General features: G+C 48.6%; 1 protein-coding gene and 1 long non-coding RNA gene across 5 annotated transcripts; both read left to right on the top strand.

Moving 5' to 3' along the window:
- The first annotated feature begins 12,410 nt into the window (after positions 1-12,410).
- LOC109450660 (calmodulin) lies at positions 12,411-13,892 on the top strand. The gene has a single exon (XM_019738181.2). The coding sequence runs from the start codon at positions 12,743-12,745 to the stop codon at positions 13,190-13,192; it is 450 nt and encodes a 149-aa protein (XP_019593740.2). The 5' UTR covers positions 12,411-12,742; the 3' UTR covers positions 13,193-13,892.
- Positions 13,893-34,748: 20,856 nt separating this feature from the next.
- LOC109450687 (uncharacterized) lies at positions 34,749-48,221 on the top strand. 4 transcript variants are annotated; one of them, XR_012493790.1, is made up of 4 exons: positions 34,754-35,131; positions 40,946-42,098; positions 42,765-42,882; positions 43,834-48,221. It is a non-coding gene; the product is annotated as an uncharacterized LOC109450687 (long non-coding RNA). The 4 variants fall into 4 exon arrangements; XR_012493789.1 differs by having other exon boundaries at positions 34,749-35,131; positions 40,946-42,882; XR_012493788.1 differs by lacking the exon at positions 42,765-42,882 and having other exon boundaries at positions 34,784-35,131; positions 40,943-41,104.
- The last annotated feature ends 23,353 nt before the right edge of the window (positions 48,222-71,574 follow it).

Genomic DNA, 71,574 nt, shown 5'->3' with positions numbered 1-71,574 from the left:
AAAATACAAGTGTTTCTATATCTGACTTCTGTTGACAGTGGTGAGGACAGATTTCCTGGCTGTGAAGTGACGCAATGTTGGCCTGTTTGGCGTCTGACATGACATATTTGAGGCCTTGTCAGGACCAGGTCGTGTAGTTGGGGACATAGGCTAAATTCCAGGAAAGGAGTTGGCCTCAAAAAAAAAGGCAGTTTTCGGAAAAGCACAAATCTAAAAACATCCCAGGAAAACTGGGAGCACACAGTTCCCTTTCCTCACACACAAGGCCCCTCGTGCCACTTCCACTATTCACGGCCGACCCTGGCAGACTGTACATCTTCACTTGCCCGCAGGGGAGAGATTAAGGGGTTGGGAAGGGAGAGTGGGAGGTGGCCAAGGGCATAGAAGGCCAAGAAGCAAGCTGCTCTGGCCGTGGCAGGACCGGATCCCAGAGAAAGATCAGATGGGGCCTAAGGGGACCCAGCTTTGGCGCTTTGAAGAAACTATAGTCAGCGTTAGCTTCATCACCTGTAAAAGAGGTGACCAATGACACCTAAGCCTCATGCTTTGCAGGACTGTGTGAAGTGGAACTGAATGTGAAGAGAATGAAGTGGAAGAGCATTGTCAGCAGTGCTTTGTAGCCTACGACGTAACACGCAGCATACAGCAGTCAGGGCTTGACTTGCCCGTCTTCACCATCACTTTAACCCTCTTGGGTTTCCCTTCCTCCCCACAGGAGCTAGTGGGCCCTGGGCCAGCTGCCCATCGGTAAATGAGTGACACTCAGAGGCTCTGCACGTTCATGACCTCCAAATCCTGGGCCTGATGCAGTTGGTGAGAAGGAAGAAGATAGCAGCCCCTGGATCTGACACAGGGTCGGGGAGGAGAGAGAGATGGTGACTACGAAAACCATGAGCCTCACAAAACAGGGGTGGATGGGGATTGGCACGAGACCAGGGGCACTTGGTCCTGTCCGTGCTTGTCCTTGGGAACACGCCTGGAAGAGACAGAGGGTACTGCTTGAACCAGGTCAGAACCTAGAAATGGCAGAGCAGGATTGGCTCCACTCCAGCCTTGTTGAGCTCATTGCCTAACCTGGGCAGGGCCACGGTGATGCTCTGCTGCCTCATTACCTGCGGGAGGGGTGGCTCCTAGTGAACCCCACAAAGACTCAGCCGTCCTCTGGAAGAGGGTCCTCAGTGTGCCAGTTCCAGCAGGAGAGGTGGACCAGCACAGACCGCCTACCGGCTCAGCTGGAGCTGTTTCCACAGAGGAGTCCCACATAGCAGAGGGATTGCCAGATGCTCACTCCCTGGGGACCTCGTGCCTGCCCCTGCAGGAGCCCAGGCTGGAAGTAGGGCGCTGGAGCCCTGGGCGATGCTGTGCTCAGGGGAGAGGGGCGAAGAAAAAAAGGGTGTGCTGTGCTCACTGCAACACTTAGACTAGGTCAGGGCTGGTTTTGCCACTCCACACGTCGTGGATGAAGCAGAGTGAAGATGAGCCCTCTGCTGTGCAATTCCAGGCCCACATCTGGCGCCGTGGCCAGGATGCCTCCGTATCAGGGCGCATGAACTGAATCCGGCTGCGTCCAGGTGCGTCTGACTCAGGAGCAAGACAAGTGCATCTGCATGCCAGGTGCCCTTGCTTCTGGGGTGGGCTATCCTGGGTCCAGCTGCCCCACACCGTTACTGAATGTGTCCCTCTCCTCAGGCTTGAGGCACCACACCACGCCAGTCGTCTGTGAGGACCCCAGGCCTTTCTTTGGTGCTTGGATCTTCTGACTGTGAAATGATTGGGTTGAGGAGAAGAAATGTGCTTTCTTACTAAACACTACCTCATCTCCTGTGAACAATGCTTATCATTTATTTATTTATCACCCTGTCCTCCCACTCCCGTGGCCAGCTGCGGCGACAACAGACATCGTTAACCCCATTTCAGAGAGTGAGAAACTGAGGACTGGAGAGAAGGAGCTGGCCCCTCAGAAGGGAAGCTGGAAGCTGACCCTGTGACTTGGCATTTATCATAGACTGGCCGCCCTATGAATGAATTACTTTCCACACACACACAGCTCTTGTCGTAACCAGATGTCTCGTAGTTCTTGAAACCCACCACCCCTATTGTTACCCAGGGTTGGAGTTCCACTGCCCTAAATCTTCAGCATCTTACTGCCAGCAAATAAGCAGCATATAAGCAGCAAATATTTTTTCAGGCCTTTTCTTGAGTTGCCTTGCTGTTGGATAGATGTTTAATTGTAAAAGGCATGTACATATTTGCAACTTTTATCCACCCGAGAAATTTTCCCAACCACTCGCTATGTGCCTCTTTCTTACAAATCCAGATGTCCTGTACTAATTCACCCCTAACTCTAATTCCAGTCTTTTTTTTTTTTTTTTTTTCCCAATGATACGTTCTTCCTATACCTACTTCTCTTAACTCTTTTATACTCTAAGATGCGCTTCTGAATCCACTGGCCTGGAGAGTTTGAAGTTTCATTGACAGGATTCGCTGTGATGCTGGGTCCCTGAGAATGGTCTCTTATAACAAGGCCCTAAAAGCCCTTTCTGTGCCCCCACCACTGGCCTTCACTCTCTTGTCTGCATGGCATCCAGACAACTGAGTTTCCTGGAACCAGAGCTTCCTTCCCTGGGCAGCCCCTCTTCCCTGCTCTAAGCCTCATATGGGCTTCAACTGGTTCGTGCTAAATAAGTGATGGTGGTGTGTTCCCAGCTCCCAAAGTCCCCTGGTCTCAGCACAGCTCTGTGCCCGACAGAACATGGCCCCTGGTATTCCTGCCACCCTTGGCCATGGAGTTTCTGTGACGCTTTTGCATCAATGTTCAATCCCGTTGGTTGCCACCAGCCTTATCTTTTACTGGGTTATCCATTGCAGACTGACATCACCTCGTTGCCTAACCTGGGTAAGCCACACCCATGCCTCTGCTGCCCCATTTACCTGAGGGGGAGGGGTGGTATGAATATTAATATATTGAGCTGCTCTTTGTACCAGGTGCTGTGCTAAGGGCTTTGATACATGACCTCATCCTGTCCTCACTGGTTATACCTGTGTTCCCAATGAAGCAATGGAGGCTTAGAGACATCACCAAACTGGTTCATGGAAGAGTCAGGAATTTGCATCTCGGTTGGCCTTACCCCAGAGCCCAACCCCTCCTACACTGCATCGTAGCGCCTCTCAGTGTCCTATATTCAACTGTCCTTCATATGTCATTGAAGACAGCCAAAGCCCAGCTCAAGCAACCCTTGGAGACTCAGTGAGAGCTGGCAGCAAAGGCATCCACCACGTGGTCACATCCTCGCCGAGCACACACTGTGACAAAGCACAGTCACAGCGTTAATCGGTGCCCCAGCACTGCTCAGGGGCCTCTCTCTGTCCTGGCAGAAGGGCAGGGGCCTGGGCAATGATGGTAAGCCCACCGATGTGCCAGGAGGAGGTGGCATTTCAATCACTGGCCTGCCTCTCACCAACCGCGTGACTTGGGCAGCACACTTAACTGACTGTAATCAGTTTTAAATCTTAAATTAGGTAACTCAGTAAATGTACTTGCTACAGTTCTATAAAATCCTTGGGAACAATTTCCGGAGAACTCTATCATTTGCAATATCCTTCGGCATCACCTTCATCTGTCTGTATTTACTTACATCTACCATGATCCTCCTATCTTCCGGAACATTCTGTGACAAGCTGCCCTCTGATTCTCTCTTGACCTTCTCTCTCCCTTTATAACCATGTCACTGGCTATGCAGATCTCTTTATTTGAGCTTTGGGACTTCTTCCCCCCCTATTTTTACTCCAGTTTCTTCACCTGTGTTTTCTAAAGTCTTTGCTCGCCATTAAACACATGGAGATAATGATTTGTCTTTGAAAGATCTCAAGCCTTTAATGCTTCTTTAAGAAGAGTTTTCTTCACATTTTATTTTTTTTATTATCTTTTTTTTTTTTTTTAGCATGTCTGACCACTTTCTGGCACCTTGAAAAGAGAGCAGAGCTTTTTCTCCTGCTTTGATCCTCCCTTTTATGACAGTTTTAATATCTTTCCATTCTGTTCTAGTGGGAGTTCTCATCCACCGGTTCCCTCCTCTCAATACAGGGGCTTCGTTCTCCCGCTTGATCCTGTTCCACGCACGATCAGAAAGGGCAGGTATCTGCTTTTACAGTTACTCTCTTTTGTCCCTCACACCAATCCTGTCATTTATACTAACCCGTTTCCCTTTTCTGAGTATATCCCAAGATGTTATCATTTACAGTGAAATAACTCTCTTTTAGAACTAAAGTCTTCTAAACCAATTCTAAATATCTGAGTCAATAGTCATTTTATTTGTTTGTTTTCTCAAGCCATAACATATACATGGTCCTCCAGGTACTATACACACACACACACACACACACACACACACACACACACACATACGTAACAGAGATAAATGCTCGGCCTCTCTGCCTCCATCTCGTTCAAGCCTGCTTTGTTCCTATGGCCTCCGGGCTAGTAGCTTCCACTTAGTCTTGCATGCTAATCATTGGAGGAATTCTGCTTAGAGCTTGAGTTTTACAAAACCAGTCCCTTACCAGAAAGTGCCTCCCTGAGGAGATAAGGGAAGTGTGTATTATTTACCAAAGATTTGCAGGAACCTCGTGAGGGGACTCACATCAACCATGACCATCATCCTCGGACCCCTGCTGGTGCCCAGATGTCTGTGGTGGCCAGTCACCTCTTGCCCCTCCCATTTCTCCTCTCTTTGACATAAAAGAAGCCTCAACTCCGTACTTTATTAAGATGAATTTGAGGTACACTAGGTCTCCCATCTTCTCAGTGACACCTTCTTGATCAATAAATCTTTCCTTGCTCCAAACTCAGACTTTTTGAGTTCTGGCCTTTTGAAGAGTCAGGCACACAAACTTTGGACTGGTAATATATATATATATATATATATATATATATATATATATATATATATATATATATATATGGAGAGAGAGAGGCCATAGTTTTTCTATCCCCTATTCATTTTTTTTTTTTTTTTTTTTTTAAGGAGGGCTCAGCTCATAGTGGCCCATGCGGGGATCAAACCGACAACCTTGGTGTTATTAGCACCACGCTCTAACCAACTGAGCTAATTGGCCACCTCCCATATTTCACTTTTAAAAAGGTGTCAGGGTGGGGATTGGGGGTGCAGCACTAGGCCCTTTCTCCTACTGGACAGTATGAAGAGCCCACCCAGCTCTCACATGTCACACACCTTCCATTTCCTGTGTCATCATGAGAATGGCCCCCACCCAGGCTCTTCCATCTCAGAGCCTTCCCTCTGCTGGGGCTGCTACAGCTTTCAGCCCTACCAGGTCTAGAGGTCACGTGCTGCTCGTACCCCACTTCTCAGGGAGCAAAGCAGCTGCTTGGAGCATAGAACTTGCCAGTTCCCAGCAGGAGAGAGGCGGTCTCTCTCTCTCCCTCTCTCTCTCTCTCTCTCTCTCTCATATTCCAGTTGTTACATAGAGGCCACACAAGTGTCTGGTTTCTGCTAGCATCTTATTAGCAAAAATAGAGATTTGAGCTTTTAACCCCTTCTTTCCCAAGAACCCAAGACTTTGGGTCTAGGTGAGGAAAGGTGAGGTGGAGGGGAAGTTGGGGAGGTGGGGTGTCAGATCCAGGGATAGACTCTACGCTGGGCTCTTCCCTCCTGTGTCTCAATGTCAGCAATGTTATTAGACAAGTCCTACAGTCTCTCATGGAAACCTCTTCAGGCGTCACATGCCAGATCTGGGGATCCCACCCTCCACTCCACCCAGTGCATGCTCTGCCCTCGCTCCTACTGACTTAGAGGATTTCAAATACCAGCTCCCCTCTGCAGAAGCTTTTCCCAGTCCTCCACAGAATCAGTCACCCCATCCATTGAACACCCATGATATTCGTTCATGATGCGTGTGTACCTAGACCATGAGCTCCTTGACAGTGGGGTACTGTCATAACCGTCCTGATGTCCTCAGGCCAGGCAGGTGCTGGCACAAAGTATGCGCACATTGCGTAGTCCTCTGATGAATGATAATGCATGAATGGGTAGATGGATGAATGAATGAGTGAAATATGAAGCTCTGCCAACATTTACAGTTCTTTCTTTCTCCTGAGCAAGGCTGCAAAACAAAATTCACTTTCCCTGTCAGTCAAACACACACATCAAACTTGTCATTTCTAAGACATGTAGCTGCCTCCTCATGTGCCTGGAGCCGTCACGACATGCTTCATAGTCAGGGTCCATGGGGTGTGTTCTTCCTTGGAGCCCTGTTGACACTGCCTCACGAACACCATTTCCCAGCTCCCCTCAGAGAAGGAAGCAGTGTGTGCTTCCTCTTCTCCTCCCCTCCTTCCTCTGTGGTGTGTCTCCCACAACCATTCCTCAAGGGCTCCCAGGACCAGGCAGGGCGGTAAGTGGTGGGGAAGGCAAGCAGCTGTGATGAGAAACCAAGCAAGAAGCCACATCTGTCAGATCTTTTTCTTCTTTCCCTTACTCCTTCTTTTGTTTTTTTCCTCCCTTCTTTCGCTCTAATTCTTGTGCATGTTTTATTCTTTCTGCATCCATGAAGCTCCACTTGCAGCTGATGTCCTTCACCAGACCAAGAAGGAAAAATCTCAGAACCTGGCATATTCCAGGTCCCTCCTCCTCTCACTAACTGCCATCACCCTCTCACTTCTTCACTGTGTCTCGTGGGCCACACCACACCCCCACTCCCACCCCTTCCACCTCCTGAATGACTGCCACATTTCCTAGAGTCATCCCTGCTCTGAATCACCAAATTTGGCCTCTTCTCAGCATGCAACACTTAGTCTAGGGTGATGTTCTTTTGATCATCTCCATAGTCTTTTAGAGATGACGTCAGCAGCTCTCTGTTCCCTTCCTTGTACAAATGCAGAAATGCACACACGGAAACGCCACAGTGTTTTCCGTTGGTGGCACTCTCAGAGTTGGGACTGGACCTTAAAACTCTTGGTTTGCACTGCGACACTGGCTCTGTGCGGTCAATGGCACCAGTGTCACAATCATTGTGCCCAGACCTCCCCACAACATAGCACTCCCCATGGGCACAAGCCTTCCACCGGCATCACCCAATTTCATTAGGTTCATTCATCCCAGGAAATCTGAGTGCCACCACAGCTGCAGCTTGCCCAACAACCATGACACAGTGAAAAGTGCACTTTCTGGGTTGGCGGTGGGGAAAGGAAGGTCGGCACCCCGGGGCCTCTCCCCCGCCCCTCCCCTTGCCCTCTATGCTTCTCCAGAAGGACCTTTGCAGGGTCCACAGGTTTCAAAGAGCAAATTTAAAATCACTGTAGGAAGGGCCTCGCAAGTGACCTCTGGCTAGACAGGAACTGCCATTCATCTCCTTCAAATCACTCATCCAAGTACCAAGCTCACATCCCAGGCCCTCCTGCTTTCTCCACACCTCATGTGCTTACCAGCAGGCACAGCACACATGTTCAAACACACACACGCACACACACACATCTTCCTGTATTAAATGCAAAGGTTTTCATCACAATCATAAACTTCAAAGGCTTGAACTTGGAACAAACACTTTTCCCGTCTCTTAGTGCGTTCAGTACCCTTAGGGAAGAGCAACTTGTTCTTGTGAAGAAAATTATCACCCCCCATGGTGTGGGGGCTTAAAGTAACAGACGATTATCAAATGTATAATGATATCAAATATTTATAGCACGGGGCCCTGTCCCCTCAGCAACATCACCCCACGATTTTCTGTTTGTCAATATTTTTCAAAACATCAAATATCAAGTTTGAAAGGCGGATGGGTAGCACAAACGAGCCCTTCTTGAACCAGCACATGTTCCTCCACCCTCCCCTCCCCCTCCCCTGCTCCCCAAGGCCAGGCTGGAACCCCTTCACCTGCCCACACTAGTGGGGAGGAGGGGAGCCAGTGAGCACAGGCAAGCTACTTGGGAAAAGTTGCCAACCCTGGTATGTATCAGAAAAAAAATCACCCTTTTTCCAGGAAAGCAGGAAGTCTGAGAAGAGATTTTTACTTGTTTGGCTGCTTTTGTTGTGAGATTTATTACTCATTTGCATCTGTTTGGGCGGTCATTTAATCCCGATTTAATCAAAGTGGCTTGCAGGAATTAAATACAGGGCACTTTTATGTCCCATAGGTGTCCTCTTGAGAAAATGCTCTGACAGAGGTGCTCAAAGACACTGAAGACGCTGGCCTTACCCGGTGAGCAGCTGAGGCGCCTTGGCCCAGGTGGGACACCCTGAAGGCTAACCTCATCCACCAGCTGCCTGGTGAGAGCGGTGGGACCTGAGGTCAGGACACGCCAAACCAAGAAGACCCAGGAAACTCTCAAAACAAGCCGAGTTTTTCAGCTTCCTCTGTACTTGGACTTCATTCTGCAGGTGAGGCCTCGAGTCATAAAAGGGAACCACACCCGCCCTTTACCACCGAGTTCTAGGAAAGGTGTTCTCACGTCGCAGCCTCCTGACTGACGTTTTCTCTGGTTATTTATCAGATATCAATCGAACAGCTCTGGTCCAGAACAACAATCCCTTCCCTTAACTTAAACTCCATCCAGCCCCAGAATCTTGATGATTCACAAAAGTGACCAAGAGTCATTTCAAGAGCTGGGTCATGCACCGATTCTGGGACAGCCTTTAGCGGGAAGGTTTTAAAAGAAGGCCCAGGGCCCCTGGTTCCCACCAAAAGTCCCTGCATTAGTTGAGAGGACCCTCTCCGAGCCATGGGGGTGACTAGGAAAGTGTTGTTTCGCCCCGCGGTCAGTATGAGTTGGAACACAGAGCATGTTTATGTTCAGTCAGTGCTGACCTTGCAAAGCAGGAAACAGCAGAAGCCAATGTCACGTGCACGCACAGGTGCCACTCCTGTCCTGAGGGAATGGATCAGCATTGTTGTCATTATGTCCCCTGTGCGTCTGTACCATTTGTGTTGCTTCTTAGACTGCGCGGCAGAGATCTCAGAAGAGCGGAAGCCGTGTATCCCTCACGAATCCCGTCATCTGGTCATTTCTGGTAGACATTAGGGATGTCCTGATGGAAAGTCACAGGTAGGAACTTTAGCTGCGAGACCAAAACTGAGACAGCCTGAGACCGGGCCGGCCAGGAGTTCACCCTGGCACGTGTGAGGTCATTTTGTATGTTTCCCAAATGACCCTAAAGCCACATGACAAACACCCATCGCCAAAGGGAAAGTTGGAGGTGCCACCACAGGTCCTTTGGCCATACTCTAGTCCTCACGGGACCCTCTCCACCTCTGTTCTGACCCTGCCCCTTGTCCCTCTACCTGGTCCCTGTAGGAGGACACTGGTTGGACTGTCTGCCTAACTTTCACAGTTGGCTTTGAAGAGAGAAGTCCCACTCCACCCCTTGATCTGCTGGCCCCCATCACTTTGACTGTGTTCTGGACTCTTTTTAAGAAGTCTGGGCCAGCGTGGTGACTATGGTGACCATGGGCCAGCGTGGTGACCACAATAAAGAGCAAGTCAGATAAAAGTGCCATGGGACCAGATGGTTTGAGGGCAGCTGGGACCATATGTCCACCTTCACGAGGCCCAGGCAGCTCAGGTGGTGTGCATGGGGCAGGAGCACTTTCCAGCATCAGTGCACAGATGGGAAATAGAGGACGAGCCCTGGGTAAGTGTCTGGAGGGTGGAGAATCAGCAGCTGAAATGATACCCCCAAGAAGATGGACCTCCGTCAGGCCCCCAGCCTGCAGAGAGCGTCATGGCTCTGTCCACGCTCTCAAGCTGGTGGTAGGGCAGACGCAGGAAAGGGATGGAGGTGGGGAAGGCTTCCAGGAGGGCCCTGGAGAAAGAGCAGGAACTTATCCCCGGCCCTGAACCTTCACACTAGCCGTAGAATACCTGGTGGCCTGGTGGCTGCCAGGCATGGAGATGTTTGGTGTTCCTCGGTGGCCATCTGGACCAGAAATGGAAGCCAGCTTACCCAGGGGGCTTCAGAGGGCGCTGGGGCTGTGGAGGTCACCTTCTGGGGGTCTGGCTAGATTTTATGGTCCTGGCTGTCTGGATGATTTGCTGATACGTGTTTGCCACAGAGTAATTGCTCAATAAATTTGAAGTTAATCCATAAATGTTACATTGTAAAGGTGTACTGTGGCTTGAATACTTGTACACGTATCTCCCCAAAATTCATATGTAGAACCCTAACCCCCAAATGTGATGGTATTACTGAGAATGGAACCTTCATGAGTGGCATTTATGCCCCATAAAAGAGGCTCCAGAAAGACCCCTAGCCCTGCCCTCCATGTGAAGACACAGCAAGAAATCTGCAACCCAGAAGAGGGCCCTCACCCGACCATGCTGGCCCCCAATTTCAGACTCCCAGCCTCCAGACTGTGAGAGAGAAATGTCTGCCATTAAGCCGCCCAGTCTGTGGTGTCTTCTTATAGCAGCCTGAATGCACAAAGACAAGGTGTTTATATTTATATTGGGGAAAGGGGAGCAGATGAGCAAATGTTAGGGCCGGTGATTGAATTAGGAGAGAGAGAGAGAAAACGAGAGAGACCCACAGCCAGGCTCGCCACACCCAGTCTAGCAAGACACAGGAATGGAACTAGTGGAAAAGACCATCTATCATTCTCTACAGCACCTGGCAGGAGAGACACATTCATGAGGGTGCTGAACGAATTCATTTTAGCAAAAGCTATTATAGAGGAGAAGGCAATTCAGAGGAGAAGGCAATACCTTGGGTCATCTGCTCTTCAAAGGAAGTAGATGCAGCGGTGGGTTCCCCTGAGGTGTGTCTATTGGACTCTTCGCTAACGCTGTACTCGATAAGGCCAACACCATCCCTGCCAAGATTCCAGTTTTCTCAGTGCCTCTGACCTCCAGCCCAGGAATCCTACACCCAGTTCAGACTGCTGGTTTCCAACACTCCACAGCCATGGTCCTCTAACTGTGTTCCATGGATCCATTGGTGGGGGTGGGAGTGGGGAGGCGTGTGTCCCCAATACCCTTTCAGAGGGCCTGGGAGGTCCAAACTATTCTCATAATAATGCCAAGACATTATTTGCCTTTTTCACTGTCTTGGCATCTTGTACTGAGGTAAAAAAAACACAATGGTGGGTAACATCACTAACCCCTGAGCGTGAATTCAGACTCCTGTACTAGTTAGTTGTCAATATATTCTTCGCCACCATAGCTTTAATTTAAAAAAAAAAAATCCAGTTTCACTTAAGAATAGCAGTAAAATTATTATTAAATTCAACCCTTGCGTGCCCATGTTTAATATTCTGCTGAATATTGAAGTATGATGGCTGCCCTAAGAAAACACTTGTGTTACTACATGAGTAGCAGGGTGAGCTTTTTCATGGAATGCCGTTTTTATTGGAAAGAACAGCTGATAGACAAACCATGGTTACTTGGACTTGATATTTGGCAGACATTTTCTCAAAAATGGGTAAAATGAGCTTGTCACTTCAAGGAAAACAGCTGGCAGTATTTGTTGTCGACGATAAAATCTGAGCTTCCAAATGAAAATCAGAATTCTCACAATTTCGTGTTGCCCCCATGCACTTGAGATTTTCCAGTACTTAAAAACTTTCCTAGTGGGATTGGTGGTGATACTGTGATTTTTTAAAACTATATATGCATCCTACGTGGCCTCGCTTGTGTGTCCTTCTCGTCTTCATCTTCTCTCCCCTTCACCCATGAGGCTGCAGCCACACTGGCCACCATTCTGTCCCGTACCCGTCCCTCTCCCACCCCTGACTTTGAGCCTGCCCCGCCTCCCTGCCTGGAAGCCCCTTCTCTCCCTTCAGGTCACCCTCAAGTGCCACCTCTACAGAGAAACCTTTCTTCACTTGTATCACCATAGGAGTAAACTCCCCGTGTTCTCTCCATCATCACTCCTTCTATTTCCTTCATAATATTTATTAAAAATATCCAACAACCTTGCTTGTAAGTTTGCTTGCTAACTAACTATTTCTTGGATGGAACATAAGCTTCTTGAGGGCTGGGAGTTGCCTGTCTTGTTCACAGCTCTATTCCCAGCTTCTAGAGTAGTATCTGCACATAGTAGGCCCATATATATCTGCCAAAAAAATGAGTGAATGAATGAGTTGGAGAAAATCTTTCTCCATTCATGTTTTTTTCTCAAGTTAAGAAGACAGTCTGCTTCTATCTGAATAAAAAAAACAACACCTTTGTTCCTTTTCTGAAAACACTCTTGGGAACCTTGACTTTCTTTCAGGCCTTGGAAACCAAAGACAACTAAACAAGTTCCTTTCAGGCAAAGACAACTTCTGCTTTTCATCCTGCCAAAAACCTCAGCTGAAGGGAAGAAGGGGTGCAAGGTGGGTTATTTTATTGAGTGAAGGGTGTGAAGATTGGAGAGGAGGACGGGGAAAGGGAAAACTCAAGGAGGAAAAACCCAAAGTAATCTCTCTAGAGGTTGTCCAGCACACCTCATCGAAATGTCCGTCCGTAGTTCCTGGCAGCTGAGTGATGGCGGGGTGGAGAGCCACTGCCTTTCACGCCGAGGTGCTGGCGTCAGCTCAATTAGCCGACCAGCCTCATTCCTGGTCCTGGACTCCTGTTCCAACAGGACCCGGCCTTCAGGCAACCGCAGGGCGGGGGAGTCTGATGGTGAGGGAGAACCCTGCTCCTTCTTAAGCACCAGCCAGTCAAGCCAGGGCTCCAGCGCCCGCCAGCCGGCCAGCTGTCCTGCCCCGCCAGAGAGGAGCCGAGGAGCCCCCACCTGCACCCTCACCTGCCATGGCTGACCAGCTGACAGAGGAGCAGGTGGCCGAGTTTAGGGAGGCCTTCTCCCTCTTTGACAAGGACGGGGATGGCACCATCACCACCCAGGAGCTGGGCACTGTCATGCGGGCCCTGGGTCAGAACCCCACGCAAGCCGAGCTCCAGGCCATGGTCAGCGAGATCGACCGGGACGGCAACGGCACCGTGGACTTTTCTGAGTTCCTGGGAGTGATGGCCAGGAGGATGAAGGACAGGGACAGCGAGGAGGAGATCCGGGAGGCCTTCCGTGTGTTCGACAAGGACGGCAACGGCCTGGTCAGTGCGGCCGAGCTGCGACATGTGATGACCAGGCTGGGGGAGAAGCTGAGTGACCAGGAGGTGGAGGAGATGATACGGGCCGCGGACGTGGATGGCGACGGGCAGGTCAACTACGAGGAGTTCGTCCGCATGCTGGTCTCCAAGTGAGGGGCTGGCGGGGCAGGGCGTTGCAGCACCACTGGGGGTGTCCCAGCAGGTGCCACTTTGCTGGGGATCTGCCTCTGGCTGTTGCAGGAGCCTCAGGCCTCGCATTGCTTCCTCCACCCCTCCAGCTTCCTCCCGCACTGCTGCTTCTCAGGCAAGGTGGGGTCAATTCCCCTTTCTACATCTCGCTCTCTCTCCTCTGTCCTGCCAACCTCCTCTACCCTCTTCTTACCAAGAATGGCACAGGTTGCTCCCAAGCCCAGCAAACCCTAAGTGTTTCTGCCCCTCAGGAGTAGAAAGAGAAGTGACATCAGTCCGCATGGACAACAGACAGAAGGATCAGTAAAAGTCGCACTGACTGTTCTGTGGGAAGGGAGCCGTGTGACATCACAGAGCCCTCTGGGCCCAGGGACCAGGGCGGCTGTGGCCCTCAGACTTCATGTGCTGCTGGATTCTGACAGGTGGGAGGCATCTCACCTTGGTGTGGGGGTGGTGACGGAGACTGACAATAGAGACCAGGCCTCCTGAAAGACAGCAGGCACCTGCCTGTTCCCTCCGCCTTTGCCAAATGGCTGTGATTCATCTTTTGAAAGTGGGAGTAAAACCAGGGTCAGTTGTAACATGTCTATATTCATGTTCTTGGAGGGAAATTTGAATGAAAGAGAGAGGGAAGCCAGAGGGGAATAAATAAAATGCTCCTGTACCTGTGATGTTTCTTTTCTTCTGGTTCTGGATGAAATGAGCCTCGTTAAATCCAGGGTTTAAAATGAGGTAGGACTCTCCATGTTTGTGTTTTTGGAAAATGCTATGAAGTCTTGTATTGTTGGGCATAGTGAAAAGAGACAAGTCCAGGTAAGGTAAATCGTGACTATTTATTTCAAGTAAAATGGGTAAACCAGTAGCAGAGAGCGGTTACAAATCCATGCAGCCTGTGTAGAAGCTGAGGTGACTGCCGTTGGCGTTCCTCCTACGGTCACTCTCCAGTGCTGTGACAGCTCTGTGGTTCATAGAAAGCAAGAAAAGGAGGGATAGAGAGAGCTTACTGTGTGCCCGGTATGTGTGGGCAACCACCCGCTACCTGCATCCTACCACAGCTTCCAGAGGGCACATCAGGTAACCCAGAGGGTGAAGAAGACTTGTTGCAGATTATTTCAGTTCTAAAGGGAGGCAGTGTCGGGGGGGTGGGGGTCAACACTATGCTGGGGCTCATCTGAAATGCCCTTCTAGTCCTGGGACAGTCACAAAGCAGCTGGCCAGTCTTCAATAAGTCCTTTTTCCCTGACACCCCCTCCTCACCATGTGTGTTTCCTCATATGTAAAATGAAGAATGTGGGCTTTGGGGCCAGACAGACTGGGATTTGGCCTTGCAATGATTGCTGCTGACTGCACTCAAATCCCTTAGCTCTCCATCATGAGAGCTGACACTCTCGCAGCACACCACAACCCCATTGGGGAAGGGGGGCGGGCACTGTTGTGAGCACTCAGCAGGCACGGCAACTCACCACTACTCTCTGTTCGAGCCAGTGTTAGTGGCTCCCCGTCTTACCAATGAAGAAGCTGGGGCACGGAGAGCTTAAGAAATCAGCCAGATCTCCCACAGGCGGTAAGCGACAGAGCTGGGCTTGAGTGCAAGGCTGTAGCCTTGAGCACTCACTGCCTGTCCGTAGCCCCTTTGCCTCCACTGTGCCCTGATGACGGTAGTCTGTGCCTCTCTAGCATCCGTGGGGATTAGAAATCATCTTAACACACCTGGTGGGCAGTCGCTGCTTAATACTCGGCAGCTACAATTCCTGTCCCTTATAGGAATCCCTCCCAGCTCTAACACTCTGAGTCTTGGCAACATAATTCCACCCCTTGGGGCAGTTCAAGGGATCTGAAGAGGCGGGAAGCTGGCAGGAGTTGAGGGGGCCCTAGTGCGCTGGGGAGAGGAGGGTGGTCTCCTGTGGCCAGGCCTTGCAGGCTGGGTCTGTGAACTGTCCTCCCCACAGCCCTCAGCAGTTGGAATTAGCTGCCCACCTGTGTGCGGGACAGAACATCCAGATGTTACTGGACGCAACTCCCTCGGGTCCCCCCCAATCCCCCCATGAGCAGAATAGCTAAGTCAGTCATCACCTTGGAAGTTCAGACATGCATTACAGCCCCACCTGCCAAAGGAAACATTGACATCTCCCCCAGGGACAAATATGATTCCGAACTTAGTGTCTTTCATGGGATGTCTCCTAAATGCTGCAGGAAAGAAACAGGTAAGGAAAGGGATGGGGTCAGGGGTCGCCCTTCACAGCCAGTGTCAACCGGTCTGTAGTGGCCAGCCTGGATCTGGCTGGGGAGTTGGCATTTTGCCGCCTTCTTTCCCAGTGTCGATCTAACTAAGCCCTGGCCAATAAGCCCTTTGCCTGCTAACCTTCAGCTGGAAGCAGGCAAGTTGTTGTTTTGGGCTTCCACGCAGCCTCCTGGTGGTTTAGCAAAGTAATTTTTCTATAACTGCACGTGTTATGCTGGAACCCCCAGCCTGAGTTTCCACAGACTTGAGAGCCTTTAGTGGAGAATCCATGAGACCAGGACAGGAGCTAGGCTGGTGTCACAGAAAGACCCTCTGACAAGCCCCAACCTCCCCTTTGGCGTTCCGGTGAAGACCCAGAAGCTGGGCTGCAGAGGGGGGCCCAGGCAGATGGAAACGAAGGTGACCCTTCTCTCCTGCCTGCAGAGGCCTCAGACCATGGCCCTGTTGTTTCTGCCACCGCTCACGTGACTCGGAGCGTCAGCTAGGAATCATGTTCCTTTGGGAGCCCTCAGACGCAGATTAGTAATAAATGGGGTTCTTCTGTCCACCTGGGAAATCTGAGGTGACAAGGTCAAGGTGGCCCACAGAGTTGAGTGTGCTCCCTTCCTTCCTCTTGGTTTTACATTCCTGAATACAATTTTTAAAAATCATTTTCCGTTGTCCTTTCTCATTTAAGCAAGCTCATTAGCCTGCCTGGTCACTGGGCTCGGCCCCTCTCCCAGCCCGCTGGGCAGGCCCAAGGGGAATGCAGCTGGGTGGGTGCTCTCTGATTCGGGGGGTCCCCTGCCTTGATAGCCACACAACCTCCATGCCAGGAACCAGCCACACCAGTTCAGTGCCTCCTGTCGCACATCAGCCTCGGACTTGGGGCCTGGGGACACACTTCCGTTTGTGTGTGGTCTCCTCCCCTTCCCACTCCGTCTTCTTTCTCCCTTCCCATGCTGCCAGGACCTATCCCCAGACACCTACATAGCCCGCAATTACCAGGTGTAGGTCCCTGGCCTTGCTGAGTAGGGCAGGGGAGGCCCCAAGGATGGAAGGAAGGACGCTGGGCCTGCAGATCTGTGCTCCTTGCCCTGTTTTCTGGAAGACACTTCGAGGCAGTTCTCACCCTCATTCCCTTTTTCTTTCACCTACTGAATAATTGGCCTTACACCACTCACTCCCTTCATCCCCCAAAAAGGTGCTATCTGACTGCCACTCAGAAGAACATTCCTTTCATCCCTGGGGGAGGAATTTATAAATATTACCTCGGCCCCCATGTGCTTCCACCAAGCTTCTCATAAATCAGTGCCGGGGCTCCCGGCCCTCCCAGACTATATAAAGCCACTCCTCTGACGCTTGGGTTTCCAATTTTAAGTCAAACACAGCCCAGCCCTGCCAGCTCCTGCTGCTCCTCACAGATTCCAGGGGCCGCTCAGAGTCTCCTGAGCCAGCCAGCTAAAAATGACTCAGTTGTCCCCGCTAGAGAAATTTAAAATTAAAACTCACATGTGAGGTACAGACTGCCCCATGATGAATGGAAGCAAAAAATACCCCCAAAACAAAATAAAACCATCTCTGACAAAGGCCTGGGTGCAGCCCACCTGCCACCCTCCCCACCATTCTGTTTTTCTGGTGGTTGTATCTATAGCAACCAGGTTCTCAGGCAGGAGCCTGGACCCACCCAGAGAGGAGACAGGACCTGGGCCTGGAGCAACTGTGCTGGTAAAAGGCTTGCACTGCCCTCATCTGTGTGCTGGGTGCTGGGGAGAATGGGACCTTCCTCCAAGAGCGGGGAAGGGGAAAGTCAGGGAGTGGCCATAGGAGACGAATAGACCCAGAGAAGAAGGAAGTGTTTCCACACTCAGGGGAGAAATTACGGAGGTGGACAACCAATGAAGGAATCTCACATTGTCCCCTAACCAGCCTCTCAGGTTTTCCGTTTCTTCCTAGTGTGCCTCAGAATTACCAGGGAGAGGGAATTAAGTGCTTGGCTCCTCTCTCTTAGTCCGGAGGTGGGGGGGCATCTGGAGGCTCAATATCACGGGGACCCAGGCTGTCTTGGCTGATTGCCTCGTGCTGCCCTGTAGACCTCTTGTGACTAGATAGCAATGAAGTGACACCCCCCACCCCCCACCCCCGCCCTGAAACTGACCCTGTGCAACCCTGACAGCCACCGGCAAAGCTCATCTTCCTTGTCACCAGTGGAGCTGGTCTCATGTACAGCCCACTGTGTGACCTGAGGACCCTGGTTTGGAGGCTCCACACAAGTACAGCGCTAGCTGAGGACATACTTCTGTGCAGGGACCAGACCGTGTAAATGCTTACCGTGCACTGCATTTGTTCATTGAATCCACAGAAGTGGGTATGGCAGCCACTTTTATTAGTTCATTTTAGGGAAGAGGAGATTGAGACCTCAGGAGCTCAAATAACTCCGCAAGGTCACACATCTAGTAAGTTAGAGTTTGAACCTGGCTGTGACTGGCTCCTTTCTTATCACCAAGAGAAGCCTCTCAGAGCAAACAGCTTGAGGTTGAAAGCAGCTGATCCAACAGAAGCTGTGAGAGCTGCCGCAAGGCTGGAAACAGCACTAGAGCTGAGAGACGTCGACAGAAAAGCCTAGAAGGGGCAACAGCTGCTGGGCAGGGAGGACCTGGAGGAAGACATGACCCTAAAAAGTGCTGGGGGATCCAGGAGCCCTGAGACCCTCTGTGTCAGCATGGGGGTGGGTGGTGCAGAGCGAGTATTATCAAACCGCCCCACAACCCTGGGCCCTGCATGGGGCTCTTATTTTACAGCCCCTTGCTCCGCCACTGGAGGTTAATGCAGGTGTGGGACTACTGCCGTCCTGAGGAACTGGAGGTGGTCGCCATCATCAGGAGAGAATCCGCACTGGCGCATGTCTTTCTGCCAGTAGATGCCATCAAGTCACAGCCTGGGCACACTTCTCTGGCCAAAGCTGGACGCAGGCCTTGTTACTGGTATAGAGGAAGTAGGGAGCGTCGGCCTCTCAGCCTCTATCCTCGAAGAACTCCTCCTCCCACCCAACCTCACGTCGTGGGTTCCAGATAACGGGCAATCAGAGAGGATGTCTGTCCCCCCAAATTCACGTGTTGAAGTTCTGAGCCCGACAACTTTGGAATGAGACCTTATTTGGAGATGGGGTCTTTACAGAGGCTATCAGTTTAAAGTGAGGCCGTGAGGGTGGCCCTAATCCATAGGACTGGTCTCCCTAATAAGATGGGAAATTCAGACACAGAGAAACACACAGAAGGAAGATGATACGAAGTGACACAGGAAGAAGACAGCCGTCTACACGCCAACAAGGGCAGCCTCGGGCAGAACCAAGTCTGCCAACGCATTGCTCTCAGACCTCTGGCATCCAGACCTGTGAGACAGTGAATGTCTGTTGTTTGAACCCCCCAGTCTTGGAATGGGCATGACAGTGTAGGGCTTTGAAATCTGGGGGTGTGTTCTCTCCGTCTCCACGCACGAGTGCAATGTGGCACTCTTACCACAGGGCCTCAGGTTGAGATAAAAATTTAGACTTGTAAAATATTAGATCTTTACACCATCTTAGAGGTTTTGTCATCTAATTTCCCATCCAGGATGAAAGGCCCAAAAGAGATAACATCCTGGAGAGATGGCTAGTTTGCATCTCCCTGAACATGTCCATTTTAGGGAGTTCCAGGCCAGTTGTTCAGTGGTTGGATAATTCTTATCTTTAGAAAGTGTTTCCTTATATGGGTGTGAAATGTGCCTTCATGCAACTCCTTTCTGGCGCCTTTCTTTCTTACTTTTTTTTTTTCAGTTACAACTGACATTCAATATTATTTTATATTAGTTTCAGGTGTGCAGCATAATGGTTAGAGGCTTACATAATGTATGAAGTGATCCCCCGATAAGTCTAGTACCCACCTGGCACCATACATAGTTATTACAATATTATTGACTGTACATTCCACTGTGCCATACTTTTACATCCCCATGACTATTTTGAAACTGCCAATGTGTACTTCTTAATCCCTTCACCTTTTATACCCAAGCCACCCAAAGCCCCCTCCCATCTGGCAACCGTCAGTTTGCTCTCTGTGTCTGAGTCTGTTTCTGTTTTGTTTCTTTGTTTATTTTGCTTTTAGATTCCACGTATAAGTGAAATCATACAGTATTTGTCTTTCTCTGACTTATTTCACTTAGTGTAATACCCTCTAGGTCCATCAGTGTCGTCACAAATGGTAAGCTTTCATTCATTTTTGTGGCTGAGTAATATTCCATTGTATAAATGTACCACTTCTTTATCCAATTGTCAATTGATGGACATTTAGGTTGTTTCCATATCTCGGCTATTGTAAATAATGCTGCAGTGAATATAGGGGTACATATGTCTTTTTGAGTTAGTGTTTTCAATATCTTGGGATAAATACCCAGGAGAGTGATTCCTGGGTCACATGGTAGTTCTAGTTTTAATTTTTTGAGGAACCTCCATAATTTTTTCCATAGCAGCTGCACCAATCTGCAATCCCACCAACAATGCACAAGGGTTTCCATTTCTCCACATCCTCACCAACACTTGCTGTTTGTTGATTTATTGATAATAGCCATTCTGACAGGTGTGAGGTGATATGTCATTGTGGATTTATTTGCATTTTACTGATTATTAGTGATGTTGAGCATCTTTTCATATGTCTATTGCCATGTATATGTCCTCTTTGGAGAAATGTCTATTCAAATCCTCCTCTGGTACTTTTCTTCCTTCTGTCTACTCTCTAGATATATTCCAGAGCACCTACATTCTCTCTTCTCCAGGCTAAGTGGCACTAATTCCCTCAAGAGTTTCTTATATGACACATGGTCTGCCCCCCTCACCTCTTGACACATCTGAGCTTTTCTAAGTTCCTTATGGCGACGTGTCACTGGGCTCCAGCAAGGTATAACGAATGCCAGTGACAGTGGGACCACTTCTTCCTGTCTTGAATACATTACTTCTAAGAAAAAAACGTGTAGTCAAACCACACTTTAGCTCAAACAATGTGCCACTTATTCAACAAGTATTCTTGAGCCTGTGTGTACATGCATGCATGCATGCTAGACTTTAGGGAACATGAAGACCCAAGGACCTCATAACCAGTGGAGGGAAGATCGGTAAACAAGTGGTTATCAGACAGGTAGAAAGGTGTTCTGGAAGCACAGAGGAGGAAATGCCTGCCACTGCTCAGAGCAAATATGGGGACAGACTTCACAGAGCCATGACTAGCTGGCTGGGTGTGAAGGCTGCCAGGGAGATGAGGTGGGTGGGGATGAGGTGGGCAGGCCTGGATTTGCTGCTCCCAGGCTGAATGGACAGCGTGGGGAAGGCACAGAAGCACAAGGCACACAATGTCCTTTTGTATCCTCTTTTGTGATCACTTCCTGTCCATCCTTATAAAGTCAATCTGATGTCCAATCCTCTAGGAAGCCTGACTTTCCAATCTCCTACCTTCCAGGTTGGGTTAGACACTGTCTCTCTGTCCTCATAACACTCGCGGCGTATCTGTGACCTCTCCACTTACCTTATGACATTACTGTGATCTGTTTATCTCCCATCTCTGCACCGAACTGTCAGCTCCTCGCGTCAATCAACTTCGTATCTGAATACCTGGCACAGAGTCGTTGTTCAAAACAGGTGTGTTGAACAAATGAGTGGAGCGGCCACGTGTGTTCCGGTTAGAGATGTGGGAGCCGACCATGGATAGGTAGGCATGGCGAGGTGTGGACGGCTCCCTCTGCCATTCTCAGCTCTCTGGGCTGGATACTGTAGGCAATGCATAGGCAATCGGTGCAGGAGAGGGTGAGGGGAAAAAACATGCCGGCAGCCATCAAAGGGTGAAGATGAGAGTCTGAGTAAGACAGAAAAGCAAGTCAGAAAACCTGGGCATAGCCCAGGTGAGCGATGGCAGGGCATCAAGCAAGATTGTGGCAATCGAAAGTGAACAATAACAGAAAGAGGGAAACAGATTAAAAAGACAAAGAGATAGAACTTGGCGGGAATTTAGGCAAGGAAGAGACGAGAAGGACTTGGACAACTGCGTCGATAGTATCATCCTCGTCTGAAAGTGAGAATTGAGAAAGAGAAGGATTTTAATTTTATTCTGATGGTTAGGGGACATGGGAGGAGGGACGAGATGACACATTCTATATTTTTTCAGTCTTGTTGATTTTCAGGTAATGGGACTTCCAAATCACCAGAAGTATGCATTTGGGGTGGGGCTGGGTTAAAGACTTGGGGGAGCCATCAGTGTACCTATAAACACACAGCCATAGGAATGGGTGAGACAACCAGGGCATGTGTAGAGCGTGGAGAGAAATGGACCACAGATAGAATCCTAACTCACATGCCGCTTAGAAGAGCACCAGCTTGGTTCAGTGCTCTGCTGTCGCCATCTTGAAATTCTTAATACATTTCGATGATTAAGGGGCCCTGCATTTTCATTTTGCCGGTATCGTCACATCACACCCTGAATGGGAGAGATGACTACTCGAGCGATAACAGTCCCTGTGGACTTGAGAAAATGCAGACAGCAAATGAGGCTTTATTTCCCCACCCCCCACAAGGTCGGTCAGCCAGGCAGCCCACTCTTGCCTCATCCCCAGTCCCCTGGTCCACGGCAGTCTTGAAGCCCTAGAGATTTTCCCATCCCAGCCAAGATGACAGATCTAGTTGGAAAAGAGGTGCTAACAACGCAGACTATGATCAGCCTGGCCTGAGACAGTGAATTCTTCTTCCCACACCCACCCTCTCCCACGGCCTTCACCATCAGCAAAGGAGAGAAAGAAAACACTTCACAATTATTGGATTTAGGTCCTTCAATTCTGAAAGGGAGATTAGGCAGAAACTGGTAAGGACTTGTTTTTCTTTTCCAGGAAGGACTAAACCACAGAATGGTCTTAAACATCCACAGAGATTTTGATCGGAAGCAAGAAGAATTTCAGCACAGATTTTGATGCTTACAGAGGACACCAAACTGGAGAAAATTTCATCTGCATGGGGGCACTGCCTTGTGTGGAAAAAGTCTTTGTGTCCTGTGAGGGCTCTGTCATAGTATTTTGCATGGGGGTTCCTAAGGAAATGCCTGAGTTATGCATGAAAGCACTTTTAGGTGGTCCCCAGAGATACCAGATACATTTCCAAGAACCAGGCTATTCAAATCAAAACCTCAGTCCAAAGCCCTCTACCTAATTTGAAAAGTAAATTTTCAGTTTCTGAATCCAGAGTCTTTGTGGCCTTACGTAAGTCCCAGATTCTGCCCAGTCACAACTTCAAAAAATAATGCCGTGTTCCCAAAGGAGACTGTTTGAGGATGGAGCAAGACTCTCTTTGTAACCCAAAACTTGTGAGGAAACTTTAGTTCTGTCTCCAGATAGAGGTTTCCACTCAAAGGGAACAAAAACAGGCAAAGAGTTTTTGCAACAAGTGAGCCCTGTGTTTAAAGAGCAGTGGGGGGTGGGGGAGACATCAGGAAACTCCAAAGAATGGCTCAAAACAGATTCTTTAACCCAGAACAGAGGGACCTCAACAAGGCAATGGAAATTGGATGTTGGAACCTGGTCCCAGCTCCATTCTCATCTCTCACCTTCATCAACCTGCTGGAAGGGAGGGTGGGAGGTGGGACAGAGGAGAGTTCCCAAATACGGGACACAGGACTACATCTTTACAGAGACAGCTTCTTTTGCTGTAGTGAAGACAAGACTCTACCGAGGGCATCTGGAGACTGAACAACCAGATGTTAATTTCAATGCATATATGATTCATTCATTCATTTATCAATCTTACAATTATATGTTGACTGTCTCCTATGTGCCAAGCACTATGCTGTTTACTAGAGGTAAGAAACTCCTGCCTTCAGGTAGTTAATGTTTAATAGACAGCACAAACAGGTATCTCAAATATCCCCAGGGCTGGTGGTATGATCCAAGAGAAAACAAACAGGACTGTACAAGCTACAGCGTAACGTGTAGTCTCATCGATGGGAACCTTGGTTTTGATTAGGTCTTGATAGGACCTAAATGCTCCACTTATTATTTTGCATCTGGTGATGGCGAGAATATACCCCAGCTCTATACACATCAAGCCTTGTTTCTCTCCCACTGCCCTATCCTTCGGGGGCCCAGCACCATAGGTGCATTCCCACGGCAGTAAGACCACAGGCTATGTGAAGCCATTTCTCTATCAGGACATCTGTGGGTAACATAACCATACACAAAGTAACTGCAAACTGCTTAGGTTAGAGAGGAAGGGACAGCAGTCTTGACTGCACTTAAACAGATGACCTCTACAAATTTACAAAAACACATGACCATGCGAACACTTTGTAGGGCCCTCCTGGAGCTCTGGAAGTGGTCCCACACGAGAGCGCCCAGAGGCAGAGGCTTGACCATACTTGTCATCATGGTAAAGACATATCTGGGTGACGTTCCAAGCCCTTTGAAGAGCCTTGATTCCTGTTTTTCCCTACAGAGCACAAAGAGAAGACATCTCAACTGCTAAGAGTCTCAGCCCTGGAGATTACCTCAGGTCTATGTTGGAGTCACAAACACAAATTTAAATCAGGCCATGACGCCAATAAAAGGTGTTGTGACTCTAAATCCTTTCCTCTATTTTTAGATCTGATCTCCTCTCTCCGTCTCCCTGGCCCTCCCCCATTTTCCTGTTGTGTGGACTTCTCTCTGCCAGATCTTTCCATGCTGTCTGTCCATTTTCTATTTCTAATTCTCACTGTCTTTAATTCTCTTCGTAAACCTGCTCACTGTTTTCTTCCCATTCTACACTTTTTCAGACCTATGTTACGCTGTCTTCCCTCCTCTCTCTCCCTCTCTCTCTTGCCTTCACTGTCATTTCTCTGTTTCAACATCTCTGCCTCTCTCTCTCTCTCTCTCTGTCTCGCCTTACTTTTTATTCTAACCTTTCTCTATATAACTACTGTCCCTGTGTCTTTATTTCTTCACTTTCTGCCCCCATCTTTCCCCAGTCCTTCCATGTGTTTCCAAATATAACCCAACCTCCACTTCACCCTAACATTTATTTTCCCTATGTATTTATTACTGGTTTAAGGATTTGCTCTCGGGAAATAGCCTTATTGCAGATATTTTTCTTCCTGTGGCATGACAGCCTTTGAGCAGCCTTTCCATTCAAGGCCAGAAAAACAGCAAGAGCTGGTCCAGGGCTCTGGCCTTCGTTTTGCTGGCACTGCCCTAGAGGGGAGGGCTTCTTGGTATGTCCTGGACCTCAGACACCACGGAGAAGTCAAGAAGTGAAGCACATGTCAGTTGTCTGGAAATTCCTCTCAACTCTTTGTGTTTTCTCTAATTCCATCTCTTTTTGTCTGACTTTCTATAGAAATGCGTGCTTGTATGTTTATCCCTCAGTTAACAAGTTCTGCCGGAATGCCCTCCATGAGCCATAAAAGAGCAAAAGAAAGGACTTCTCCACAAACACTTTATTCTCCAGGGTCTATGGACACAACACTTATCACCTGTAAACAGTCAGAGGATGTGTCACAACACGTACAATGCTGACCATAAATGCGCCAGCTCAGGGGAGGAGAGCCCAGCACGAGCCTGAGGACGTGGTGGAAGGGCAGGGCTGGCACTGACCTTGACATTTGCAGAAGGGGAAGAGAACATCTTCCAGGAGGAACGGCTTAGCAAAGCCAGAGCCTCGGGGACTCACTGGACTGTCTGTGTCAGCCCGGGCTGCCATAACGAAACTCCACACACTATGTGGCTTGAACAACAGAAGTTTATTTCTCATTGTTCTGGAGGCTGGAAGTCCAGGATCCAGATCTGGCATGGTGTAGTTTCTGGTGAGAGCCCGCTTCCTGGCCTGCCAGACGGCTGTCTTCTCACCGTGTCCTCGCCTGCCAGAGAGAGAGAGTTTCTCTGGGCTCATCATCATCAGCAAAATCATGATTTCAAAGACAAGAGCTGCATAGACAGAGCAGGCGGAAGGACACGCCTGTCACTCTAACTCCAGGTTGGGAACAGCTTGCGGAGAGAGCTCCCACTGCCTTAGCTTTTGTTTCAGTCACATGGCACAGCCCAGGGCCTTGTTGGGTGCCCTCTAAATAGTAAACAAATGCAATCGACTTGAATGGAATTGACACCATAGATCGCAGAATTGGGAGGTCCATAGCAGAAAGACCTTCTCTCCAGGGTGAAAAGCAAGGTCTTCTGAGAACAGCTTAACTCAAATGCCAAGAGTTTAAAATTATGTCCTTAACACCCAGTTGTCCAGTTGGTTCAATGTTTAAAAAGATTTAAGTTCCTACGATGTGTCAGGATTGGACTAAAAGTATGGCCACGGCTTGTACAACTCCAAAGTCACCTGCACACGGTGTCCTATGTAAATCGCTCTCTCTGGATGTGTGCAAGGCAGTGGTCCTCACAAAGGAGAGAGAAGGTATGCAAATAGGTGCATTTATTGTTTAATGGGTAGAGAGCTTCCATTTGGGTTGATGAAAAGCTCTGAAAATGGATAGGCTGATGATTGCAAATACTTCAAATGCAACATTGCAAATACTTCATGCCACTGAACTCTACACTTAAAATGGTGAAAATGGTGAACGTTATGTGATACATATTTTATCATGATAAAATAAATAAATAAAAACAAATGAGAAAGTCCTAGAATCCAATGAGCTCACAGTTGTGGGTGGTGAAAGGCACATAATAAAATAGGTACAATTGTGTAAGGATGCATTGGCCACGTTAAGGTCACAGAGGAGGGGCTGAGTAGCTGGTACAGGGACAGCTGCCTTACATGCTACGTGTGGAATGAATGGGGCGCTTGGAGAGGTGGCATCACACAGAGTCTTACGCATGGCTGAGGGGTCATTGACTGGACAGATCCCGGGGTCCTCTAGAACATCTTTAGAAAAGCTTGGACCACGGCTCTCCTGATCAAGAAGTCACCATCCTCAGAGGACAGCACAGATTCAGAGAACACCAGACACGTGGAAAGAACGGGTTCTTCCTAAAGACAGGAGACTAATTGTTGGGCAAGGAAGGGCCGGAGATCCTTAGGCAGGACGAGAGGTTACCAATGACAGGATGAGAGACACTGCAAACATTCCCCTGGCAGTCAGCTCAGCAAAGGATTGGCAGCCATGGAAAGGCAGGAAAAGGACTTTCAATTAGGTAATGCTGGAGGGAGCCCAGTCACCACCAGACCTCTCGGTCCTCCCAGACACACCTTGCAGGCCACACACCCTTCTTGCCACTGGGAAATACAGGTAATAAAACCAGCTGATATCCTTGTTCTTGGGAACTTTGATTACCACCTTTAGGAAACAATTATAGGCTCAAAAGGGTGTGAGTGTGTGCCAGATGTCCGAGAAATTTTCTTCCTCTTTGGTGAAGCTTTGAACCCAATATCCATATTATCCTAACCAGAAATGAAATTTCATGGTGTGGTAAGTACTCTTACACCAGGAGAGCAATGGGACGGAACATTTGAAATTGGCACTTTTCTGAAAAATCCAAATGAGTTACATCCCAATTATACGTAAAGGCTTCCAGAAATACCTGGAGAAGAGCAATTTATGCTGAGTTCTGCCCAAAGGCACAATATACTCCAGATTCCTTTCAATTCCATTGTCCTCCCATTTGCTCTTCAGTGACAGAATCGTAGAAGCTTAAAAACAAGTAGTTGAAAAGGGACCCATGAGATTAAAAAGTCCAGCTTCTTCATGATGACAAAGACACAGCTATAACGTGCACTCTGCATTCTTAGCATCGTGAAGGGTGTTAACAAATGTTGGTTGTGGCTTATGTAATACAACAGTGTTCTGAGGTGGATATTATCATCATCCCCGTACTAACAGTGAGGCTCAGTGAGGTTAACTGAGGTGTCCAACTCACAGGATTAAGCAAATGACAGCCCAGTTTTTGAACCCATATTTTATGACACACAATCCACTGCTCTTTTTAAATTTTTTTCAATTACAGTTGACATACAATATTATATTAGTTTCAGATGTATTCCACTGCTCTCTTTATTTAAAAAAAGTTTTTGGTCATAAACGCTAGATGTTTAAACTTTAGATAATTCAGAAGAAGGTAAGGAAGAAAATAAACTGCAATCAACATTTGGTGTATAGCCTTCCAGAATTTTTCTCAAATGTGTTTTAAAAAAAACAAAACATAAAATGGGGATCACACTGTACATACATGTTTTAATTTATATTTTTATATAACAATATATCATGAGCATTTTCTCATAGTCCAAGATATATATGCCAAAATAGGCCATATTTGGGGCCATAAAATAAATCTCTACATATTGAAAAAACTTCAAATCTTACAGTATGTGTTATCCAGCCACATGGAATCAAATAGCAAAAAGAAATCAATAATAACAAGATAATACGAAAATCTCTAATCACTTGGCAACTAAGTAGCACACTTCTAAATTATCCATGGGTCGCAGAGGAAGTATCAAAATAAGTTTTAAAGGAACACATTGAACTGAATAAAAATGAAAATGCAACATGTGGAAATTTGTGGGGCACAGCTACAGCAGTGCTGAGAGGAAAATTTATAGCACTAAATGAACACATTAGCAAAGAGGAAAAACCTCAAATCAATAACCTAAGATCAAGAACTTAGTAAAAGAAGCACGAAATAAACCCGCCAAAAAGCAGAAATAAAAAAAAAAGTTATAAAGGTAAAAGCCAAATCAATTCAATTAAAAACAAGTAATTGTTATAAGGTTAATAAAATTGAGAAACTGCATGTGAATCTACCGTTATCTCAAAATAAAACATTTAATTATTTAAAATTCAAAATAAAATTGGAATCACATTTTACATACATTCTGTATTTTATATTTAATAAAATATATCATTGTCTAAAATATTCTTGTATCTTACATTTATTAACTGCTTTTTATTTCATCTATGGCTATACCATAATTATTTAAATATTTTTGCCTCGGGATTTGGAGTATTTCAAATAGTTTGTTATTATTATTAAAAAATGCTGAGAAGCACATCCTGCTGCCCATTTTTTACAAACACCTTTAGTAAGACACAAATAACATACCACATAATTCACCCATTTAAAGTGTACGATTTAATGGCTTTTAATATATTTACAGTGTTGCACAACCATCGCCACAATCTAATTTTAGAATGTTTTTGTTCCCCCTAAAATAAACCCCATACCCATTATCAGTCAACCTCCATTCCTCCCCACTTGCCTGCCCCAGCCCTAGGCAACCACTAATCTACTTTCTGTCTCTATAAATTGTCCTATAGAGACAAATGTTCCTATTGTCTCTACAGGAAAATGAATGAAATCATACAACATGTGGTCTTTTGTAACTGTCCTCTTTCACTCGGCATCATATTTTCAAGGGTCCTCATGTTGTAGCGTGTATCAGTACTTCATTCCTTTTTATTGCTGAATAATATTCCTTTGTGTGGATGAACCACACTTTATTTATCCGTTTGACAGGTGATGGAGATCAGCTTGTTTTCACTTTTTGGCTATTATAGATAGTGCTGCTATTAACATTCTCATGCAATATTTTAGCAAGGACATATGTTTTTATTTTGGGGGGTGTGCACCTAGGAGTGGAATTGCTGAGTCACTGGATAATTCTATGTCTAACTTTTTAACCTGGTGCCCATTCTCGAGTATTTCTTTAAGATACATTCCTTGCAGTGGAAATCATTGGTAAGCTCATCTTTAAAGTTTTTGATACATATTGCCAAATTACAATCCTAATTGTGCCAACGTCTGCTCCCACCAGGAGTGCAGAATGCTTTAACAGTACAAATCTGGGCTCCAGGGGCTCTTACACGATTGGATCCACAGTCATGGACCCTGTTTGGACCTGAGAGGAGTCATGAGGCCACCCACTCCTTATCTGGACAAGGCTTAGTAGAAGGAAACAGAAGACCCGGTTCTTCTCCCAGGCCTGCTACTTGCTGGACTTGTAACCATGAGCACATTATTTCCTCCTTTGCAAAAGGAAGATAATACCCCACTCAGCCGCTGGAGGATCCATATTGGAATGTGGAGTAGGAATGCTTTTCTAATGTGGACACACCCAGACAGGAAGGATATTTTTTGAGAACCACTGCTTAGCTGGTTTGTCCACTGAGCTCCAAGATTTTTGGCGGAAGTGGGTGTTAGGAGTCAGTGGTTGGTTGGTTGGTTCAGACATACCTACTTTAACAGAACCTGAGGACAAACAAATATTCCTTTTTATACTATGAATGTGGCTGCAGGGCACAATTTGAAGGTGCCGTTTAGCTAAACACCCCACAGCCCCAGTGGCTAGTTTAGGGAGGGGCAGAAAGGGTGGAGGTGCCAGGGAGCCCCTATGTTGGGTGTGAAGTTTTGTTATTACTGACAGAAAGTTCTTCCCTCCATGGGAATGAAATATGTCCTCCAGAAATTCTAACCAGTCATCTTTACTCTGCCCTCAATCCTGTGGACATGGCCAGTGTCAAGTTTCTTTTCTGAGAATCTCTGCATAAATCCAGCACCTTTCTTGGTGGCCCACGGGCCAATGGGAGCTGGAGAGCCCTAAGAGCCAGAGGGGGGCCCATCCCTGCTGCCTCGTCAGCTGTGCCAGCACCTGGCTGGACGGGGACCAGTGTTCAAAGTCTTCACTGGGCACTGCAGGACATTTGCCCTATTGATCTGCCTGACTGCAGCGCGGTGTGAAGGGCAGCAGAGGCCTGCAGTCGAAAGAGTGACTATCCTGGTGGTGCCCAGCCTCTGGCCTGGGGTTTGATGATAAGATGCCATCAGAATGAGATGTGTGCACCAAACCCAAGTTAGGGGCCCTTGGAACAGACCACACACACACACACAGTCCTGTGGAGCCACCTGTTTCCACCGGAAAGGCCCAACTTCTAACTCTATTTCCTTTGACTAAACCCAGAGGACTTATTTTATTTGAGAGACGAAGCTATCTAATTAAATAAGATTAGCTACTAGGTAATAGTATCGCCTACGTTTTGGGCACTTCACATAATCCTCTTTAATCCTCCCAGCAATCATGAAAGTAGCAATACACCCATTTTATAGATGAAAAAACTGAGATTCATGGAGGTTAAGTGACTTTCCAGAAGCCATAAAGGCAGTAAGCAGCAAAGCAGGATTTATAGGCAGGTCTTCCTTACTTCAAAGTCCACGACGCTCTTCGCATTTAGGACGACATTGGGATGAGGCCTGGAACCCACTTCCAGGTCTATTCAGGCTGTTGGTGCAAAGAGTCTGTCCAGTGTGGCTCTTCCCTGGGCCAGGAAGGCCCTGCCGAGAGCTGGCTGTTAGTAAGTGGGGCAGGAGTGAGGGAGCGAGCGAGTGTGGGGAGGCTCCTCTGCCCCCAGTAGATGTCAGCTGACCCGCCTGAGCATTCACCCAGGCCCCAGGGTCTGGCTCGCCCTGTGTGGATTCTGGCTTCTTCTCCTTCCCTCTGCCCCTTCAAAGCCTTCTGTGTAATGGGTTTTCCCTTCCAGTTTAATTTCAAGACATGTTGAGCCAAGGAGGGCCCTTGGGCCTCCTCCCCGTGTTTGTTGTTATTGACAGGAAAGATTAGTGATGAGTCATTCCAAAAGCAGTGGATCAAAGAGCAGGGCAGACGCAGGCCAGGCGGCTTGGCCTCCTGTGGGGGCAGCTGGAAGGAGTCTGGTAGGCCTCACTCTCTCTGTGGGGACGGAGAGGACAGGGCCCCAGGGAAGGAGCCTCGGTTCCTTCCACAAGCTAAACAGAAGTCAGTAGTGGACGGCTGACAAAAAGTCATCTCTAGCCATGTCTGGGAGCCCAGGGGGTCAGAGCTGAAGGGCACTCGTTCTGAAAGACAGTGACAGCCCAGTGCCTGGCTGGAGCCGTGGGCAGGCGAGGGCTGTCCCCCCCAAATCCGTATGTTGAAACCTAACACCCAGTGTGGTGGCGTTAGGAAGTGGGACCAGTGGGACTGATGATGGGATGAGTGCCTTATAAAGGACACCCCAGAGAGCCCCCTCACTGTGAGGACACAAGAGAAGACACTGTCTATGAACCAGGAAGCAGGCCCTCACCAGACACTCAATCTGCTGGTGTCTTGATCTCAGACTTCCAGCCTCCAGAACTGTAAGAAATAAATTTCTGTTTGTGAGCCCCCCAGTCTATGGTGTTCTTTTGCAGCAGCCCGAGCTCAGATACATACTCACACTCACCTGTCATTCAAAATATTCTCCAGGTGTGATGACCGTGAGGACTGGTCCTGGTACTGTCTATGCTAAGTAAATGCTCACCTATTTGATGAACACCAATCCTTATTTAACACAGTTCTAAGGATGTGGCTGAAGGCACAAAGAAGCATGAGACAAAATTCCTGTCCACAAGAAATTTGTGCTCAAAACAGGAATCAAAACAGAGGTACACAAGACAGAAAACAATGCAGAACACTACACTCTCGGTTGTACAATGGTGTGGTTACAACCCAAATAGTATTGGGGTTTAGAGAGAAGAGGAAACATCAGCATCTGGAGTCTAGATTACAGTAATCAGGGGAGGCTTCCTGGAGGTGGTGAGATTTGAGTGAGTTTTTGAATGATGGGTTCATGAGAGGACATGAAATTCTAGGGGAGAGGAGCATCACAGTCAGTACTGATGACATAGTTAGCTCTAACCATTGAGGGTTATTCACTTCTTGGCTCCACAACCACACTCTAGTCAAACAGTAGATGGTAGGATTGATACCAAGCCCCGAGGGGAGTGAGAATGTATGCTTCTGACAGATGTCTCTGTATTTCAAATCCAATATAGGTAGAGCAGGTACCATTTCTGGACTGTCTACCATGTGTCAGGCACTTTACATAGATTGACTTATTCAGTTTTCACAACAAACCTAGGGAGTAGTATCATTATCCCCGCTTCAGAGATAGGAAAACTGAGGCTTATGGAGGTTAGGGAATTTTCCCAAGATCATATAGCAGAATGGCAGAGATAGACTGGGTCCGCTGGTGCCCTTTCCACTGGGCTCATTGCCTCCCCCAGCTGGTGGTAGCCAGCTTACTTGTGACCTTTGCCAGAGATCACTTAGGGGTAACTGATTTTTCCCCTAACCCAACCACCACTCCCTCCATGAGGTCCTACCTGACCTCTCTTTAGCCACACATGCTCCTGCCTCCATAGGATTTAAAGATTCCCTAAGATCATGAGACATCTTAGGATGGAAAGTATGTTGAAATTAAAGTTGACAGTAGTTGCCTGGGCGTAGAGCTGGGAGAGGCACAAAGGAACTTTTGGGGGTGATGATTATGTTCATTACCTCATTTGGGGTGATGGTTTCACTTACGGATTCACATGTCAAAATGTATCAAGTTGTCCACTTTAATTATGTGCAGTTTCTTGTGTGTCAACTATACCACCTCAACAAAGCTGTTTTAAAAAAATTCTAACTCGGGCTATGTTACTGCAAAAGTAAAAGTTATGATGGGCAGGATATTTCCTTAGTGGCACAAAAGAATGGTATGCTCTCTTCTGACACCCACGGTGCTGCTCCTGAGGTCACCCCTGAGAAAGCCAGCTCCTGCGTCCATACCAGCTTTCCCCCCAGAAACACCTGGGCACCATGCCATACAGGTATTGGGACACCAAGCTATGCCCAGAGCTATTTCACAAAACCCAGCCCTTTTTGGCTCTGTCCTTAAGAGCAGGTGTGGGCCAGGTTCTGCTCTGCTGTATTTTAACAGATAAGGAAATGGAGCCAGAGGGAGAAAAGCTCATAAACTTTCACAATGTCACCTCTGAGTCAGGACAGAAACAACAACTGATCTTCCTTCTCTAGCTGCCTTGGGACAAAACCTGGGCCTGATGGCTCCACCCTATCAGACTCCCCCAGCAATGCCCTCCTGTCTGCCCACCTAAGGACTGGTTCCAATGCCCACATGCCCACAGCCGCCAGCCCAGCCCACGATGAGCACACGGCTGCCTCCTGTTGTGGGGGTTCAGGAGTGGCCTTGCCGCTGTCGTTCAGCACAGCTGAGCTCAGTTACTGGATTCTGTGCACCAGGACCACCAGCCTTAGGAGCAAAGGCATGATTTCCCCCCAAGGGCACCATGCCATGTGCTGGGGGGATGAATTAATACTACTGGATTCATCATGAAAGCAGGGCTGCCATATCCAGTCTCACAGGTTGCACACTGCTGTCATGCAGGGTGGCATGCGGGGTCTCTGGTCCAGCTCACCACATAAGAATGCAGGACATGGTGAGGCCAAAACTGAACACCCACGGAGCCATAGATAGGGGAGTCATACCATTATATTCTCGCTGGCGGCTGGATCGGAGACACAGGAAGCAGGAGCCACACTATCCGCAACCTGCCGTCCACTTCTCTCTGCCAACCAACCTCACTTGCTAACTGCAATCTGCTCTTGCTAGCTCAGCCACCATCTTCTTGCTAGCCGCCATTTGCTGCTAGCGTAGCCACAGCAGTTACATTAGTGGCCAATGGCTCCCTAGTTACAGCTGACGGCCAACTAGCCACAGCTGATGGCCATCCAACCACAGTTGATGGCCATTTACTACCTGAGCCAGCACCTTTCCACGTGAGGCCGAGAGCCTGGAAACTGCACTCCTGGCTCTGTCCCCACACTGCACAACTGCAAGAGGCCCCAGTCACATAGCAACCTGCCTGAAGGGATTTATGAGTTAATGGGAACAAAGAAATCTTGATTTAGATCCCTTTACTTATAGACAAAAGGGTTAGAAACAAGCAGACTTATCCACGCCAATGCCAGGAACAACAAGCAGTGTAAGACAACTGTCTAAACCCAGCCTGAGGAACAAGTGACCTGGTTCTAGCCCCAGCTCAACCAGGAACTAGCTGTTTGACCTTAAGCAAGGACCTTAGTGGAATCACTCCCAAGAGTACACAAAACGTGCAGAAGTCCTGGAGAAGCTGTATAATTTAATAAGTGTCATGTATCATTATTTTGAAAGCTAAAATTCAACGGGAGTAAAAGGCCTGAGAGGTCCCGCTGGCTGGGTCACTCTGGAGTCTCCGATTCAGGAGGCAGGATGGGGACCGGTGGAAGGTTCAGTGACGGGGCTCCGGGGGAAAGCCAGGTGGGGCTAGTCTTACCTAAATACTCTTAAGAACAGAGAAACAAGCCCACGCCCTGTACCACCTCTGCTTTTCACCCGTCTCAGCTGGAACAAAGCCTCTTTGTGAGTTTAATGGAGCTTGACTTAGCAAACTTTTCCGTCTCCCTCTTCTGTAGGAGAAAAAAAAACAAACCGTTCTCCGCGAGGCTCCTTTGAAGGCTTTGCAGCTTGGGTTTAGGCAAACAGGAACCTGGCTGGGACCGCCCTGCTAAATGAGCTTTTTGGCAAGACTTTCCCGAGGCCTCCTGTGTGCAGAGGCTGAGGAGAGGTGGCCGGGAGGGGGCGTGAGCCGGGAAGGGGCGCTGTGCCAGGCGCCTTGGGCCCTCAGTATCGCGGCTGACATTTCTGAGTGCGGGTCTGCGCCAAGCCCCGTGCTGAGTCTTCATTGTATTTATTTACTTATTGGAACCCACGTAAATTAGCTCATTTAATCCTCTCCACCAGCCAGACTGGTGGGGACCGTGGCCCATTTTCTGAATCAGGAATGGAGACTGGAGGAGGTTGCATAACTTTGTGGGAGGCCACACGGACCAGGTGAGTCTGACCCCAAGGAAGGCCTGTGCTCCCCAAAGAGCCCCCAGCCTCCGCCCATCCTTTCCAAGCCCCGAGAACCCGGATCCTGTACGTGGGCAGCTTCATAACCATGCCTGAAATCGCTCAGTCACCCCAGCAGGGCGCCATTTTCTCAGCTTGAGGATAAAGGGCACTCAGCAAACTTGCTCTGGCCTCCTGCTCCAGGGGGTGAGTCAGCCCCTCTCTGCCTGCCTCACTGCACACTCACACACTCACACACACACACACACACAGTCACACACTTGCACTCACTCTGTCACACACACACAGCCCCCTCCCAGCATACGCGGGGAGATAAGGCACTGGCACCTGCCAGGAACAAGAAGCTCTCTATCTCAGGGTGACCTCCAGCCCGATAAACAGTTCACCCCTTCACACTGAGTGACTAATGATGGGTGTGAACTCTGAATGTGGATGGGGAGACAAGAGGGAGGGATGAAGTCATTTATTTAGTTATTTATTTATCCATCCCCCACCCCCTCCCCTTTGGCAACAATCAACTATATCTATGGGTCTGTTTCTGTTTTGTTTATTCATTTGTTTTTGTTTTTAGATTCCACATATAAGTGAAATCTTACGGTATTTATCTTTCTCTGTCTGACTTATTTCACTTAGCATAATGCCCTCAGGGTCCATTCATGTTGTTACAAAAAGCAAGATTTCATTTTTTTTCTATGGCTGAGTAATATTCAATTGTACGTATGTACCACTTCTTCTTTATCCAGTTGCCTATTGATGGACATCTAGGTTGCTTCCATATCTTGGCTATTGTAAATAATGCTGGACATAGGGGTACATATATCTTTTCGAATTAGTGTTTTGTTTTCTTCAGAGAAATACCCAGAAGTGAAATTGCTGGATCATATGGCAACTCTATTTTTAATTTTTTGAGGACTCTCCAAACTGTTTTCCATAGTGGCTGTACCAATTTACATTCTCACCAACAGTGCACAAGGATTCCCTTTTCTCCACATCCTCGCCAACACTTGTTGATTTATTGATAGTAGCCATTCTGACAGGTGTGAGGTGATATCTCATTGCGGTTTTAATTAGCATATTTCTGATTAGTGATGTCTATTGGCCATCTGTATGTCCTTTTGGGAAAAAGGTCTATTCAGGTTCTCAACCTTTTTATTTTTAAAATTTTTAAAATATTTTATTTTTTATTTTGGGGAAGGGGAACAGGACCTTATTGGGGAACAGTGTGTACTTCCAGGACTTTTTCCAAGTCAAGTTGTTGTCCTTTCAATCTTAGTTGTAGAGGGTGCAGGTCCAGTTGCCCTTGTTAGTTGCAGGGGGCGCAGCCCAACATCCCTTGCAGGAGTTGACCAGCAACCTTGTGGTTGAGAGCCTGCTCTCCAACCAATGGAGCCATGGCAACCTTGTGGTTGAGAGCCCGTGCTCCAACCAACTGAGCCATCCGGGAGCTCAGCGGCAGCTCAGCTCAATGTGCCATGTTTGATCTCAGTTGCACCATCCCTTGTGGGAGTCGAACCGGCAATCTGTGGTTGAGAGCCCATGCTCCTAACAACTGAGCCATCTGGCACTGGCCCATGTGGGAATCGAATGGGCAGCCTTCGGGGTTAGGAGCACAGAGCTCCAACCGCCTGAACCACCGGGGTGGCCCAACCTATTTTTTAATCAGATTGTTTTTGGTGTTGAGTTGTATGAGTTCCTTATAATCTTGGATATTAACCCCCTATGGATGTATCATTTGTGAATAGCTTCTTCCATTCAGCATGTTGTGGTTTTGTTTTGTTGATGGCTTTCTTCACTGTGCAAAAATTTTTAATCTGATATAGTCCCATTTGTTTGTTTTTACTTTTGTTGCCCTTGTCCAAGGAGATATATCCAAAGAACTATTGCTAAGAGTAATGTCAAAGAGTTTATTGCCTGTGTTTTTTCCCTGGGAGTTTTATGGTTTTAGGTCTTACATTTAAGTCTTTAATCCATTTTGAGTTTATTTTTGTATATAGTGTAAGAAAGTGGTCCAATTTCATATTTTTGCATGTATCTGTCCATTTTCACCAGCACCACATATTGAAAAGACTGTCTTTAGCCCACTATATATTCTTGCCTCCTATGTCACAGGTTACTAGACCATATAAGGGAGGGTTTATTTCTTGGCTCTCTCTTCTATGTCATTGATCTGTGTATCTGTTTTTATGCCAGTACCATGCTGTTTTGATTACTGTAACCTTGTAGTTTGATACCAAGGAATGTGATGCCTCCCACTTTATTCTTTCTCAAGACTTCTTTGGCTATTTGGGGTCTTTTGTGGTTCCATATAAATTTTAGGATTAGTTCTAATTCTGAGAAGAATGCCATTGGCGTTTTAATAGGGATTGCACTGAATCTGTAGATTGCTTTAGGTAATGTGGAAATTTTAACAATATTAATCCTTCCAATCCATAAGCAAGCTATGTCTTTCCATTTATTTGTATTAACATCTTCTTCAATGTCTTCTTCAGTGCCTTGTAGTTTTCAGAGTATAGGTCTTTTGCCTGTTTGGTTAAATTTATTCCTAGGTATTTTATTCTTTTTGATGCAGTTATAAATGGGATTGTTTTCTTAAATTCTCCTTTTTTTTTGTTCAATCATTTATTCATCAAACATTAATTACATGTTTACATAATGAGTTACATTGTTTCAAATAATGTGAAGAGTACAAATTTATCACATATCTGCTTATATTCCAGCTGTGAACATAACATATGGAGTCAAATAGATGGTAACTGAAAATAGTTCATGTTCTGAGAGACCTTAGATAAAAATAAATCAGTCAGTTGTCTAAGAAGTCTTCACTTAAGATCTGGAAAGAAAAGTATTATTGATTAGTAACTAGGAAGGCATCAATATTACTTGAGAAGAAACAAGAAATATTTGTCTTTGTCCCTAGGTTATCAAAAATGGACTTTCACAAGAGACTAAAATGAGTAAAGTTAAAGAATGTGTTGGAGACAGGCAATATTGTGCAGTGGTTAAAGTCTAGACACTGGAGCCAGACTGTCTAGATCAGATCCTGACTCCATCCCTGCCTCACCAGCTGAGTGACTAGGGAGTTACTTTGACTTTCTGCTTCAGCTTTCTCACAAAGAAATGGGGATCATAACAGACCCTACCTCAAAGTATTATTGAGGATAAACTATTCTCATGAAAGAGGGGAAAGAAAATAGCTGAAACAAGCAATGGTGCTTAAAAGTTTCACCTCAGATTACGTGTATGTCACTTCTATTTGCAATTCTATTGGCTAAAGCAAGTCACATGACCAAACCCAACTTCAGTCATAGGTTGGGGGCAGGGTGACTCTTCCCACAGGGAGGCACACAAACCAAATAGCAATGTAAAGAAATATATAGTCATCTTACCTGAACAACAGTAAATAATTAAGAATAATAATACAGTCTCACATGGGGTGAAGTATAGATACACCTTAATCTATTAAATTGTCCCAGCAGCTTTTATTAAGTAGTTCATCTGTAACACACTAATTTGAAAGGGCATCGTTATCCTGTACTAAATTCCCATATGTTTTGGTGGCTATTTCTGGTTAAATTCTCCTTCTAATTGTTTGTTATTGGTTTATAGAAACACAACAGATTTCTGTATATTGAGTCTGTATCCTGCAGCTTTACTGAATTCATTTATTAGTTCTGATCAGGTGTTTTTTTTTTGGTGTAGAATGAAGTCAATTTAATGCAATTTCCTATCACTGGACTGCCCAGAAATAAGGGGGAGGGAAGGAAGTTCTTTCAGAAGCCCACATTTGAGGCAGGGGTGTGTGAGGATCCTTCACAGGAAATTCTCTTCAGCAACAGGACTGCACTGATAGATTTAGAGGTTCCAGCCTGCCGAAGGACTGCCAGTCTCACAGCCCACCCTCTACACACACACACACACACACACACACACACACACGCAGCATGGTCTGGCAACTCCCCAAACACTGTAGTTGTGAGTAGACCCAAGACTGGCGATACTAAATATTATCATTAAGACTAGCATTTACTACACACTCAGTATGTGCCAAGCATTGTGCTAAGCTGTTTCCATGCAAAAAAGAAATTTCCAATTCCCATGACAACCAATGAGGCAGGAACCATTAATCCCATATTCCAGATGAGAACATTGGGGCTTAGAGCTTGGGTAACTCTTCAAGCTCCCATAGCTAATAGGTGACAGAAGAGCCACTTATTAACAAGCTGGCTCTTCCCCTCTCAGTTGGGGCCTCTCAGACACTGTAAAAGCCTCTACTGTTTGGGTCACCTATGCTCAGGTGACAATGCTCTTAGCTTAGTTGCTGGTGTTAGATAATTTAAGTTTTTCAGCATGTCTAATGCCTCAGTGGATGGACTTCCAGAGGAGGACGAGGCCCAATGCCACCCCAGGGCCTTTTCCTCTCTCCTTCCTTTCCTCTGCTGTTCTCTACAGCTTCTTATAGGTTCCAGGCTGTGGACTCCAAGTGGGCGTGGGAGGCCAGAGACTCTACTGTCTTTTGTTTCCTGGCTGATTTCTGATTTTCCCCGCGTCTTGTGAGGACATGCAAGGCGATGTGAATTAGGAAGCTGGAGTGGAGAGAGAGCTATCAGCTGAATCACACCTCCCTGCCCAAAAGGTGTCATCATCCTAATCCCCAGAAACTGTGACTCTTACCTCACATGGCAAAAGGGACTTTGAAAATGTTACTAAATTAAAAATCTTGAGATGACCCTGGATTATGTGTTGGGCCCAGTGTGATCACAGGGTCACGGGACACGGGACATCCATCTTCTCCAGCCCTTGAACGTCAGCTGCCTGGCCTTCAGCTCTGAACTGGAACTACCATGTTTCCCCGAAAATAAGACCTGGCCAGGCAATCAACTCTAATGCGTCTTTTGGAGCAAAAATTAATATAAGACCTGGTCTTATTTTACTATAATATAAGGCCGAGTCTTTATAATTATAATATAATAAATATAATATAATGTAATATAATATAATATAATATAATATAATATAATATAATGTATAATTTTTGCTCCAAAAGACACATTTGAGCTGATTGTCTGACTAGGTCTTATTTTTGGGGAAACACAGTACATCTCCTACTTTTCCTTACAAGAGGCAGGCAGGAGGCTCAGAGCAGTGGTAGGTGTTCACAGAGGGAGGAGCAACTCGAGGAAGGGGCTGTGAGCCAAGGAACATAGGTGGCCTCTAGAAAAAGGCAAGGAAACAGATCCTCCCCTGAAAACCTCTGGGAGGAACCAGCCTGCCAAAACCTTGGGTTTAGGCCTCTGACCTCCAGAGCTCTACCAGAATAGATTTGCGTTTTTTGAACCACGAAGCTTGTGGTCATTTGTTACCACCTCCATGGGGAACGCAACAGTGGAGGATTCATATCAGGAGAAGATACTGGGGAGTGTCATGGCTCTGGCCGCTATAACAAAATACTACACTGGCAGTTTACACCACAGACATTTACTTCCTCAGTTCTGGAGGCCAGAAGTCAGACCAAGGCGCCGGCAGGATTGGTTTCCTCTGAGGCCTCTCTCCTGAACTTGCAGACAGCTGTCACTCTGTGTCCTAATCTCCTCCTACACGGACACCAGGCAGATTGGATTGTGGGCCTCATTTTATATTAATCACCTCCATAAAAGGCCCCATCTCCAAATACAATCACATTCTGAGGGCCTGGGGGTTTGGGCTTCAACACAGGAATTTGGGGTCGCAATTCAACTCGTAACAGGGAGCCCCTGTGGCTGCCTCATTCTTGCAAGGCCCTCCCTCTTCCAGCAGCTTCTGGACCTCCTGAGGGCCCAGCTTGAGCCCAAGCCGCCACTGTCAGTGGAACTGGTTGGCGCTTGCCCAGAGACCTGATCGGGACAGGTCAGCGGGATGAAGATCCTGAGAGAGAACGTGGGTAAGGGAAGAGGACGCGGTACCAAGGATTCTCAGGTGGGCGTGGAACTCATTCTCTCTTCCAGGGAGATGCCCCACAGCCTCCTAGGTCTTCCGGGGCCCCTGGAGAGAATGAAGCAGAATGGCTAGAGTTGGACACTGAGCGGAGGAGCTGGGCTTAGACCTGTGCTGGCTGGTGGCTCTCTGCAGAGACAGCGGACAGGGTGAGGAGAGCCTTGGAGCCAGAACAGGCTGACGTGTTGGTAGTCCCCCCTGAATGCCAGGTCTGTCCCTGACAGAAGACAGTTTCCAGATTCCTTCTTCCAATACCACGCAGGCCCCGACTGACCCATAGCTGCCCCCGGCAAGATTTAGGCAGCAGAAGTGACTCAACTGCCTCCAGAGCCTGCCCCGTTTGCTCCTCCTCGCTGAGGAGGCCGCCTCCACCTGTCACCCTGTGCTGTCCCTCCCCTCCAGGCCGCCTGCAGGCCGGGTGAAATTTCTCTTTCCTACTGCGAAGCATGTCAGGGTTCCGACAGGAGATGGGCCATGCTGCCGATTACTTGAATGAAAAAGATTTAATATAAATGCTCGCATAGGTGTAAGATTGCTAACCTGATGATTACAAAGGTAAAAAGAGAACTCTGTAGCATCATCCCCAAGGCTGAGAAAGCAAAGGGAAGAGGCTGCGATGATTAAAACTTGGAGAGACTCTGGAACCCCACCTTGGAGGAAGGGCTCCCGCTGGTGCTGGCGTGTCTGAGGTGCGGTGCCATGGCGTTGTTTTTACAAGTGTTGGAAAAGCCACTAAATGGATTCATCTCCCCAGCCCGACCTTCTGCCTCTTAGATTCTGAGTATTTCTGTCGCCTCTTCGGAAAAAAACAACTCACATTCACACTGGCTCCTTCGTCCTGCATCTCCACCAGCCCAGCAGACTCTGCCAAGGGTAAAAACCTTGGAGCCTATTAAGATGACCCTAGAACCCAACTCTATGCGATGGCTAATTTCATGTGTCAGCCTGATGGAGCTAAGGGCTGTCCAGACAGCTGGTAAAACATTGTTCTGGCTTGTGTCTGTGCTGGTGTTTCTAGGAGAGATTCGCATGTGATTCAGAGTACTGAGTACAGCAGATCACCCTCCCCAAGGTGGGTGGGTGGGCCTCATCTAGACTGCCCCCCCCATAGAACAAAAAAGGGAGGAAGCGCAGACTCTTTCTGCTTGAGCTGCTGCATCCATCTTCTTCTGCCCTCAGACGTTGGTGTTTCTGGTTCTCAGACCGGAACCACACCATTGACTTCCTGGCCCTCCCGCTTGCACACGGCAGATGTGGGACTTCTGGGCCTCCATAACTCTGTGAGCCAATTTCTATCCCGAAGCTCTTTCTATTTATCTGTATATCCTATTGGTTCTGTGTTCTCTGGAGAACCATGGCTAAGGTACCAGCAGGGTCTGTTTTTGATCTGACATCCCCCTACTTATGGCCAGGAGGTGGGTGTACACAGGACTGTGGGAGGTTTAAATGCAATTATCAGAGGCAGGTCCCCCAAACAAAGGCTTTCCGTTTTGTTGCCAGCATTCAGGGAAGGGTCCCAGCAGACACACCGGCGCTCCCATTCTTATCCGCACCTCTGTGGGATGGGTAGAGGGCTGCTCACCCTGAGGCTGGGCCATGACTGTAGCTTCACTCAGTCTTGTTCCACGGTCTCTCTGCCCAGCACCATACACTGCAGCTCTGCTCCCCCGGACTGCCAACACATCAGCCTGTTCTGGCTCCAAGGCTCTCCTCACCCTGTCCGCTGTCTCTGCAGAGAGCCACCATTGGTTTCTTCTCTGGTACGTGTCTTTGGGGAGCTTTGTTCTCAGAGAATAAGACTGTTAAACCTCATTTTATAGCGAAGTCCAGAAAAGATGGTTTTCCAATTAGGATAATTTGAGGAGGGCGTGATAAAGGGACTGGCTGTGAAGCTTACACGGGGTGTAGGACAACTACAAGGTAATGCTGTACCCCATAAGCCATGCCAGATCTGGAGAGACAGGCGATTGGTCAAGTGGAAGAAGGGAAAGAAAGTTTAGGGGAGCCATGACCTCTCGGCAAGACACAGAGCAACCCTGACTTGACCCAGCTGGGAGGGAGGCAGAATAACTACCTGCACCTCCCTCTCCTCCCTCTGGGGCTCCCCACTTCCTACCCCAAGAAGGCAGAGAGTAAGCATGTCCCCAAAGATATACCATGTAGGTCAGTCTCAGGGGAGGGAGCAGGATGGCCCTGGAGGAGCCACAAGAAGGCATCCTAGGACACCCCAGTGCCCCCTGGAGAAAGTCTACCTTTCTGTAAAACATGCCCCTTGAAAAATGCAATTCTACCTCCAAGGTAACCGAATGGTTCTTACCCAAAAAGGCTTGATGAGGACTTTCACAGGCATAGCCCCAGTTCTGAGAGGAATTCTAGAGTGACAAGGATGGTTTTAGGGTCTGAGAATGATTTGGGCCATTCTGTGTGGATCGGACATGCCCCAGGGCACCCACATTTCCCTCAAGACACCATTAAATGTGCTTGACACTGCCCAGCAAGAAAAAGCACAGGGTCTGAACAGGGCCACATGTCACCCTTCCCTTGCCAGCATGCAGGTCAGAGGTGGACACCAATTACTCAGGTCAAAACCTAAAACAGTCCTGCAGGAAAACTCATCAAGCTCGGCTGCAGGCCAGCCAGTTAAAAATGGATTCTGGTCCCTTGGAAGTGCACACAGATCATTTCTGCTAATTAAACAAATATTTTTCCAGAGCTGTCTTGGTTTCCACTGTTGTCGTTGGCCCAAGTTGCTGGCACGCCACTGGAGGCGTGCCCTGAAAAGCAGCACAGATCAGAGGAGACCAACGGGCCTTTTGGCAAAATAGAAAGGACGTATCTTCAGAGCAGAGGAGCTGAGTCCAAACAGAAAGAAGGAAGACGGAAGAAACATGAGAGCTCTGAGTCACAGCCAGCTTACAAATGTCTGCACATGCAGACACACACGCACACACACGCACACGAATGCACAGTCTCTCTCTCCCTCCCTCCTGAACCCCACTGCCCTCCCTTCCCCCTCAACACACAAATAAGCAACCTATTGCCAAATAAGAATCCCAAATTTGGAGGCTTGAGTGTTGCTTCTGTTCCTACCCTGAAGGTAGTACAGGGGCAGTTAAGAGGTTATTTGGAGAAAAGAACTACGCAGTAAGGTGCAAAGTGGTCTGCATGGGGTTCTAACCCAGAGAGAGTGGTTATCACAATGGCCCCAGCCTCCCCGACTGACAACCTTCAGCCCAGATGAAGTCCACATACACAGTGTCCCCATACAGGGTCAGGAAATTCAGGACTTTGAAGCTGGCCAACAGCAGAGCCCGGATGGCAGGTCCAGAATCCCAGGGCTTGGGCGGCCCTAAAACTAAGCAGAATTGTCAACCATACAGGTTGTCCTCTTTCCTCACCCCCAAAGATCCCTTGATCAGAAGCACTCGGCACCCTGGGTTTTCCCACTACTGTGCTCAAACCTCCCCCCACACACACACACACACCCCAAGCCACCCTTTGAAACTTGGGACCCCTGGCTTTCCTCAGAAAAGGTTCGGCATCTCACTGTCCCTTGTGCACAGGACCTGCTGCGCCGACACCCGCCAGGCCCAGCTACACTTTGAAGACCCAGAGTCCGGCTCCAAGCTGGCTCCAACAAAACAACACGATACCTGTGAACTTTGCCATCCCTTGAACTCCAGACTCCTCATCTATAACACGAGACATGTGGGCTGTACCAGCGGCCTCACATTCTTTTCAGCCCTTGCTAGGCCAGCCTGTAACGCAGAGCAAAGCAGAGGCCCTCTGGTTGGAGAGGATGGGAGGAGACCTCACTGACTCCTAGGTCTCTGGGAAGCACTATTAGAAAATGCTGGACCAGCAGATTCCCTGCTAAGGGCCCTGCAACCCAGGAAGATTATGATCCTGAGTTTCCTTAGGGACCTGGATCTAAAATGTCTCCCTCCCCATCCATCATCCCACCATCCATCCCCCATAAATCCAACCCTCTGTTCACTAGTTATGCATCCCTTCTTTCAGGGTCCTTCCACTTTAGCTAATCTGATGAACTAGCCAGGCTTCAGGGCTCAAGAGGGTGCTGTTAGGAGAATGAGCAAGTCTCATCGCTAAGGGTGCTGCATTGTAGTGGTGAGCACGTCATTCCAAGTGAAAAGTGTTTTTATTTCATAAGAAATATGTGGTTTTTCTAAGCAACTGCTATACTGTAGCAATACATTGCGTAGGAGTTGAAAATTCACCCTTTGCTCTCCCTCCCAATGTAAGCCCTCAAGATAAAGCAATGCTTGCCTGATAAGCATGATGGCAGGCTTGGCGGGCCTAGCAGTAGCCATCAGGGGGGGGCAGGGGGGGAGCAGGGCACTTTCGCCTCCCCAGGGCTCTGGCCTGTTGCAGGTGCTGCCATGAGAGCCTTGCCGGGGGGGGGGGGTGAATTCAAACCCTCCTCCCTGAAGAAGTGCGGCCCTGAGCCCTTTAGGTCACTCCTCTCCAGCTTCTGCTACCTTCCAGAGGTAAATAGAGGGTTAACTCCCAGCTGACCTCACAGGGTGGGAACAAAACCACAAAGGAATCAGAGGTCCTCTGATGAAGCAATGGTGATCCAGCTCGTGAAGACCAGACAACTGGGGTTGGATAATAATCAGAGCACCCAGACCACAAGCAGGGCTTCAGGCCTCTGGGGAGCCTGCACTTCAGTAGGGCTGGCAAGAAGCACTGAGCCCAGCACCTTGTGGTTCTGCAGACTATGCTTGAGCACTTGTGGTGACAGGAGTTCTCCAGCTGGTCCTGGTGAGGAGGAAGTCCTCTCTCACAGGGAGCCCATGCCCTCCTCTCTTGCTAGGCACACGCCTGGGGCTTCTGCTGGGCTTATCCGGTGGAAACCCAGGGACACCCTGCTCCCGGGCTGTACGATCACACTCACCAAACAAACAATTCCCATCTCGCATCAAAGAAACCTCACGGTGTTATGAGCAACTCAGCGTCTTTCAGGCTGGACGTTTTCTCCCCTAATCACCAGACCTTCCCTTGAGCTCATTCCTGCCAAGTGTTTCATCTCCGTGCGTGTCCTGTTTGTGGACCAGGGGAAGTGTGGGTACATCTGATCTGAGCATGTAGACCTGCTGCCAAACAATGCATCAAAGGCCACTTCATGGGGAAGCACGCAGTCTTGTTGCAATTCTGGAACAAATTCAACCTAGCATAGCATTCCAGAAGGAAATCCCAACTGACCTCCTGCTCCCTGAGTTCCTAAGTCACCAAACTGCCTGTACTGTCCCTTGGGCACTCCATCATCTGCTCTTTCTCAGCATCTTTTCTCTTGGAAGAGAGTCTAGGAGATACAGCACTTCTCCCCTTTCCCTCAAAAGGAGGTGGGTCCTGCCCCAGCCCCACATTTTGATCAGAAGTGTGGATCACAGAGCTGTCTGCTGAGGGGTTGCACCCCAGAATCCCTCCCAGCACTGTTACTTCCAGGAAGAAGACTGATCGCAGTGACTGCCTGGGGGCGTCTCCTGGCAGGACCAGGAGAGCCGGCTACCATGGTCTGAGGGCACTCCTGCCCTTGGCAGGGGGGTGGCATGAGACTTCACGTGTGCCAAGTGGATGCTCACCCCAAAGCTCCGGGGCTGCATGGATGTGCCCCAGAGCAGGGCCAGGGCAGGAGATGAGAGGGCATCACCCACATCAGGAAATGCTGCTGTGCTGGGACCCCGAGCGTATGTTGGAGGGCTGCTAGAGAACAAATGCACCCCCCGGAGAAGGCCAGTAATAGGTGCCTGGAATGAGAAGACCACTCCGTAACCCACAGCACCATAGCCCCCTGCATCCCTTTTCTTCATCCTGCCCCCAGAGCTGCCCAGGACCCAGACAGGGGACTCCAGCCCTGAAGCTGGGAGGGCAGCACGAAGGCCAGGCAGAGCTGGACCCTGTTCCCACACTTCTGGGGAACATCTCTCCCCACATGCCCATGCATGACTACTGCCCACAGCCTTCTCCCAGCATGGAGAAAGAGACTGTGTACTCCAGCCACCTACTCTGGAAGCAGGCTGCTGGCCAACCATGAGGGACAAGGCGACTGTCCCCATAGGACGTGAGCAAGAGACAGTCTCGAGCTTTGTTTCCTCAGACTTGGGCAGGCACAGGAAGAGCCCCACCATCCTGCACATCCTCCTTCAACCACCTGTCTGTGAAGAGTTCCCCGGCACCTTTGCCAGAGGAAGAGGGTCTCTTTAGAGCTCTTACAGCAACTGGGCTTCTCTCAGGGGACTTAAGGACGCAAGTGTTGTATCCTGCTTATCTTTGAGTCCCAATTGCCCTGGACAGAGAGCATGTGCAGCACATACAAAATCAAAAACATGTACTGAATTGAGTCTAAAACAAGGAGCCCAGTGTCTGGGGACAGCCTGAGTATTTCCAACACCATGGAATCAGCCAGCTGTCTGTTTCTATTGTCCTCTCTAAGTGATGAGGGCAGCCTGTCCCCAGTCCCTGTGTTGGAGGCAGGAGACACTTCGAAGAATATAGGTGTTGTTCCAACTCAAGTTCATTGCGTGTTTCAGGCATTTGGACCCAGATAAATCACAGATGATATAATCCACAATTCTCTTCCAAGATTTCCTTATGTGGGAAATTCGTCCAGCAGCCATAACTCAGCTTTGTGTAGTTACACATTTGTTTAAGTGCACAAACTTTTTTATGGGATTTCCCTTCCAGAGAGAATGCCTCAGCATAGTGCTTAATGAATGGAGAACAACATATTGGTGACCCTCATGCAGTTATGCACCGACTATTGCCATCTATGAACTTTTGATCTTTGATCAAGTGGCTTGGGTACTTTTTTACTCTTCCCCAAGCCCCACAATACCTCTGGGAACCTGGACCATATCGATACTTAATCAGATTGTACCACATGGGAATTTCAAGCATGAATGATGCAATCTCCCTCATAATAAAACTCTATTATTCCCTGAGCTTACAGTCACACTGCCCGCCTCAGACCCCCGCACACTGTGTTTTCCTTATCACACACTTACTGTCTGGAGAGAGAGCCAGAGAGGAAACTGTTTAGAAACAGAATGTCTAAATAAAGTCAGTTCTTCCCTGAGCACTTTGCAATCATTATTCAAAGAACATTTCACACACACTCTCTTGTTCTGTATAAAGCACACCTTCCCGGGTGGCTTGAGAAAGTCACAAGCAGCTAGGCCTAAAGAGGAGTCACACACAGCCATAAATAACTTGTCTTTTCGGCCAGCTTCTAATTTAACGGCAGTCTTGAGGAAAAACGCAAAGAATATTTAAACTATAAACAATGACACATAACCAAAACTAACTGGCTGGGCTTGAAGGGGTAAGTCGGGTTTCCATCTAAAATTAGACCGGCGTTCTTTGTAAAACTCTGATTCAGTCACTTCAAGTTCTTGTCTGAAATACATCTGAGTCTTGGCCTCTTTCTCTTGGCGCCCTTGGCTTTGTCTCCAGACACTGCGTGCCTGATAGGAAAAGGTCAGCACGGGTGCTGGGGGAGGGAGATGACCGCAGGATTAGGAGTAATAGATTGTTCTTGCCCAGAGATTGTTTGGAAACAGGTTGGAAATGATCTTTTAATGACTTTGGGTGCCTTAAAAGAAACATGTTCTATTTTATTTAAAACAGTTTTGCGGGTCAAGCCAATCAATCAATGGCTGTTTACTGAGAATAGCAGAAAAACTTAAACCTGACGTTGACGCTCATGGAGTTTAGGATGCATTCTCCAGGGGTGAGGAGCCAAGTTCACCAGCCCAAGACTGAGGAGGGGGCAAGGTCCAGCTCTGCCACTTACACCAGCCGCATCCCGCTGGACGAGTTATTGAACTCCTGAAGCTCCAGCTTCCTCACTGGTGAAATGGGGATGACAACAGTTCTCGCCTAGAGCTTGGTTGTGAAGTTTAAAGGAGGCGGCACGCAGGCATCCTGGTACCTGCAGGTTCTCTGCAAAGGTGGGTTATTACTGTCATCTATAAAATACGCCTCCAAGGCCCCACACGGCACAGCAAATAAGTGGCAGGCATTAAATTCCCGAAAGCTCAGGCCTGGGGGGACAGGGATGAGGGCAACAGAGGGACCATGGAGGAAGGCATCCACAGAGGAAATGCTGAGCAGTGATTACGGTTTCAAAGGTCTGGTGGGAAAGCTGGTTACTAGGAACCGAACCATGACTCTCACTCTTCCTTAGTCTTGGCCAGGCAGGACTGCTTCCTTGTAAAGTGTGGGGTTTGGGGCCATCTGCTTCCCTTGGGCTGGCCTGCCTTCCCATCCTGGGCACCACACCCAGTGAGGAGGGGGTCCACAGGGTGCCCCAGTTTGAGGCTGTGTAATGTCTTCAGTGACCTCACCAGGTGTAAGCGAGACACCTCCCAGTGAAGACAACCACCATCTTCCTTCCCACCAGGAGAGGCAGACCTGAGGCAGGGCCAGAGTGGGGAAATTCAGGCCATGTCCTACAGTTCAAATTCCTTCAGCAGGTCGTTTCCCACCACCTGGCTGGCGCTGGCCTGGACCTAGGGGAAGAACACAAGCAGACCCTTCTCAGAGCTGTAGCTGTTGCCACATGAGGGGTTAGCCAAGGGTTGTGTGTGCAGTAGTCTGCGGAGAGTCAGAGAAAGTCTACGTTGAGTTAATGCTCCTTTACACAAACTGCTCACCGAGCATCTGCTGACACATGACAGTGCGCCTTGGGGAAGATGTAAAAATTAAGAGTTCACTCTTCCAAATTCCCAGAGAACTTGGCTCACACCTAATTTACCTGGCTTTCTGTCTGTTGACTCGCTGCTTTCTCCACTGGATGTTCCGACCTGGCTGCATCTTTCTCTTTTGAATCCCCAATACCCAGCTGAGGGCCCAGCACATGGCAAGCACTTAGCATTTCTTGGATTAAATAAGACTGAGTTCATGTCTTCAGGACTTCCAGTCCTACGCCGTGGTTAGCACGGTCCTCAGAGGCGTGAGTGACAATCACGTCAGCCCTGATAGCAGAGGCCGTGGAAGTTGGGAGAGGGGGAGTAGACGCTCCACAGAGAAGGTGACGTCTGAGAAAGCCCTTGAAAAAGGATTCAAAGTAGAACTGGAGCTTCCATGGGCGGAGAGGAGAATTCTAGGGAAAGGCGAAGGCAGGAAAATGTCACCAGTGTTTGGGAGATGGTAGTTGAGTTCTGTTGGGAAATGATAAGCCTGGTGAGTCACAGCAGGTGGGGCTTGCACAGGTGCTTAGGTGCTGGACTTCACTCAGCAGACAGTGTTTCCTCTCACTTCTTATCATCCTCCTCCTCCTCCTCATCATCATCCTCCTCATCATCATCATTGTGCCAACAGTGATCATAGCAACAGACGTAACAGTGGCAATACCTCGTACAGCCTGAGTGCTTACCTTGTACGAGGTGCTGTTTTCAGCATTTTGCATGAGTGAATCCTTCAGTCCTCACAAGCACTCCATGGGGAGAGCCTTCCATTTTACAGGTGAGGAAACCATGGCACAGGAAGGTTAAGGAAGCTTCCTGAAGTGAACAGTTCAAAGTGGCAGAGTGAGGGTCCAGACCCCAGGCACGTGGCTCCAGAGCCCACATCCTGCTTCTCCTGACCTCCCCTCCCAAGTTCATGGTTGTCTCATGCTGCCCCTCTTTGCTCCCAGCCATGGCCATCACCCCACGCTGGGGTCCTAATTCTCCCCCTGGTCTTATCTCCACACTGGGTCCGTTTTCACCACAGCTCACTGCAGGGCTGAAAAGCAATCCGACGGCCACACCCCCATCTCAGAAAGATGTAATGACACTTAGGAGTGTTGTATATGCTCCCCAACTAGTCTACCAGCAACGGTGCCTGCTGCGTCTTGCTTATCTTGTTCCGGAAGCTCTTTGTTATCTTCTGCTCAAACATCCTGTTGAGCATCATCCCCCAGCTGCTGCTCCTGAGGCCCCGCCCCCGTGAGGGTAACCAAGAGCACAGGCTGTGTCCTCCCTGGGTTCCCAGAGCCTGAATCTCCAGGGCCACTTTGGTGCCAGTACACAATGTCTATCCCCACCTTCAGTGTCTCATGCATCCTTCATGAAACAGCTGCTTGAGCTTCTACTGGAAATGCTCACGTGGGGCTCAACAGGCCAGATGGACAGTCGACTACCTCTACCCTCCATCTCTGCCTGAGGGACCAACATACAGAACTCCTACTCACTGCCCCACCCCCATGCAAATTCCTCACCTCAACAGCCAGAAGGGAATGGGTGAAGTCCCACTGCCAGCTTAGCCACAGCAGAGATGACCCTGCCATCACTGAGCCCCCTCAGTTTTGGGCAAGTCTTCAGCACGAATTTTCAAGGTCTATTTCTCCTCTTGTTCCTTCTTTTCAGACTTTACTAGACATAGTAAAAGAAACTTAAATCACATCATATCCTCCCTACCTAGCAATTGTAAGAAGCTTTGGTCAGAGTTCCATTACTGAAATTTTCAAGGATGGAATGCTGTGTTGATTCACTTAAAAATAGCACGGGCAGGTAAGGGGACTAGAGATGAAATAAGGTTGGTTATGAATTGACCATTGTGAATGGTGAGATGCAGGGGTGGTATACAGAAGCTAATTACTGTGTTCTATTTACTTTTGTATGTATGTAAAATCTTCCAACATAAAGCAAAAGATGTAAAATTTAAGAAAATGTTGGTAGGGCAAGAAGTTCAAACTCACGGCAATAACTCTGATTGGGATTTCTGCTTTTATTGCGTTTCTCCACATAATCTCTGGCAGGCACCCTGCTAGCCAAGGATAAGTAGGACTTGACTGGTTGTGTGTTCCTGGTTCAACAAAACCAGACAGAGTTGAATTGAAGTCTGTGAGTTGATACCTCCCAGCCCATCCGCCTGGGCTGCCCCTCAAGCCCAGTGTTACAGCTCCTTCATCAAAGCCACTGCCCTGGGTCCAGATGCAGGTTGATGGTCAATGTTTCAGCTTCTTCTGGGTCAATGTTTCAGCTTCTTCTGGGTCAATGTTTCAGCTTCTTCTGGGTCAGCGAAATGCTGACATCAACAGTGAGGTCTGTGATACATCTCATAGCAGGTGGCCTCTAAGTGCAGATGCCAAAATTACAGACTGCCGGAGGTGTTGATACAGGATGTTGAGAAAATAGTGTCCACCTTCAGACAGAAGAGACAAAGGGATGTCTAGAGGCTCCGTTTTGAGGGAATTCCAGACCCCCTGGGGAAGCCAAGGCATCTTAATTCTGTCACTTTCTGTGGTCCAGGCCTGGCCCCTTTCATAAATCTGGCAGGATGGCTCTCAAGAAAGCTACTGCTGGCCTCGGGACAGCCTCAGGATTGGATCAAGATTGTATGACTCTGAGAATGGAGTGGCCCCAGCCAGCTTTCACATAGGGCAACCTGTCTATTTGGAGGCGTCAGTGCCCACCCCCGCAACTAACCCCTTCTGCCATCTCTGAGTGCCCAGGTGGTCAGCAGCACACCACCTCACCTGGCTAGAGCCCGCCTCACTCCTCACCTCTCAGGCGCCATCCTGTGACTCCATGACAAGCCCAGAGGGCACCTTCCCTTTGGTTTCTGAGGGAGTTTCAGGGACATGACCCACTTCTGCATTGACAGCATCTGAAGAGCTAGATCCAGGCTGTTGCCTTCCCTCTCACGGAGGCTCAAAGAGACACAGAGAGGAGACAGCAGCCTGAGTCCCATCCACACACAGGCTGGACCCAGAGGGCACTCCTAGGAGGGGTGCGTGTGCAGCGGCTCTACCAAATTCTTTCTGTCTCCTTAATTAAGTCTACCATCCTGTCACCAGGATCATTGCAACAACCTTCAGCAGGTCTCCTTGGGCCAGTCTTGATACCTCCATTCTGTTCCCACATGGCAGCAGTATTCTATCTAAACTACAGGTCAGATGGGCAGCCGGATGGCTCAGTTGGTTAGAGAGTGAGCTCTGAACAACAGGGTGGCCGGTTCAATTCCCACATGGGATGGTGGGCTGTGCGCCCTGCAACTAAAGATTGAAAACGGCGACTGGACTTGGATCTGAGCTGCGCCCTCCACAACTAGATTGAAGGACGACTTGACTTGGAGCTGATGGGCCCTGGAAAAACACTCTGTTCCCCAACATTCCCCAATTTAAAAAAAATTAAATTAAAAAAATTAAACTACAGGTCAGATTAGGTCACTCCATGCTTGCACACCCTCAGTGCCAACCTGTGGTCTCAAGCACCTCACAGAGTCTTCCAGGCCAGGCACCCTCAGCCTCGCTGCTCCAGCCCCTCACCCTCTTCCCAACACCCTCCTCTCCTCAGGGTACCTTTGCTCTGACTCATCAGAGACCCACTCTTCCCGCTGCCTGGGCACCCTCCCCTTGGTGCCCATCAGCACCAGCTCGCCATCCAACTCTCCATCTGGGTCTCGCTGTCTCCCCATCCACAAGGCTGGATTAGTGGCTGGCTTAGTGCTATTCCTCAGTGGGTGCTCCAGTGACAACCTGCACAGCACTGTCACACAGTTCTGGAATTGCTAGTGTACTTCCCTGCTGCTAGGAGTGGAATGCTTGTGTCCCCCAAATTCATGTGTTGAAGTTTAGCCTCCCAGTGTGATGGTGTTAGGAGGTGGGGCTTTTGAGAAGTGGTTAGGTCATGAGGGTGGAGCCCTTAACACAGATTACAGAGGCTTAAGGAGTCTGTGGAGATGAAGCCACAGAATGGGGTGTCTCTGACTTAGAAGGTGTGACTCAGAGTGGAGTCAGCTGTTCCGACAGGCTTTAGCAGGCAGGTGGGATGGGACACCTGGGAGGCTAGGGGCAGAGACTGGAACTCTCTTCCTGGCCTCATCTGAGGCTTGTTGATGTACTGGGGAGGGGGACAAATGGGGATGTTGGCTGATAACCCTGTGTCTTGGGGCCAGAGACAAGGTGCTAGAGAGGTTATGAGGATGACGATGAGTGACCTGATGGGGATTCAGACCATCCTCCAGGAAACAAATGGAACTCAAGTTCAGCAGACATATAGCGGCACAGAAAGGAAAGGGTGAATGACCAAGAGGATTTTGAGGGGCCCTACCCCTAGCATGACCCAGTGCTTAGTCATCCCTAAAAAGTTCTCCTCAAGGCTGATGGGCTTTCTGTGAGATTCATGGGTTACCAGCTTTGGTATCCAAGAGGAGCCCCAATACTTTCTCACGTTGGTTGGGAGACCCTGTTGCTGACATCACTATTTGTTAAGGCAGGGCCAGATGCCAGCTGTTTGGTGGTGACTGATCCCTCAGGCAGCCAGCCTCCTATCCCCAGCCCCATGCTCACCAACACGCCATGGGGACACACCACCAGGTCCCTGGACTTCTCGGTGGCCTGCACCCACGGGGCCTCCAGGCCCCTCAGATGCCTTCTCCCCATGCCTGCTTCTTGCTTCTCAGTCCCTCCGAGAAGAGAAGAGCTGGGAAAATGACACGAGGAAGATGTGTTCTTCTTTGGGATGATTGTGTTCCCTTTATCTCTTACGATTTGAAGGTGAGAAGGCACGGACAATCTTTAGCCCAAGAAAAGAGGCAAAACCGGACGCCTCTGGTCCTGAGAATCCAAGTGATGGAAGAACTGACTTCCGATGGATGGTCTTTCCTGTCACATCTCCAGAAAAGCCACCAGAAACACAAACACACATGTTCAAATTCAATCCAGACAAAACTGTCAAGGACCTTAACACAAACGATGGGAATGTGCCCACCAATTTCTCATCTAGCTTCAGGGCACCATTTCACTTTGACTCACTTTGACGGTCGTTCAACTGGCTCTGGTTTCTGGCCCACGGCCAGTTATTTTAAAGACCGAGTTTCCATAACTGAGATAGGCCCTGTCTCTAGGTCTCCAACTACTCCCACCAACTACCTTTTCCCCTTTCTCTCATATCCCTGCTTCCTCCTTTTAAGGCTCATATTTCATTTTAAACCACATTTCTCTTCTCTCCTTCATTATGTTGACTACTTGTCACCATGGCAACCCTCCCCACCCCATCAGCCTCGTCTTGGAATGGGCCCCCAGGCAGGGGCCATACTTGTCCTGTCTATTAGTCAAAGTGTGGTAAGCTCACCACAATTGTCACCAGAGTGTCATGGATGAATGAGTGCCCCTTCAGTTTGTTTGTTTGTAGCTAGGACAACTCTGTGACTAGTGAGCTTAGGGTAGGGCAGGAGAGTCTTTCCCTGGGGGCAGGAAGTAGGTAACTTGTCTTTGGCCTTAGCTCCTCCAATGATAAAATGGGGCTGCTCTAGGTTCCCGCACAGCACAAAACCTGTAGTGCAAGATCATTAACCATATATATCTGTTAAAAAATACAAATAAAACTATACCTATAACAAAAACTACTTTGAAGATTTTTTTTTTACAGTCATGATTTGGTGTGTAATTTTGCTCAAAAATAAAGCCATAAATCCACAAAAGACAGGCATGATTGAGAGTCATCTCACAAACCTTGCTACCATGTTTCCCCAAAAATAAGACCTAGCCGGACAATTAGCTCTAATGCATCTTTTGGAGCAAAAATTAATATAAGACCCGGTCTTATTTTACTATAAGACCGGGCCTAATATAATATAATATAATATAATATAATATAATATAATATAATATAATATAATATAATATAATATAATATAATATAATATAATGCAATATAATATAATACTGCGTCTTATATTAATTTTTGCTCCAAAAGACACATTAGAGCTGATTGTCCACTTGTAGGAAACAAACATGCTGCATTTGACTCCCACAGGTATTATCAAAATATTTGTGAGCCAAAAATTATTCAGAAGGTGTAGATTTAAATACATTTTGTTTTGGGAGTTTTCTTTTTCCTTTTTTTTTTTTCTCAATTTCAAGATACTTTATTTTTTAATTATTTTTTAAAGATTTTTATTAAAATATAGCTAACATAAAATCTTATATTAATTTCAGGTGTACATCATAGTTATTCAACAGTACCCACCTGGCACTATACAGAGTTATTACCACATTATTGATTATATTCCCTATGCTGAAGTAGTGATCACCATAAGTCCAGCAACCATCTGACACTGTACCATGCTGTCACTATATTATTGATCTTTTCCCTCCTTTTAACATTTTTCAATTAAAATTGACATTCAGTATTATTTTATATTAGTTTCAAGTGTACAGCATAGTGGTTAAACATTTATACAATTTAGGAAGTGATCCCCCCCGACTAGTACAACTGGCACTATACATAGTTATTACCATATTATTGATTATATTCCCTGCACTTTACATCCCCATGACTATTTTGTAACTACCAATTTGTACTTCTTAATCCCTTCTCCTTTTCTCCCACCCCAAACCCCTCCCATCTGACAACCATCAAAATGGTCTCTATATCTATGAATTTGTTTCTGTTTCATTGTTTGTTTATTTTGTTTTTTAAATTCCACTTATAAGTGAAATCATATGACATTTGTCTTTCACAGTCTGACTTATTACACTCAGCACAGTACCCTCTAGGTCTATCCATGTTGTTGCAGATGGCAAGATTTCCTTCTTTTTTTAATTTTTTTTTTTATGGCTGAGTAATTCCATTGTATATATGTACCACCTCTTCTTTAGCCATTCATCCATTCAGGGACACCCAAGCTGCCTTCATATCTTGGCCACTGTAAACAATGCTGCAATGAACATATGGATGAGTACTTCCCTTTGAAGTCACATTTTGGGTTTGTTCAGATAAATACCCAGAAGTGGGATTACTGGGTCCTTCTTTGTCTCTTGTTATAGTCTTTGTTTTAAAGTCTATTTTATCTGGTATAAGTATTGCTACCCTGCCTTTGTTTATTTGTTTCCATTTTCATTAAATATCTTTTCCATCCCTTTACTTTCAGTCTGTGTGAGTCTTTTGATCTGAAGTGCATCTCTTATAGGCAGCATATGTAAGGGTCTTGTTTTCTTATCCATTCAGTCTCCCTATCTTTTTTTTTAAATTAATTAATTTTTTATTAGCTTCAAATGTACAAAGCAATGTAATAGACATTTACACCCCTCATAAAGTGATAACCCCCCCAAGCTACTACCCCTCTGACATCTTATACAGCTGTTACAATAACATCGACTATCTTCCCTATGTTGTTCTCCACATCCCGTGACTATATGTACCTATATATTTAGTTATAGTTGACATTCAATATTATTCCACTTTAGCTCTTTAGGTGTGTTGTGCATTGGTCAGACATCTACACAGCCTATGACGTGATCCCCCTGATAAGTCCAGTGCCCATCTGGCACCTTACATGATCTTTACAGCATTGCTGATTATATTCCCCACACTGTATTAACTACCAATTTATATTTCTTAATGTCTTCACCTTTTTCCCCCTGCCCCTAACCCCATTCCCATCTATCACCCTGATAGACCTAGTACCCATCTGGCACCTTACCTAGTTAGTACAATATTATTGACTATATTCCTTATGCTATAACCTACACCCCCATGACTACTGTGTAACACCCAATTTGTTCTTCTTAATCCTTCCCCCTTTCACGGGTCCTTAAACTCCCCCCCCCATCTTAAAGAAGTCCCTCTAAGAGTCCTTATAATACTGGTTTGGTGGTGATAAACTCCTTCAACTTTTTCTTGTCTGAGAAGATCTTTACCTGTCCTTCGATTCTAAATGATAGCCTTGCTGGGTGCAGTAATCTAGGTTGTAGGTCCTTGCTTTTCATCACTTTGAATATTTCCTGCCAATCCCTTCTGGCCTGCAAAGTTTCTGTTGAGAAATCAGCTGACAGTCTTATGGGGGCTCCCTCGTAGGTAACTAACTACTTTTCTCTTGCTGCTTTTAAGATTCTCTCTTTGTCTTTAACTTTGGCATTTTAATTATGATGCAGCTCGGCGTTTGTGTCTTTGGGTTCATTTTGTTTGGCACTCTTTGCACTTCCTGAGCTTATACATCTATTTCCTTCATCTATATAGGTTAGGAAAGTTTTCTGTCATTATTTCTTTGAATAGGTTTTCAATTCCTTGCTGTCTCTTCTCCATCTGGTATCCCTATAATCCAAATTGTTGGTATGCTTGTTGTTTTCCCAGAGGCCCCTTAAGCTCTCCTCATTTTTTTTATTTCTTTTTTCTTTTTGCTTTTCTGATTGGGTGTTTTCTGCTACCTTATCTTCTACATCACTGGTTCGATCTTCTGCTTTATCTAAACTACTGTTGATTCCCTGTAATGCATTCTTCATTTCTGTTATTGTAGTCTTTATTTCTAACTTGTTCTTTTTTATGTTTTCTATCTCTGTTTTTATGTTTTCTATCTCTTTGTTAAAGTTCTCCCTGAGATCACTGAGCATCCTTATAACCAGTGTTTGGAACTCTGCATCTGGTAGGTTGTTTGTCTCCATTTTGCTTACTTCTTTTTCTGGAGCTTTGTTCTGTTCTTTCATTTGGGACCTGTTTCTTTGTCTCCCCATTTTGGCTGCCTCTCTATGTTTGTTTCTGTGTATTAGGTAGGGCTGCTATATCTCCCGGTCTTACTAGAGTGGCCTTATGTAGTAGGTGAGCTGTGGGGCTCAGTCTTCTTGGTCACGAGCCACACACTCCAGGTGTGTCCCTTGTGGGGATTGTGTGTGCCCTCCTCTTATAATTGAGCCTTAGTTGCTATTTGCACATCAATAGGAGGGATTGACCCCTGGCCTGATAGGTTGTGAGGACTGGCTGTAACTACAGTGGAGGAGTTTTTGTGCAGGGGCTGACCCTACAGAGCAGGATCTGCCTCAGCAGGGCTCTGGTGTCTGCCCAATCTTCTCCTTGTGTATGTCATTCTTGGAGGCAGTTGGGTGATGCTCTAGCTCATTTTGAAGCTGGTTACTGGGGGCACCAGCCCCAGGACCACCTTGGAGATAATCTGCAGCAGGTCAGGTTCAGCCACAGCCTGTGCTCCATTTGGGACCATCTGGCAGGTGCCACAAAGAAATCTGCAGATGGCTGCTGCCCATGCCATGCTTCAAAGTGCCTAGCTGTGAACTAGAAGAGTACAACTCTTTGAAGAAGATTCGAGAAGCTGTTTGCCAGATCTTAGCCTAAAGCATGGCCTGGGCGGATGGCGACCTGCACCAGAGATCTCCACATGGGAGACAAGCTGCCCGGAGTAATGGATCTGCAATGTGATTGCTGCCCCCGCTCGCCAACCATGCATCTGGGGGAGGCGGCGAGAGGGGAGAGACCGAGGGCATCACTGAGAAGTGAGTGGTGGGTCTGCTGCTGCTGTGCTGTCTCTGGCCGGGGTCAGGATGCCTCAACAGCCATCCACGCCGGAGACGGCAATGCCTCACTTTTCACTCCCCTGTCCACCCGAGTCCAACCAAAGATGCCACCCAAAGGTCCTCGAAAGTGGGAGCCAATCGAGTCTGCTTCTGTAGCACCAAGGAAGGAACCCAAACAAAGCAAAGGTACCTGGCTGGTCCTGGGGAAAGCGAGGCTGGGCCAGGTTCTCTTTTTAAGTAGTAATTCTAAAATGCTGACAGCCTTTGCTGTAGTCATTTCACTTCTAAAAAACTATTCTTAGGAAATTATCAGAAATAAGGGTAAAGTGCTGTATAATGATATTCTTCCCAGTGTTGCTCATACTAATCAATGTTAAAATAATCAAAATTTTCATCACTGGGATAATGTTAAATAAATTATGATGTATACAACCAATAAAAAAATATCATCAGGAACCATTTTTAATGAATGCTCACACTAAATTTTTTTTTTTAAGTAAGATGCCAAACCACCTATATGGCAGTTATGTTGTCATATGTATTCAAAGTAAAAAGACTAGTAGGAATATACCGACACATCCCTGGGTGCTAATTATTGCTGTCGTGCTTTTCTTCTTTTCCAAATTTTCCACAGTAAGCATGTCTTGGTGTCCTAGCTTGGGTGTGTACCAGAAAGCAGACAGAGCCTAAGGCCAAGGGCAAGTGGTTTATTTTGGGAGGTGATTCTAGTGTGGGGATAGGCAGTAGAGTAAGGCAGGAAGAGACGCGGTGTGATGGTGTGTGATTGAGCTGGTCGTTGCTGCCGGCCACTGGGACTTCAGCCCCCTGCAAGGATGCTGGCTGATCAAAACTGTGCACGGCCTGTGGCCATTGGGAGTGCTGGAGAGTTAGTGGGAGGAGGGCATGTAAGATGTACCCAAGATGTCTGATACAATTACATTTATAATCAGAAAAAAAAAGTAATTAGAAAGAAAAGACAGGGAGGGAGGGGAAAGGGGTGAGAAAGAAAGAAAATGAAGGGGTGAGAGGAAGAGAGAATGCAAGGACAGAGGGAGAGGGGGAAGAAGTTAGGAATGGAAAGGTGTCTGCCTTCACTTTTAATGCATTTCTCTCCTCACTCTTTACCTTTTCTTTGGTTGCGTCTATATCAGCACCTGCCAACTGCCAGCCCAGACCTCTGGTGGCAGAGAAGGCACACTGCTCTGGAAGTTTCCAGCCCCCAGCACTCACTCAGATACCTCAGCCTCTTCTTGCACCCTACCCTCCTCCTTGTCTGGGGTAAGTCACTCAGTGCTCCTATGGGTGGACCTGAAAGGCAAGATGAGGCGAACAATTTCAGCTGTGTAGCACTTCATGCTTTACAAAGCTTTCACCTAAATCATTTCATTTTATTCTGCAATTAAGTGGGAGGTAAACAACGGCAGTGGGAGTGCTGGGACTCTAGCCTCAGCACTCAGGCCTTGTTTTTCAGCCAGGAAATGAAAGCCTGAGAGGTTAAGTGGTTTGTTCAAGGTCACGCAGCTTAGAAAGTACCTCGAGCCAGAGCCAGAGCCAGAGCCAGAGCCTGGCCTTAAATCCACGGCTTGTGGCCCAAGAGCAATTGTGTCTTCCTCTACATAGCTCCGTTGTGTGGGTGCGTGCTTTATATAGCCTAATCACCAGCACTGATGGTGCCCCAATTCTCATAAATTCTACACCCATTGGCAACAAACTGATAGTGATAATGGCTAACATGTATCGAGGCTTTTTATATACCAGGTCTCTTTCTAAGCGTTTTGTATTCATTATCTCATTTAATCCATATAACAATCCCATTGGCAGGTGAGGAAACTGAGGCACGTGAAGGTAAATAACCCTCCCTTGCACACAAACGTGGGTGGACCTCAGATTCAAGTCTGAAAGTTTGAGTCCAGATACTGTAATGGTTACCATGGTGTCCCTTTAAAATGGGCCTGTTTAAGGTGACATAAGATGGAATCTTCAAAGAGAGACCTCAGCCGACCTGAACCAGCTCTTCAATGTACCTAAGCACTGATTTGTCCCTTTCTCCTGTCTTTAGAACATCCTACCCTAATACAAGCCCTGACTTCTAATCCAGCCTCACTTGGGGTCTCACCTGCAGAGGTGTGGTTTTGAGCTGGGCCTGTCATGTTTCTGTGGTCACACAGTGGTCACTCAGTCAGCGTTGGGTGGCTGTTGATTGGTTGGTAGGTTGAATGAATTAATGAATTCTGTGCTCTCAAAAACCCACCTTCCCCCAAATCCCTTCTCTACCAGTCTCAAGTTCTGCCATTTCCAATGTTAAAGATCCCTAGTCCAAAAGCTTGATGAAAACATAAATATTTTCACTGGATCACATAATTATTTTTCCAGGAAAGTGGGAGCCAATGAACAAGCCGATGAATTCCCCAGGACTCATTTCTCTAGTTGTTCTCTTTCATCCCACAGCACCTGTGCAAAGGACAGAGGCACAGTGGGTGCATTTCAATGGAAGGGAAGGAAGAAGTAAGAGATGGTCTGGAGCAGAACTGCCCACACCAGTTCCCAAAAAACTGTTGTGCATTCAGCTGCTTCTCAAATGAGCTTCTTTGTTCATCTTTACACGATGGAAATCTGTTGTAAATGTTCATCCAATCCTTTAATATGTTACCATGATCTCCCCAAAAGGAGGATTTTGTAGGTAAAATTTCTCAAAAACACTTCACCCTAGAACTGCAACCCAGCAAAATGCTCACTTGAAAAGCCCATCCTGACCTGCAGAGGTTCAAGCCTGGTGGCGGCCAGGACCACCTGGCATGCTCTTACAAACAGATTTCCAGGCTCCCATCTAAACCTTTGGGAGCAGTCCTTAGGTTGGGACCAGAAAAAGGTGTTTCTTAAATGCCCACCAGATGGTCTGAAGATGAGCCCATTTGGGCCTGGGACACTGTGTGAAGGCCTGGGTGGAAGGAGCCATGGGGTGAGGAGTGGGGGCATGGGAAGCGGTGGCTGAGGAGCATCCTCAGAGCTTCGGGGCCAAGCTTCGTGCAGCTGACAATTTCCCCTGCCCTCTCAGGAGCAGAGGGGGTCCTGTACTTTTAGAAGGAGCGGCCTCTGCCACTAAAGACTGGGGTGCAGGAAGAGTGAGGGCAGGTTGTCTTCATAGCTGAGCGAAGGTACGGTGTGTGTCCACTGGCTGCCAATCCAGCCAGGCCAGCCTTGGAAGAGAGGGTGGGCTGAGAGCCGCGCACGCTCGTCCATCACGCACAATGGGTGGGGAGCTGGGGCTGTACAGGCGCAGCCCAGTGTGAGAGACAACTTCAGGGCCTCAGGCTGGGTCTCAGAACCGGGGCACCCACAGGCCTGTGGGGCTGCGTGGGGATGAAGCCGAAATGCCCAGGGCTTTGCGTGCTGATGGGTCACCCTCGACTTTTGTCAGCCTGCCTCACTGCCTCACCACCCACCCCTGCCTTACTTTCTCAGGTGCCCAGTGCCTGGCGCCAAGACTGGCCCACGATAAGTATAAGTACTTGTTACACTGAATTGAATTCTCCTTTTCAAATGGCCTTAAGTTCCTCCATCTCTTGTTAGAAGTTCCAGCAGTTGGGCATTTCGCTGAAAGAAGGACATGGTCCAGCCAGCACCCTGCACACACAAAGTGCTCGGTGCTAGCTGGACTTCTGGACTTGAAATGAGTGTCTACAGAAACCCCTCCCCTTTAGTCTGGGGTTGGTCTATCTCATCCCACACAACGAGGGTTGTGGGGAGCGAGGAGGGCAGCACAGGGTTAAGAAAAGACAGTAGCCATGAATAGAGGTAAGTGGGGCCAAGGGGCAGCAGCCTCAAGGACTGGACCCCAAATTGGGCCTATGCAAAGTTTTTATTACTCAGGTGGGAAAGTAAAGGAGATAAAGCTTATCAATCTCAAGATCTGTGAATCCTATACATTATAATAGGAAACTGACTCAAGCCAATCACCCTTGCCTGCAGGCAGCAGAACCGTAAGTGTCAGGATGTATGTAAGTCTCAGGATGTATGTACTTCCGCAAGGGACAAAAACCTATATGCATATGAATAGATGGAGAGCACACCATTGAATCTCTTCCCCTGCAGGTTGTGGGAAGGAATGCAACCACAGAGACAGAGGCTCTCCTTAGCCGGGGGAAGTTGGGGTGCTGTGCCCACCTCTATGAACCCCGTGGGTTCTCCTGTTGGTCCCCATTCGACTGTGCCTGGCTTGAGTTGTTCTCCCCCACCCCACCCCCCCGTGAGGAATCTTATCCGTCATTGGCTGACCAGCCATCTTTCTGGGGCCAAACAGGGAGACATAAGGTGCATGCACAAAGGTGAAGCAAAGTCCCTGAAAGGATCCGTCTCACAGACTCTCCTTTCTTTAGGGGCAGATACGAGGGGACAGACGGGTAGGCTGCTGCCTGGCAACATTGGTCCAGGTTCCGTGTGTCTAGGTGAACTCAACTGCCATTGTTACTAGGGACAAACTACCATGCCCTCCTCTCTTCCCTCTTCTGCAATCCCTGCTCTCACTGTGAACAGGTGAGAAGACTTTGGATTGTTCTTGCCTCCATGTGACCTGGGGAGGGGCAGGGAAGCATCTCAGTTCTACCAGCTGTGTAATCTTGGGCAAACTGCAGGGACGGCAGGTGCAAGGGTCGTGCGTGGAGCCATCACTCTGTAGATAGAGTTCTATTCACTAATAAGGATGTGGTTCACACATCGTTGCAGTTTTGCAGGTGCATTTACATGAACGTGTGTTCTGTGACTGTTTGTTAATGTGGGTGGTGTGTTTGCCGGGGAGGAATATGCACCCTCCAGGCTTGGACACTCAAACCAGTTGCTGCCCAGCCAGGTCCATCTTTGTTGGTGGAGACCCTGTGCTCCCGGGACCACAGGGGAATGTAGGTCCCTGGCAGCTGTTGCTCTCAGGTGGAGGGGCTGGCGGGAAGAATTCTTGCAGCAGGATTAATTCAACAGGTGTCTACGGAGCAGCTAACATGCACTGGATTTAGAATCTTCTTTAGGTGAATGGGGACAAGGTCAGGGCCCCAAAGTTATTGATACTTTTTTACAGACTCAATACAAGTTTATTGCTGTCGGTCCACACAGTGCATTAGGCGCTTACGGTGACTGGGATTGTCAAAGCAGGGGGAGGGAAACATCACCGTGACCATGAGCAGGCTGTGTGCCCACGAGCTGTGTAGGCTCTGGGAGTGCAGGAGCGAGAGCTGCTCCCACCCGCACACCTGTGGAGGTGGGCACACCTGGTCACATCTGGTTCCACACCTGGGGCCCGGGGGTAGCTTTAGAAAATCCTGCAGCTGGATAAATGCAGCCTGAACAGTAGGTTCCAGGTGGAGAGGAGAGCGGGGGACAGGCGAATAACCACAAATCCGAAAGCAAGTCTATCTATGTCTCTTTTCTCTCCTCTGGGCCATGGACTTGGTGAGGGGAGGCTGCAAGCAGGGCTCTTTCAGAAACACTGTGCTTATGCAATGGGGAAGGGCCCCACACTGGGGTTCCTGGTCCAGGTCAGGGCGCCCTCTCCCCATCCCCGGAGGAGCTGCCCTTATCGTTCCCCTGAGATTAGGAGAGGCTCCTCAGAGGACAGCCAGCTCAGCAGGATCTGTGCCAGCTCCTTGCCCCGGAAGAAGAGGAAGGCAGGACAGCAGTGGCCTTTCTGTGGGCAACAACCTAGGTTTCTGATGGCCACACTTCACAGTGGGTCGCCTTCCTGACCGGCTGGACTTCCTGGTGCAGGAGTCCCACTCACTGACGAGCTAGAGGGCTGGTGGGTCTTGTGCGTGGCAAGAGGCTCTCAGAGTCCAGGCTTGAGGGAAACATGTCAGCCCTCTCGCTTTTCTCTCATTGTCACCTTTACATGTTTGCACAGCCTCTGAACAAATAACCAAACTCTCCAGGTTAGCCTGTTCCTCGGACGGACCAGGACCCTGGACCTACAAGCTCTTCGCAGCCCTGACACTAGAAACGTCGCTCTGGGCCTCCTTGCGGGTTGGTTCCCGTGGGCCTGAGCACATTCCCCGCTTGCTTGCATCCATCTCTTCTCCAGCAAGCACTCGAACACATCCTGGTCTGTGCATCAGCAGAGCTACTCACCAGGCTTTTCAGCCCACAAAGTCTGGACCTGATTAGTTGTGCCGTGCCTACCTGCATTACAGCGTGAGGAATCTAAAGTTCACATAGATTAAATAATGGCCAAGGCCAAGCAAGGACAGCACACTGAGTCATTCAGCCACCTTACAAACGCTGGTTAAACAAGGACGGAGCCCGAGGCCAGGTCCCTGACAGAAATAAGACGTGAGGGGACAGAAATCACCCCATACGTGACTAGTTTAGCCAAAAAATAAACAGACTCGGAGCATTACCCTGGCCCTCTTTCTCATTGTGACTATGCACTCCATCTCAGATATTTTTACTGTGTGACTGGTACTTTATGAGGACCGTGTGACAATTTAGCAAGCGGGAGGGAGAGGACTTGTAGGCCAGGGGATGTGTAGGTATTCAAGTCAGTATAGTCGAGTCCTCCTGGTCGGGAAAACGGGGAAATTAATGAGTGTTCAACCAAGAGCTTGTGTGTGCTAAGCTTTTTGTGCATGACTCTAGAAAATGTTCACAGTGGCCCCAGGAGGTGGTTTTGTTGAAGGCCCAGGAACTCTGGGTGAGCAGCTGCGGTTCAGATGTCCAGGGGCCTGTTAAAATTGCTCCCAACAGCAAACCCGGCCTCCCACATGCCTCAGAGGCCCCCCCTCACTGTGGTAAGATGCTGACTCTGTGTCTGTCACGTCTAGAGCAATTATCCGCCTCCAGGCACCCCAGCCTGTGCCATTCAACCTGGATGCGTCCTCCCTCCCAGCTCTGAGGTCCACCTGGAGGAGGCTAGGGACAAGTCACAGCTGCTCCCTCTGGAGTGGGCAGCACACAGCATTCTTGAGCCTGAAAAATACAGCAGGAATTTCATTATCTGATGAGGAGAAGCTCCCAGGCTGCCCACGCCTGCCACAGGGCCAGCCAAGGGGGCTGTAGCAGGTAGGAGGCCTGGGCCCGCCTCTGGGACTGAATGGCCCACAATGGGGCCAGATTTCTCTAGACCAGTCTCAGTCTCAGCAGAATGGACCTATAGGGACCTTGGACAGAACTGAGGTGCTGAGAGGTTGTGGGGGTGTCACCTGGCTGCCTAAGAGTCAGAAACGAGACTCGAACCTATATTCTGACCTTGGTGTGGACAGCAGCACCCAATACGTAGAGAGAACGTCTCACAGGCATACCTACTCACTTATTCAAGTCCCCCAGCAACCTGAGAGGTGAGCAATGCGCTTGTCTCCTTCCCACACACGAGGAAACTGAGGCATGGAGAAAGAGGCTGACCCAAGGTCACGCCAGGGAGTTAGGCCTCTTTCCCGTCATGCCCCTGTGGTTCTTACCTGCAAAGCCTCCGCCTCCCAGCCAGGAGGGCCACCTGGTTAATGATTGACACATTCTTCAGCATCCCAAGTGCTCGGGCAGCGTGCCTGTCTGCTGGCTCACCAGTGCCTGCTGTCTCATGGGCAGTCATAAATGTCCTGTGACCATAAGGACATGGGTTAGGAGACTGTCAGACACCCAGCCAAGCTGGGCAGACACTCAGACACTTCTTCCTCATGTCGAAGTGTTGGCCCCACACCCCCTGCGCTGCAGGAGTGCTGGCACACTGTCCCCCACTGCCCACGCACGCTGGACTCATGTCCCCCTTCCGCGTGCCTGCCTCCTCCAGAACACCTTCCCCTGAGGCCCTCACAGGCTTGTCCCTTCCTCTTAAAAAGGCTTCTCTTCCAGAAAGTGGGTCCGTCTATGTCTCTTTTCTCCCCTCCAGGCCATAGTGAGGGGAGGCTGTGAGCAGGGTTCTTTCAGAAACACTGTGCTTGTGCAATGGGGAAGGGCCCAACACTGGGGTTTCTGGTCCAGGTCAGGGCACTCTCCCCCGTCCCCGGAGGAGCTGCCCTTATCGTTCCCCTGAGATTAGGAGAGGCTCCTCAGAGGACAGCCAGCTCAGCAGGATCTGTGCCAGCTCCTTGCCCCTGAAGAAGAGGAAGGCAGGACAGCAGTGGGTACCTGCTCCACTCCCATGAAGGGACAGTAGGCAGTGGGCAGGAGCGTGGCTTTCCTCAAATCTAGGCCACTAGCCATGTGGCTTTGGGTTTGTGAGGCACTTAGGTTCTGTGCCTCAGTTTCTTCCTTTATAAAACTTGATGCCCATAGGATTAGACGAGCGAGGGTGTATGTAACAGGTAGCAAGCTCTGTGTCATCGTGATGCTCACTCTTCCTGGGTCTTGGGGCCCCTGGTCCTGCCAACTCAGCGGAGGTCTCTGTCCTGTCACAGCACACCCCTGAGGCCAGGGAATGTGTCTTATCCTCTCCCCACAAAGCAGGTGCCCAGTAAGTGACATCTCTTTTTAGTAGAGAGACCATTCTTGAATATCTGTGCTAAGAGAGGGAGGGAAGCATAAGTAAGCCCAAATAGAAAACGTTCCTCCTCAATGCCACGATCACGCCAAACGGTCCCACTCATGAAAAGCAGGAAAGGAATGCTTCATGCATTCCCAAGTTAGAGAGAGGATTTTCCATTTTCTCCTGCTAAGGGTTCGTCCTTACGAGGTTGTTTTTACTTGCTCCCTTGTAAACTTATGGGGCACGTGACTCACATGCTCACCATTCTGCACCCTTCCTTAAAGGGAAACCACCCCAGTTGCTCAAGTCATTCATCTAACTGCTTGTTGACTTGACAGAAAGTCGCCCCCTGCCCTGGTCAGTGAGGTGGCCCCGAAGCATGGCCAGCGGAGAGAGTCTGGATTCACAGGAGAATCTTCACAGGAATCTGATGGATTCACAACAGACACCGGGCTGGAGGATGGGACCCCACCTGGCACAGCTGTGGTGAAGATGGAAACACTGTGAGAAAGGAGCCGGCATGGCAAAGTTTCAAGTGGGACACTGAAGAGACGCCTGACTGTTCCGGCATCTCTTCACACTGCCCTTTTTCACACCTGACAGCCTCCAGCTAAGACCCTGGCCAGGCGTCTGAGCAGTGCACCTCCCCCGTGGGAACCATGGGCCTCCACCCGGCTTTGTCAGGGGCTGTGGTCAGGGTCAGAGGTGACAGCTGTCCCTGTTTGCCACCCACCTCCAAGCAAGACCCTGCTCTGCTGAATAATTCCTGCCCTATCAGCTCAGAAATGAGTTTGGCCAGGTGGGGACAGAGTCGTCTCTTCCTCAGGGGCTGCAGGAACAGCTCAGAGAAAAGCCAGGCCCACACCTCAGTGGGCTCTGCTGCCTGCTGTGCCCCCACGGCCCTCCCCTCGTACCCTGTGACCCAGGCCCTGAGGCCTGCTGGTATCTGTCTGTCTCCTCTCTCCCTCTCAATCTTCTTCTCCCTCCCTCCCTCCTTCTCTCTCCCCCACCCCTGTTTGTCTCCTCTGAAGTGGCCACGGCCTCCTCCAGACAGCTTACTTTACCGTTGGCCTCCCTCCAGACATTTGTTTCCATTTCCCCTCGGTGGGGACCAGGAGGGGCCATCAGGGGGCTGTGGAGAGAGGGAGCGCTGAGACCAGCCACCGTGGGTTTCCTCTGCAGCGTGTTCCTGGTGGGCTCACTCAGCCTTCTCAGGGAGCGTCTGGTTCCTTCTGCTCCACCTTAGACCAGGGCTCTGAGGCCACATCGGCTTCTACCTGTGAGTGCCTGTGTCTGTGTGTGCACACTCACCGGCACACATGGAAACACAGTCACACACGCACACACTCATGTGCCCAGCACACATTCACACGCATGCACACACGCACTGTCTCCCACTCACTGGCATGCTCACACATGCACACCCACATGCACCCTCATATTCCCAGACACACACGACATGCTCATATTCACACACACATGCACACAGTACATATGAACCGAGCAAGCCTACCTAAAGAATGCAAAATATGTAAAGTGAAATAATGCAACTTAATGCAAATTGCGGGAAACCCCAAGTCACAAATGCCTGAACAACTGTGGTCTGAAGCATTAGATGCCCTCCGTTATTCTGTCACTCCTCCAGCTCCAGGGTCCCCTGACGTACAATTCGGAGCCCTGGCCCCTGACATCAGGAGCACACAGCAGGGCTGGGGCAGGCGGGTGGGGCGGGCAGATGGCAGAGGGCCCGCACTTGACATTTGGAACAATCGCTCTTAAACAGCAGACCTGGCCCAACCCCTGGGCTCCCCTCAGTTTCGAGATCCCAGAGGCCAGTCCAGAGCCTCGGCCTTTTTCTGTTGCTCTTTTCTGCACCCCTGGTTGCCTTGGCAACAGCTGCTTCTGGCTCCTGGCCTCCCAAAGCTCAAAGCTCAGAGCTGTAATGCGATCTCAGGCAGGTTTGTTCTGCTCCACCGGCTTTGAAGACAAAAGGGGATGCAAGCAGCAGCTCTGGTTTCTGAACCTGTCCCCAAGGACACCCTCCAAGTAAGGGGAGGGAACAGGATCTGGGAGGAAAAGTGAAGAGGGGGGCACAGAGGCAGCTCAGCCAGGAGAGAAGCAGCAGAGGAGTGGAGGTGAGGAATTTCCTATGACCCCCTTTGGGCAAATGAGCTGGATGAGAGTCCACAGTGGGACTGGTCTGCCATTGATTAAACAGCAACAGAAGAAGGTGTCTTTGCCCTGTTCCTTCATAGTTTTCACCAGTGACTCAGTGAAAATATGGCTGTCAGATACACGGGTGACACAAGGCTGCGAGGAGGCGCTCCTGTGCTTGGACCACTGAGTCGTATTCATAAAGCAAACTTTATGAGGTTGCAATAATGCGCTGTGTGGGGGCAGAGCCCCAGAAAGTAGTTTCCAGGCTCTCGGCCTCACATAGACAGGTGCTGGCTCAGGTAGTAAATGGCCATCAACTGTGATTGCATGGCCATCAGCTGTGGCTAGTTGGCCGTCAGCTGTAACCAGTGAGCCATTGGCCACTAATATAACTGCTGTGGCTACGCTAGGAGAGAGAGGAAAGAGAGGAGAGAGGAGAATGGGGGCTAGCAAGAAGATGGCGGCTGGGCTGGCAAGTGTGGATGGCGGTTTGAGGACAGTGTGGATCCAGCCTCCAGTGAGAGTATAGTGCCGCCAGGGAGAATATAGTGGTATGACTCCCCTACCTATGGCTCCATGTGTGTTCCTTTTTGGCCTCACCATATCCTGCGTTATGTGGGGAGCGGGAGCAGAGACCCCGCAGGCCTCCCTGCACGACAAATGGCGCAGCGAGCAGGGTATGGTGCCGGCCAAAGCTCTCCAAAGGACGGTGGAGCAGTTTGTGTGTATGAACACTCAGTCTGAGGAAGACCAGGAGGAGCAGCTGCCGGAGAGCTGGACCCCCGTGGAGGGGTGGGAGGACGTGGACGTTTCTCCCACCAGCACAGGAAAAGCCATGCAGCTGCTGGAGAGATGGAGCCCCGTGGAGAGGTGGAAAGATGTGGACGGTTCCCCAACCAGCACAGGCCGGAGAAAGCGAAGGTCGTTGCGGCCCTGTGGGCCGGGAAGTTCCTGCTCAGGCAGCCCGGATGCAGGACTTATAGTCCCAGGAGGTAACGCTTGCTGAGTCCTCCGTGGGAGATGAGGGTGAGGTCAAGGTCATCCCTCACCCCCAGGACAGCCCTGGTGAATGACTATGGACTATGGGGAATTGCCTTCCATCCCTAATTTAATGGACCGCTTGACTGTTTGTTTGGGAACTGTTGTTAGTGGAACTGGGGGATATTTGCTTTTGTCTCTTGACTGGCCGCCATTGAGAATATGTAAGCACCTTGATTGTGAGTCGCTGTTGTTCCAGCAGGGTACCCTGAGAGGCCCAGAGAGAGTGGCAGTGCCCTGAGAGCCCTGGCTGTGTCCAGGAAGTGTGGCTGTGCCCACAGAGAGTGGCAGTGTCCTGAGAGCCCTGGCTGAGTCCAGGAAGTCTGGCTGAGCCCTGAAGATACCCTGGCTGTGCCCAGGAAGTCGGGCTGTTCCCAGAGAGAGTGGCAGTGCCCTGAGAGCCCTCCTCATCAACCTAATACGGTCAGGCTGTGCTGATAGGGGTGAGGTCCACGTCCCGGTAGCCCTGTCTGTAAGAGGGACCAGTGGCCCTGTCTCTCTCCAGGACAGCCTGAGGCTACAAGTTCCCAGCCCACCTTGTTGCCCTTGGTGGGACCCACT

The sequence above is a fragment of the Rhinolophus sinicus genome, linkage group LG02, assembly GCF_036562045.2.
Source record: "Rhinolophus sinicus isolate RSC01 linkage group LG02, ASM3656204v1, whole genome shotgun sequence".
Classification (NCBI taxonomy): domain Eukaryota; kingdom Metazoa; phylum Chordata; class Mammalia; order Chiroptera; family Rhinolophidae; genus Rhinolophus; species Rhinolophus sinicus.
The sequence above is the reverse complement of the archived record's forward strand: the minus strand, read 5'-3'. Positions and strand labels throughout refer to the sequence as shown.

Bases quoted from the DNA above. Each gene is read 5' to 3' on its own strand.
- LOC109450660 (XM_019738181.2), top strand. From the start codon at position 12,743: ATGGCTGACCAGCTGACAGAGGAGCAGGTGGCCGAGTTTAGGGAGGCC.